The 71,909-nt window shown below is 43.4% G+C and overlaps 2 protein-coding genes across 4 annotated transcripts; one reads left to right on the forward strand and one right to left on the reverse strand.

Moving 5' to 3' along the window:
* Nucleotides 1–8,434: 8,434 nt before the first annotated feature.
* Usp44 (ubiquitin specific peptidase 44) lies at nt 8,435–23,881 on the forward strand. 2 transcript variants are annotated; one of them, XM_036169480.1, is made up of 5 exons: nt 8,435–9,976; nt 13,388–13,583; nt 15,664–15,772; nt 21,167–21,372; nt 22,331–23,881. In XM_036169480.1, exons 1-5 carry the CDS (start codon nt 8,477–8,479, stop codon nt 22,528–22,530), a joined length of 2,211 nt encoding a protein of 736 aa, XP_036025373.1. In that variant the 5' UTR covers nt 8,435–8,476; the 3' UTR covers nt 22,531–23,881. The 2 variants fall into 2 exon arrangements, with proteins under 2 accessions (XP_036025373.1, XP_036025374.1); XM_036169481.1 differs by lacking the exon at nt 21,167–21,372 and having other exon boundaries at nt 22,331–22,404.
* Nucleotides 23,882–26,266: 2,385 nt separating this feature from the next.
* Metap2 (methionyl aminopeptidase 2) lies at nt 26,267–52,349 on the reverse strand. 2 transcript variants are annotated; one of them, XM_036169921.1, is made up of 11 exons: nt 52,064–52,349; nt 49,978–50,082; nt 45,077–45,142; nt 44,475–44,577; nt 36,574–36,735; nt 35,760–35,941; nt 34,508–34,602; nt 31,472–31,568; nt 27,788–27,891; nt 27,295–27,410; nt 26,267–26,578 (listed from the first exon to the last, which is right to left on the reverse strand). In XM_036169921.1, exons 1-11 carry the CDS (start codon nt 52,218–52,220, stop codon nt 26,326–26,328), a joined length of 1,440 nt encoding a protein of 479 aa, XP_036025814.1. In that variant the 5' UTR covers nt 52,221–52,349; the 3' UTR covers nt 26,267–26,325. The 2 variants fall into 2 exon arrangements, with proteins under 2 accessions (XP_036025814.1, XP_036025813.1); XM_036169920.1 differs by having other exon boundaries at nt 49,978–50,085.
* Nucleotides 52,350–71,909: the final 19,560 nt, after the last annotated feature.

The raw sequence follows: 71,909 nt of genomic DNA on the forward strand, positions 1-71,909 counted from the left end.
GTTTGGTTTGGTTTGGTCTTTGGTTTTATTGATACAGGGTTTCTCTGTGTAGCCCTGGCTATCCTGAAACTCGCTCTATAGACCAGGCTAGCCTTGAACTCAGAGATCCATCTGCTTCCGCCTCTTGAATGTTGGGATTAAAGGAGTGTGCCACTACTGCCTGGGGGAATATTAGGTTTTTTAAAAATTATTTTAATTATTTTTAATTGTGTGTGTGTGTGTGTGTGTGTGTGTGTGTGCGCGCGCGCGCGCGCGCGTGCACAAATGCTCTTGAAAGCCAGAGCATTGGATTCTCAGGAGGTGGCATTTCAGACATTCTGTGATGTAGGTGTTGGGAACTAAAACCCAGGTCCTCTGGAAATAGCAGCAAGTGCCCTTATAACTGCTGAGCCATCTGCCCAGCCCCTTGAAACACTAATTTTTGAAGAAAATGTAGCTACTCTAATGGTTAAGCTTCACTGTCTGTTTGATTGGACTTGGGGCCACCTGGGGGGGGGACACCCATGTACCCTCTTTGTGTCTTTGAGGGAATTTCCAGCGATGTTTCCCCGAGAGGTAAAACCCTCTCCCTGCCCCCAGCGTGCTTCCTGCTCCTGGAGCTGTGAGTCAGGGTGGAGAGCTGCTCCTGCTGCTGTGCCTTCCAACTGGGAGCCAGAAACAAAGGGAAAACCCTTCCTTCCCGAAGCTACGTGTGTCAGGCATTTTGTCCCAGTGACGGTATAGAAACACGGTACCGAGAGGTGGGGCGGTAGCTGCGACTCCCTGGCCAAGCGCTTTGTCCTCCTTTGGAAGTGGTTTGCAAGAGTTCGACCCTTTGGGCTAGATAAGCCCTAAGTGCTGTAATTCAGAGTTTAGTAAGCTCTTCTGGTGCAAGTGTGGAAGACTGGAATCCCGCGGAAGTTCTGTTGTTAGCTTATTGAGAAACTGAACGCTGATTTTCCTAATGCAGCAGTGATTATGTGGTCCACTTGCCTGCAACCTCCGCTGTTTGGTGGTGTCTTTTTTCTTTTCTTTCCTTTCCTTTCTTTTTTCCATTCTTACTTTCTTTTTCTTTTTCTTGCCAGGTGGTGGTGGTGCACACCTTTAATCCCAGCACTCTGGAGGCAGAGGCAGGTTGATCCCTGTGAGTTCGAGGCCAGCCTGGTCTACAGAGTGAGAGCCAGGACAGGCACCAAAACTACACAGAGAAATCCTGTCTCTTTCCTTTTTCTTTAGACTGGCACTCACTATTGTAGAATAGGCTGTCCTCATAGAGATCCGACTGCCTCTGCCTCTTGAGTGCTGGGACTAAAGCCATGCTCTCCATTTTATTTCTTTTGAGAATTCTCTTCATCCCTCACCCTATATATTTTTAATTGAGTTGCTTGTTTTCTTGTTTAGATTTTAGATCTTTGTATGTTCTAGATATAAATCCTCTGAGACCCATAGCTCAGAGGTGAAGATTTCTCCTGTCTTTTGGCTGCCTCTTAACATAGTCAACAGTTCCCTTTACTGTACAAATGCATTTTAATTTTGTGAGTCCCGTTTGTACATAATTGGCCTTATTTCCTAAGTGGCCAGAGTCCTGTTCGGAAAGGTGTTATCTGCACCTGAATCCTGAAGTGTTTCCCCTGCTTTTTCTTCCAGCATTTTCAAAGTTCAGGTCTTTTGGTTTGTTGTTGTTTGTTGTTGTTTTCTAGTTTTTTTGTAGAAGCTGAGACAAAAGGGATCTAGCTTCATTCTTGTATGGATGGCTGTCCAGGTCTCCCAGCACACTTGTTAAAGGGCTGTCTTGGGTTTTAATTTTACTTATTATTGTGTGTGCGTGCATGTTCTTGCAGGCATGTGCAAAGGTCAAAGGACGCCTTTCTGAAGTTGGTTTTCTTCTTCTATTGTGAGTTTCAGAAACGGAACTCAGGTCATCTTGCTAGAACTTGAACCGCTGAGCCGCCTCAGCAGACATGTTCGAGAATGTTCGAGATATAGCCCTGATGATAAAGAGCCCAGCCAATGGGTGGCAGAGTAAGAGTGTGTGTGCAGGTAAACACAGAGATTCACACTGACGCCTGGCCCCACAAAGTCCCATAGGAAGTTAGAGGGAAATGACCATTCTTGACTGGCAATCTTTGTGGAAAGGTGATGAATCCCGGAAGTGAGCTGGAAAAGGCTCTTCTGACTGGCACACTTGACAGACAGAACTGTATCAAACCAAAGAGGGTGGGCAGGATTCCAAAGACTTCTGAATACGAGACTGACAAATATGTATTACCTTGGCTGCATTCATGAAACTGCTTAATGAAAATAGTCACAACTAGCTTTTTTTTTAATTATATTTTTTTATGTGTATGAATGTTTTGCCTGAATGTAATTATATGGGCTGTAGCATGCCTGGTGTCCTCAGAGGCCAGAAGAGGGCGTCAGATCCCCTGGAACTGGGGTTACAGGCTGTGAACTGTCATATGGATGCTGGGAACTGAACCCCGGGCCCTCTGGAGCCATCTCGCCTACCTCAGGACTAGCACTTATAAAGAAATGATCTTACATAGACATTTTCAGGCTACATTATTCTTACAAGACATTTTCTGAAATTTAGTTCTCAAAGTATATTTTTTAGCTGTGAACCCAGTTCGTTGAGTTAATGCAAGTTCATGCAGTGAGCAAATTAAAAATTCGTTGTCTTTAAACACTGGAAAATAACCCAAAGCGTCTATAACATTTCTAAATACATCTGTCTTTAAAGATGCATATGTGGTTTTAAAGACATTTTAATGGCCACTCGTGTCCTGTGCGGTGTATTTAAAATGTGTAGGATGAGAGTGTGGATCATTTAAATCCCCACAAGCGTATTTCACTGAGAGCATCCTAAGTATGTAATGCTATTATAGACACACAAGGGGTAGTTCATCAGAATCTGGGAGGGACGCCAGTTTTCTGATTCTGTCATAGGTCTTTCAAGTGAAATGCCCAAACCATATATTTGATGCTCTGGGGAATAAGCAGAATCAATGCCTCCTCTCAGAACGTTGGTTCTCAAGTGAAGACAAGGGCTTTGAACCCTGGAGAGGGAAATAAGAAGTGTGGAGAAAATGCTCCCATCCTCCCCTCTCTTCACGATTTCAGACCTTTGGGGCCTTGGGGACTCTTGACCTAACTGTCTGTCCCAGGCAGGCAGGCGAGCAGGTTGGATTCTCTTCGGCCTGCCTTCCTCCCTGCTCTTGCCTTGGCTGTCCACCACCCACTGTTTCCTTCAGTAGTTGGCAGGGTAAGTAGGTCCCCTATGCTACAATGTTCAAGCGCTGTGATTCCATCTTCTTATTCACTCATCTTTAGAGTTCAAAAAGATCTGATCCCTTTTCAGATGCAAACACCCATGGGACAGGGTAGACCTTACAGTTTGGCTTCTTTGTTTGTGTGGAGACAAGCTCTCCACATGTAGTGCCGGCTGGCCTGGAACTCACTGTGTAGACCAGACTCTTTGAATTCAGAGACCTGCCTGTCTCTGCTAGGGTTAAAGGCAGGTGCCACTGTACCCGGCTTCATCATGGCATCTTAACATCCAGTAAAGCTTGGTATGGCTAAGAAGGAACTTCTGAAAAAAGCGGTCAACTTGAAGGGAGCTACAATTTATAGCATTTTATTATTAATACTTTTTGTTTGAATCCAGAGCTTTGAATCTCCTAGGCAAGCACACTGCTACTGAGCTATAATCCCAGCCATTTTTTTCTTCTGATTCTTATTTTAAATTACTATTAGCAGTTAAGAGGTACTGAGAGCTGTGTTATTAATGGCCAGGAAATGTTCTATGTTTTACAGATGTAAGTATGTCTGTGACATCATTGATGTCCCTACCAGAATTAGTTGACCGAAAGACAACTCAGGTGTGTGGATTTGTCAGGCAGTGAGTGGTGTGCACCCCAGGGAAGAGTGCGGGGGAGGAAAGCAGGGGCCAGAGTCGTAGCTGCCCCAGAGAGTCAATCTGCTCTCCTGCCTGGAGCCACAGCTGAGAGAGAGCAGGTCTAGAGCCCTGAATGATTTGTCTGGCCACATTGTAAGTTTGGACTCCAAAGAATGCTTTTAAAAACCATCTTCCTGTGACACCTCTCTCCCATACTTTAATATGTCAGAGAAATAACATTTACCCGAGGTATCATTGACCAGCATCTAAACTTGATGCCTTCTAAGTTTTAAAAGGAACAGCTGCATTGAAATAGGCAAATCTGCTAGTAGCCACGGGAGTCTACTCCAGAATAGCAAACATGGGGATAGAGAAGTCTGGAGTAGAACTGGAAACACTGTGTAGACCAGGATGGCCTTAAGCTGCAGAAATCCCCCTGCCTCCTGCTGGGATTAAAGGTGTGTGTCACCACTTCTGGCCTAGAACCCTAGAACCCTGTCTTCCTGTATATAACATGCTCCCTCTGAGCTGTGTTCACCTAAAATGTCTACAGCTACTGTGCTTGTTTTCAGGAATTTGAGAATGTGAACTGATAAAAAGGAACAATGATCTATAGTGCTATTATCTAGCCATAACCCAGGGATAAATACATTGCGGGCTTTTTTCCTATTGAGTCTTACTGAGCATTGTAAAGGACATTAACTTATCCTATAGGCCTAGGGATGTAGTCCCGCTGTTAGCATGCTTGCCTATTCACACAGAGCCCTGAGTTCCTCCCCATTACATTATAACCCTGGTGTGGTTGTGCATTCCTGTAAAGAATCACAGCATTCAGGAGGCGGAGGCAGAACGAACAGAAATTTCAGATCATTCTCAGATAGATAGCAAAGCTGAGCTCAGCCCGGGCTACATGAAGCGCTGCCTCAAAACCAACTTGGTTGTTGTTTTGCCTGTAATGAGCTAGTTGTCATGGCACACACTTGTAATCCCAGTACTTAGAAGGCTGCTGAGTCCAAAGAATTGAGAGTTCAAGGCCAACCTGAGCTTAATAGTGAGTGTCCTGTCTCAAAACACCAAAAGAAAAGAAAATTCTAAAACTGAAATAATTTTTTTTCTGAGTATAAATAGAACTTTTGGTTCTTCAGTGCTTTAAATTAATATTGTCTGATTTGTTTTTGTTTTTGTTTTTGTTTTTTGAGATAGTTTCTCTGTCTAGCCCTGGCTGTCCTGGGACTTGGACTGTCCAGTATTGCCTCGAACTCACAGAGATCCGCCTGCCTTTGCCTCCCCAGTACTGAGATTAAAGGTGTGCACCACCACTGCTCAGCTTATTGTCTCATTTTTTTTTCCCCAGAGACCTAATTTGTAGCAGTTTTCTCTGCATTTTAAACTTACTTTTTTATTTTAATTATTTATTTTTATTTTATGTGCATTGGTATTTTTTCTACGTGTATGTCTGTGTGAGGGTGTCAGATCCCTTTGAACTGGGGTTATAGACAGTTGAGAGCTGCCATGTGGATGCTGGGAATTGAACCCGGGTCCTCTGGAAGAGCAGACAGTGCTCCTAACCTGAGCCATCTCTCCAGCCCCTATTTGTTTATCTTGTGTAGAGGCATATGTGCATGTTATGGTTCACATGTAGAGATCAGAGGCCAGTTTGTGGGAGTAGACTCTGCCCTCCTGTCATGTGGCTCCCTGAGATGTAACTCGGGCCCTCTTCAGACTTGGTGGCAAGCACCTCTACCCACTGAGCCATCTTGCCAGCCCTTCACTGTATTCAATTTAAAAAAACTCATTACTCATGTGTATGAGCATTTTGCCTGCATGTACCACATGCCTGCCTGGTACCCTTGGAGACCAGAAGAAGGTACTGGATTTCCTGAGATTAGAGACTACAAGTGACTGTGAGATACTGTGCAGGGACAGGGAATCGAACCGGAACCAGGAACAGCCGGTGCTCTTATATGCCTCTGTGAGGGGGTTGGCTCCCCTAGAACCGGGGTTACAGATAGTTTTAGGCTGCCATGTGGGTGCTGGGAATTGAACCTGGGTCCTTTGGAAGAACAACCAGTGCTCTCAACCACTGAGCATCTCTCCAGCCCTCCCTTCATTTTTTATAAGTGCGTTGTTTTGTTTGGGTTCGTACATGCTTCGGTGTACACATGGAGGTCAGAGGACAGCTCACAGGGACTGGCTAGCAGACCTTTCTCTACATCTTTTCAGTCAGTCCATTTTTGAAGAACGGTAGGTATGAGAGAACTTGAGATTCTTCTCTCAGCTTCTGAATGGGATCATGCACTGCTTAGTAAGCACTGATTATACTCTGTTTCCCTCTCCTGCGGCAGCCTGACCTCCCTTATAACCTTCAAACCTGTCTGCTGTCAGGGTACAGGCTGCTCTGTAACCTCCAGAAATGATCATGCCGTTCTCCTCCACAGAATTCTTGTCTGACTTTATGTTGTCCATAGACACTTTGGGGAATGATGCAGGCCAAGAATCCTTCAAGACCCAGGTGGTTGTAGAAGAGGTGTGTGTATGTCTGTTTGTCCATCCATCCCTTTGGCCCTGCTGACGCAGCATGAGAAGAGGATCTGAAGTGTGAGGGTTAGGCTCTGGTTATCTGGGTCTAGAGGCAAAATGCTGCCCTGTGAAGTAAATGTTTAATTCAAAATGTAATTTCATTTTATGTGTATGAGTGTTTTGCCTGTATGTCTGTGCACCACTTGTGTGCAGTGACCATGGAGACCAGAAGCGGATGTTGGATCCTCTGGAACTCGAGTTACAGGTTGTGAGTGATGGGGATCGAACCCAGGTCCTCCGGAAGAGCAGCCAGTACTCCTTAATAGCTCCCTTCAGACCCGGTGTGTAAAGTCAACTTTTGATTATGAGGAGTGCAGAAGTGGGGAACCATGTAAGAGCTTCACTGTAGTAATCTGGGTGAGATGTGATTGTGCATCGGATCAGGTTGGCAGCAGAAGCGGCAATAGGTGGTTGGATTCCAGAGATATTATGAGCTGAAGCCAAAGTTTCCCTTAAGCTATGTCTGGAGGGTGAATTCAGATTGCCCCAGTGGTTAAGAGCACTAGCTTGCAGAGGATCCAGGTTCAGTTTCTGGCATCTGCATGGGAGCTTATAACCCTAGTTCCAGGGAATCCAACACCCTCTTTTGACCTCTAAAGACACCAGGCATGTACATGGCATGCTTCCATATGTCTAGGCAAAGCACCCATACACATAGAATAAAAATAGCGATTTCAAGATTTTTCCATCAGTACATAGAAGTATATAGAATATTGATGTATATTAATTATTTATGTCTTATAAGCAATGATATATTTTGAATTCCATGTTTCCTATAGGTTTCATCATATTTTAGACTTGAGGATAATTTGAAGATAATTACATTTTATTTATTTATTTGCTTGTTGTTTGTTTTTTGAGACAGGGTTTCTCTGCACACCTTTGACTGTCCTGGAACTTGCTCTGTAGTTCCAGCTGGCCTCGAACTCACAGAGATCCACCTGCCTGGGTTTAAAGGTGTGCACCACCACTGCCTGGCTGAGAACAAAATTTAATACGAGCATTTGAGATGTGTGGGTTGGGACTAATGACAGATTCTCCACAAAGAGCGGTTGGGAGGCACCGGAAATCAAGTGTGCTTTTGCAGTTTTCCTAGGTCCCTGGAGGCGACCCCTGCAAGTCCCATTGTGATGCAGGGTCTTCTTGCCATGGATACTTAGTGCCATGGATACTTGTGTTCTGTAACCAGGGACTCCCTTCCATCTTGAACTGTGTGTTCAGCTTTGGTTAAGTCAATGAAAGAATGCGTTGTGGTCAATAGACTTTCCGTTGTGTTTTCTCTGTATGTTGTGTGGCGTTGGAGATCGAACCCAGGGGCTTCATGCTAGGGAAGCACCCTCTCCCAGAGCTGTGCCGGTAGCCCTGTGTGGTTACAAGCCTCTGAATCCTGCCGCTTGTTCTCAATCTTGTTTAAACCCTCGTACTGCTAGCCCTATATCCTTTCCTTCCTTCCTTCCTTCCTTCCTTCCTTCCTTCCTTCCTTCTTTCTTTCTTTCTTTCTTTCTTTCTTTCTTTCTTTCTTTCTTTCTTTCCTTCTTTCTTCCTTTTCTTTCTTTCCTTTCTCTCTTTTCTTTCTATCCATCATCTATCTTTCTATCTATCTATAAAGAACATAGTTTTGGAAACTGCTGTCATTGTGTTGGATAAAAATATTCTAATTGAGTGAAAAGTGGCCACTAATTTTTTACCACTAGATGGTGACAGAAAATTTTAAAAATTAAAAAAAAAAAAAAAAGAAAAAAGAAAGAAAGAAAATGAAAACGAAAGGTTTTCAAGTGGACCAGCGGAGAAAATAAAGTGAATTGTGTCTAAGTGAAGTGGGAAGCCACCGGCCGGCTGGGTGTCAGGAGAGGGAAGGGAGAGTCAGGAGTCCATCTGCAGGGTGGTTCTGGGGAGGTGGAGGAGAGGCCCCTTTCTTAGGTCCTGACCGGACTCTGCTCTAGTTTCCAGGCGCGCCGGGTGTTGTGAGGAGAGGCCTGTTTGGATGATGCTCTTCTCCGAGAGACTGAAGAAACACTAACAATGGATGAGTGCAAACACATCGAGCATTTGCAGCTGGCGGGCGATCACTCCCTCTTCAACCCTCAGCAATGGTACTGTAGGGACTGCAATACCACTGAGTCGATCTGGGCGTGCCTCAGCTGCTCCCACATCGCCTGCGGGAGGTACATCGCCGAGCACGCACTGAAGCACTTTGAAGAAAGCAGCCATCCCGTCGCGTTCGAGGTGAATGACATGTATGTTTTTTGTTACCTTTGCAATGATTATGTTCTAAATGACACTGCAGCTGGAGACCTGAAGTCACTACGAAGTAGATTAAGTGCAATCAAAAGCAAAAATTACTCCCGCGTGGCTCCGAGGAGCCGAGGGCTACAGCCTGCGGACACACGCGACGGCTCTTCCTCTTCCTCCTCTTCCTCCTCCTCCTCCTCCTCCTCCTCCTCCTCGCAGGCCGGTGCCCAGCCCCTGCCCCGAAAGGAGAGTCAGGCGCGCACGGCCCTCTGGCACAGGCGAAGGACGCTCCTGGGGAAAACCTTCCAGACCTGGTTTGCACGGTCCGCCGTTGGAAGAAAAAGGCCAGAACCCGTTCCGGAGAAGACGACGGCGGCGGCGGCGGCGGCGAAAAGAGACGCGAAGAAGAGACAGCAGCCGCCGCCGCCGCCGCAGCACGGGTGGGAGGCGCAGGCCAGGGCCGAGCTGGAGAGCACACCCCCTCGGAAGAGTTTGCGCTTACAGGGCCTCACCGAGGCCGCCACCATAGAAATGGTCCCCGTGCAGGCGCCGCCACCGCCGCCCCTGCAGGCCGCCCCGGCCAGGGGCAAAGCGCTGTCACCCATCTCGGAAGACCGGAGACACAAGAAAGCCAGTGACGCCTTGATCAAGCGGAGGCCAGCAGTGACCCCTGGCGTGACGGGACTGAGGAACCTCGGCAACACTTGCTACATGAACTCTGTTCTGCAAGTGTTGAGCCATTTACTTATTTTCCGACAATGCTTTTTAAAGCTTGACCTGAACCAGTGGCTGGCAGTGGCTGCCAGCGAGAAGTCCCGGTCCTGTAAGCACGCACCCGTCCCAGAGGCCGTAGCTCATCAGATGAAAGAAGGCCAAGAGAAAGAGAAAGCCTTCGTGTGCTCCAGACATCCGAGTTTATCCGCAGGCCTAAGCGGCGGGTCCTCAAAAAGTCGAAACATGGAGCTGATTCAGCCCAGGGAGCCGAGTTCCCCCTACAGCTCTCTTTGCCACGAATTACATACTTTGTTCCAAGTCATGTGGTCTGGAGAGTGGGCCTTGGTATCCCCATTCGCTATGCTTCACTCAGTGTGGAAACTGATCCCTGCCTTCCGGGGCTACGCCCAGCAGGATGCTCAGGAGTTTCTTTGTGAGCTTCTGGATAAAATACAGCGTGAACTGGAGACTACCGGAACCAGGTTCCCAACACTCATCCCCACTTCCCAGAGGAAACTGATTGAGCAAGTTCTGAATGTTGTAAACAACATTTTTCACGGACAACTTCTTAGTCAGGTATGGATTTCTTACTGTATTTTATCATCATAGGAAATCCTTTTAGGATGCAGCCTACAGTGGGTTTTTTCAGGTCAAAACCGATTGCATTTATGAATGTGTGAAGTCATCCATTCCCGCAGTTTTCTGCGAATCACTGGAAGTAGGTGTATTCGTGGAATTAAAAGCCTTTTGAGCCTGGTGCTGATGGTGCACACCTTTAATCCCAGCTCTTGGGAGGCAGAGGCAGGTGGGTCTCTGTGAGTTCAAGGCCAGCCTGGTCTGCAGAAGAAGAAAAGGCTTTTGAGGAGGAAGAGATGAAGTACACTTTCTAGGCTGTAGGGTAAGCAAGCATTCTTGGAGCGGTTAGGAAGGGTGTGTTAATCCTGGAGGACACAGTTGCTGTATTGAGAACGGATGTGGTACATGAGCAGTTAGTTCCATGGATCCCCAAGTAGAGAAGTAGGTGGCTCCAGCAACTCCTATGAGAAGCTTTAAGGGTAAAAATCTTAAACAGGTAGGGAAATTTTAAGGTAAACATGACTTTGTCTAGATTAATAATCCGAATTAATAATCCTTTCTGTCCATGACTCCTGTCAGATTTCCTTGTTGTGAAAAGATGAGCTGCAAAGCCAGATCCCATCTACTCAGTGCTTCTCTGACGAGGACTGGTAAACTGTCCCCAGACACAAGCCCGTCTTTCCCACAACACACAGCTTTCCTTTTCGTCTGTTCCGCTGAGGTAGCAGAAGCTAGAAAGATGGTTTTGGTTACTGATCTTGCAGAGGGCTGGAGTTTGGTTCCCAGCATCCACGGCAGGTGGCTCACAACCGCCTGTCACCCCTAGCCGCAGGGCCTCTGACACCTCCGGCTTCCACAGGCACATACACATACTCCACCTACACACACACACACACACACACACACACACACACACACATTCTTAAAATAAATCCTTTTTGTTTTCATTTTTAAAGATTTACTTATATGTTTTATGTATATGGGTGTTTTGTCTGCATGTATACACACCAGAAAAAGGAATCAGATCCCATGGGAGTATAGTTAGAGACAGCTGTGAGCCAATATGTGGGTGCTGGAAATTGAACTCAGGATCTCTAGAAGAGCAGCCAAATGCTCTTAACCACTAAGCCATCTCTCTTCAGCCCCTTAAAAAAATAAATCTTAAAAACACTTTTTATTTTGTTTTTTGTTTGTTTTTGTTTTTGGAGACAGGGTTTCTCTGTATAGCTTTGTCCTTTTCCTGGATTTCACTCAGTAGCCCAGGCGGGCCTCGAACTCACAGAGATCCGCCTGCCTCTGCCTCCCAAGTGCTGGAATTAAAGGCATGCACCACCACCACCACCCCCCTTCCCCCCCCCCCCGGCTTAAAAACATTTTTTGATTGTTCTTTTCAAAACATTTTTCTATCTGCTCACTTACGCCGTAACTTACTTAACTACCCCTCTGTTGCAGATTTGGGACTATTTCCAACTTTTCATTATATCATGCTAAATTAGTATTTTTCCTGTTTCCTATGTGACACAGTCCTAGAATTGTTTTATCAAAAGGGAGTAGCTTGGGGCTAGGCAGATGGCTCAGTGATTAAAGATATATACTAGTCTTGCAGAGGACCCAAATTTAGTTCCCAGCACCCAGGTCAGGCAGCTCACAACTGCCTGAAACTCCTGCCCCTGGAGGATCCAGTTAGTTCACACACCCACAACCCAAGTGCACGGGTTTTTAAAGAGAGGTAGTAGTTTAGGTAAATGCTGATACTTTAATTTTCAGTAAGTTATTTTCTTATTTTAGATTTCCATTATAGTGTAAGAATGGCTAAGTTCTTTTTTTTCTTTTAAAATAAGTGGGTCTTGAAATTAATAAAATTTGTTATATAAATATTTTGCTTCTCTTTTGGACCTTATGCCCTACCACTGAGCCACTATATCTCTTTCCTTTAAACATGTAATAGATTTCTAGGGAACTTCAAGAACTTCTCAAAACCTGACTTTCATGCAGAGACTTCCCTCTAGTGGGTTCTTTGGGTCTGTTTGTGATGCCTAAGTCTGTATGGGGTTGCCTTGTTTTGTTGTCTGTACACCCGCATACCAGAAGACGGCATTGGATCCCTTTATAGATGGTTGTGAGGTGCCATGTGGGTGCTGGGAATTGAACTCAGGACCTCTGGAAGAGCAGCCAGTGCTCTTAACCACAGAGCCATCTCTCCAGCCCCTTACTGTGTCGTCTGTGCTAGGAAAGGTAGTTTATAGGAGGAGTCGCTCTGCTGTCTCTCATGTGTCTTAACTGTTTCTGTGCTGGGTTGGTGGCATTAAGTATGCCCATCACTAACCGCCTCTCGTTGTCAGACTGCCATTTTTGCAGGCGTGTGCATTGGGGAGGGGGGAGTTCTGGGTATGGAACTCAGATCTTCATGAGATTGAAGTACTTTCCCAACTGCTGCTTGTTTTTTGTATTGATTGGGTTTTGTTTTCTCATGTGCTGAGGACCTAATCTAGGCCAGCCTAGGTTTCACAGAGAGCTCCAGGGTAGCCTGGGCCAGGGTAACCTGGGCTAGAGAGTGAGTCATTGTCCCTCTCAAACAAACGAATGAAAGACCGGGAAGGAGAAGGTGCTAAACCTCAAGTCCAATGACATAGCTACATCAAATGCATGTAACTATATTATATATGTACATATACATATATAATGCTTGTTAAATGGGTCTTTTATATTTTTCCCCTAAATTCTAGATCTGATTAATGTTGGAGATTTTTTTTGTTTTTGTTTTTCGAGACAGGGTTTCTCTGTGTAGCCCTGGCTGTTCTGGAACTTGTTCTGTAGCCCATGCTGGCTTCAAACTCAGATCTGCCTGCCTCTGCCTTCCGAGTGCTGGGATTAAAGGCATGAGACATCCCCCACCCCACAGGCTGTATGTTTTTTTGAGACAGGGTCTCGACATGTAGTATTAGCTGGCCTGGAATTCACTATACAGACCTGGGTGACCTCAAGCTTTAGAGAACCATTGTTGGGATTAAGGGTGTGCCGTGATCATTGATGGGCCAGTAATTGAAGCCCATCGTTTGTAATGAGTTTAAGGACAGTCTAAAATGACACACACACCCTCTCTCCCTGTGTGTGTGTGTGGGGGGGGGGTGTATTTGGACATCAGAGGATAACTTAGAACTATATTCTCTCCCTCTCCACCTTTTGGGTCCTGAGAATCACAACTCAGTTCATCAGGCTTGGCAGCAAGTGCCTCATTTCATCAGTGCTGATAATTACAACTTTTTTTTTTCTTCAAGAAGATAGTTAACTGTCCTGACAGATTATAAAACTTGCTATTCATCATTCTAATGGTTCACAGGCAGTGACCTCTAGTGAAAGCTAATGTTTTGGCAGAAAGATTGTAAATCAGAACAATATTTTTCTTTGCAGGTTACGTGTCTTGCATGCGACAACAAATCCAACACTGTAGAACCGTTCTGGGACTTGTCACTGGAGTTTCCAGAGAGATACCAATGTAATGGGAAAGATGCTGCCTCCCAGCCATGTCTAGTTACGGATATGTTGGGCAAATTTACAGAAACAGAAGTGTTAGAAGGGAAAATCTACATGTGTGAGCATTGTAACTGTGAGTATAGACAGTCTTTCTGTGCTCTTGAGGATTAGTAGTGAAGAAAGAGGGAGCTGGTAGTCCTTAAATGGGAGCTATGAGAACTAAATTTGTACTTCCACTGAAGAAGTCAGACATTTCCGCTTTACAGCGGCTGTTATTGATGGCATTAGAGTGCATCTTGCAGTGCTGGAGAGGTGGACTAATGGCTACTATCACTGGCATTCTTACAAAGGCCAGGGTTCGATTCCCGGCACCCACATGGCAGCTCAAACTTACCTGTAACTCCAGTCTCAAGGGATCTGATGCCCTCTTGCCTCCTCTGGCATGTAATGTGGTGTACAGGCATTTTTACCCTGTATGCCCTATACACATAGAATAACAATTATTTTATTTTTATTATTTATTTATTTTGTCGTTCTTGTTTTGTTTGTTTGTTTTTTTGTTTTTCAAGACAGGGTTTCTTTGTGTAGTTTTTGGAGCCTGTCCTGGATCTCACTTTGTAGACCAAGCTGGCTTCAAACTCAGAGATTCCCCTGCCTCTGCTAAAGGCGTGTGCCACCACTGCCCAGCAATTTTTTTTTTTTTTTTTTTTTTTTTTTGAGACAGGGTTTCTCTATAAAGCCTTGGCTGTCCTAAAACTCACTCTGTAGACCAGGCTGGCCTCAGACGCAGAGTTCTGCCTGCCCCTGCCTCCCGAGTACTGGGATTAAAGGTGTGTGCCATCGGCACCCGGCTCAGCAATAAATTTTTAAAAAATGATTTCCATGTGTCAAAAAATGATGCTAGAGCTTGAGATCCTTTTTTTTTTCTTCTTCTTTTTCTCAACAGTGCTGGGGATCTGAATACTAGGCGGGTGTCTTAACGCTGTAGCCATATTCCTAGGCTGATGTTAACTTTCTAGGAAAGAAATACTTTCCAGGGCCGAAGAGATGTCACATTGATGATTTTCTAGAACCATTTAAAGTCACAGGTTGTTCTGAGTGCTGCTGTACTGTGAACTCTCTTGTAACGTGGCCTAAGAGGAGCTGAGAGAGAAATGGGCCTTTGTAAGATTTGGTATGATGAATATAAAAGTAAAATGTCCCAAACATCCTCCTCACTGAATTTTGGGGATAGACAATATCATAAACGTAGACTTCAGTCTTTTACTAAATGGTGTATGTATTGAGGCTAACAGATGCAGGCCTGGGAGAGCTGCTTTAATACGTGAAGGTGAAAGTTTACAAGCCAAAGGCTGGCTACCCTGCAGCCATTCACATATAGTCCCAAAGTAGAGACAGGGCATTTAGCAGCAGCTGCGTACCTCGAGGAAAAGCTTCTAGTAGCCAGTGGAACCAGCCCAGAGTGGACATGAGGACACTGTTGTCCTTGGCAGGGTCTGAGCTGTCCTCCAAGCCCAGGGACAGCTGCTGATCAGCAAGCAAAGCTCTGGACAGGATGGCCTAGCTGAGTCCAGGACATAGTCCCTGTGTAGAGAGGCAGAAGGAATGGGATTCCTGAGCTGTACTTGTTAAAAGAACATGACATTGAGTTGGGAAGCCCTTGGCTACACCACCAGGACTAGGGTGAAGCGAAGACCATGAAGGGGTGCTCTGGGCAGTACCCATGTGCCTGGAGACTTGACTAGCTAAAGCTAAATGAACTGACATTTTTTTAAAGTTTGGAAAATATACATGAACGCATATGTAGGGGAACACTTTAACTTTCTCCTGTTAGTTGGCACAGTCAAATCTACTTTTAAATGTATAGCAGTGTACTGTTTTTATGTGCATGCGTGTTTTGCCTGTATGTATGTAGGTATACCATGTGCAGAAGAGGGTGTGGCGTCCCTGGAACCCAGTCTGGCGTCACTGTAAAGGAAGCTCTGCAGAGTCATCTCTCTAGCCCTACAGGGTTATCATCAAGTCCATGCTTACCTTCATGTCTAATGTGATGCTCATCAGTTTCTTGTTTTAAATCAAGCACCACTTGGGGTCACTGCCTATGCTCATCTCTAGCACCGTGCTATGGCTGTAACAGAGTGGGTGAGTTCTATGAGAGAGTTTACTCACGTTTTTCCTTGCATTTGTGAAACTGTTGTTTTTTTGTATTTTAGCAAAGCGTAGAAAGTTTTCGTCGAAACCAGTTGTACTCACAGAAGCCCAGAAACAGCTGATGATCTGCCACCTACCTCAGGTTCTCAGACTACACCTCAAACGGTTCAGGTCAGTGATGCCAGTTCCATGAGTCATCCCTTCTGTTTAGGATGCTTCAGAACTGAATGTGTACATATGATGTATTAAATGTAAACACTACATACTTGGCTAATGGATGACATCCTTCAACAAATGTAGTTACTGTCTTTAGCTTTGAACAGCAGACATCATCCATGTTCAGTAACTGAGTTGTTTTTGTTAGTTCTTTGTGTTTTTTTTAACCTTTCTAGAGCTTTATTGGGAGAGGGGGGGAGAGGAAGAGAGATAGAGAGAGACCTCTTTTTGGTTTTTTGAGACAGAGTTTCTCTGTGTAGCAGCCCTGGCTGTCCTGGAACTCTGTAGATCAGGCTGGCCTCTGCCAGAGATCCACCTGCCTCTGCTGCCCAAGTGCTGGGATTAAAGGACCATACCACTATCACCCAGCTTTATTACTGTTTTTCTGAGCCAGAGCTAGGGTAGTCTGGAACTTGCTCTGTAATGTACCCAAGGTTGGCCTCAAATTAAGTATCCTTCTCCTTAGTACCCAGCTTACAGGGTTTATCACATATCTCAGCAGTGACTTGCTCCATGTGAATTTAATATATTTATTGTTTAATATTCAGATATACTTTTTAAGAATATAATTTATAATGTGTGTATTTTACCCAGTTGCTTAGAATATATTGAAAAAGATAGCAGTTTGGGGGGCTACTGAGGAGGGTCAAAACACCTCCAGCACATTTGACCCAAGTTGAATCCACAGGACCCTGCCCAGGGTGGAGAGAACTGAGGCTCACAGGTTGTCCTCTGACCTTCACTCACACACTGTAACATCTCCCAAGATGAACACCCAAAATAAGATGTAGTTTAAAACCTTAAAAAAGCCAAGTGTAGTGGTACAACACCTTTGATCCCAGCACTTGGGAGACAGAGACAGTCAGATCTCTGTGAGTTCAAGGCCAGTCTAGTCTACAGAGTGAGTTCCAGGACAGCCAGGGCTACATAGTGAGATCCTGCCCCCAAACCTCCCTCCCCCCAAACAATAATTTCTTAAATTCAAGTACAGCATTATAGGAGTAAAAAGATCCACTGTTAACCTTGGCTGTTGACCTGTTCGTTGTAGCGGTTAAGACGCTGTAAGCAAATATATGAATGCTTTGAGAGAGATTGGGTTCCTTTCTCAAAATTGTAGGCATCCACACACAGGAAATTATTCCTGTCATTAGACGTAAAGAACTATACATTTGAGGAAGGGTTAACAAGTGTTTAACTCCCCAGAGCCTGTCTTAGGGCACTACAGACTCTGAGCCTTTCAAGTCTTAGATAATATGGCCATGCCTTCTTTAGGAGTCCCAACTAAAGCATAGACCCTAACAATCTAGCACAGAAACCACCCCACCCCCAACATGGTGAATCGCTGCCTAAAACGGAGCAGCCTGTTTTGAACAGAGGCTCAGTAATGACCACCGCCCGTCTTAAAAACCAGAGTGGACTGCTGGAGAGGACTCTTCCTCTTGCCGCCAATACCTTCCTCCAGAGGTGTCAGCCCACCATTATGGGACAGTGAAACTGACTCCGGGAAGCCGCCACCAAGTTGTGCTGCCATTGAGAATCTCGTGGTAGGGGGGTCTCCAGCGGTCCTCTTCAAGGTCCTCTGGATCCTTTAGACTGTGGCACTGGCCCTGCTGGCTTGGAGGGGTTCACTTCCATTGCTGCCCCCCCTTTCTGAGCCAGGCCCTGCTGGCTTGGAGGGGTTCACTTCCATGGCTGCCCCCCCTTTCTGAGCCAGGCCCTGCATTCTTCTGTGCTTCTCTCCAGGCAGAGGAATGTTGGCATGTGCACGTGACCGGACACCGGCTTCTTGGAGTGGTCCTCCTATCTGCCCCTCATCTATCAGGGTGCCCGCCATCTGCAGCTTGAGTGGCTCACCCCGTCCCCGCCCCCTACCCCTCCCACCCCATTCCACATCCTCTGGTACTTGAGTAACTTCATCTTCAGCCCCACCTGGGACAGCTGGGCTTTCCACCCAGAGCTGCTCCTGGCAGCTCAATCGTGTGCCCCTCCCCCTTTCTAAGCCCTTATCTCAAGGCCCAGAATGTGTTTCATACAGTGTGCCCTAAAGTATCAAGTACATAAGTGAAGGTATATTGGGGAGAATCACTTGAGCTAAAGAGGGCTATGGAGGAAGAGTCTTGGAGATGGTTCGGCGGTTCAGAGCATTGGTGGCTCTTCCAGAGAACACAGGTTCCATTCCCAGCACCTACATGGCAGCTCACAATGGTCTGTAACCCCAATTCCAGGGGATCTGACACCCTCACACAGGCATACATGCAAGCGAAACACCAATGCCCATGAAATAAAATAAATAGGAGAGCATACCCTCCTTTTTTTTAAAGGCAAGGTTTCTCTGTGTAGCCCTTGTTGGCCTGGCAGTTGCTGCATAGACCAGGCTAGCCTCAAACTTAGAGATTCCCCACGCCTCAGCTCCGCTACTAAATGCCACCATACCTGCTGTATTAGAAAACAGTGGGACCCAGGAAAATGTGTTAGTTGGTGAAGTCACACACTTTATAAAGATCCCGTAAAAATGCCAGTACCATACTTGTATTTAAAAGGCAATGAAAATAAGCCAAATTACAAGCTAAATTATGATTTTTGTCTTAAAATTTTTAAAACATTTTGTTTATTGGGGGGTGGGGTGGGTATATGTTGTAGTGTGCATGTGGAGGTCCACCGACAGCTTGTGTGAGACTGTTCTCTCTTATGTGGGGACTGAACTTAGCCGGCAGATTTGGCAGTAAGCATTCATACCTACACTGAGCCATCTTGTCAGCTCTTAAAGTCATTTTCTGGCCGGGCGGTGGTGGCACACGCCTGTAATCCCAGCACTCGGGAGGCAGAGGCAGGCGGATCTCTGTGAGTTCGAGGCCAGCCTTGTCTACAGAGTTAGTCCAGGACAGGCTCCAAAGCTACAGAGAGAAACCCTGTCTCAAAAAAAAAAAAAAAAAAAGAATCATTTTCTATACCAGCAGTGCAAATATAAAGGTTTTTTTTTTTTTTTTGCTTTTGTTTTTTTGTTTTTGGCTGGAGCTAAGGACCAAACCCCATGGCCTTGCTAGGCAAGCGCTCTACCACTGAGCTAAATCCCCAAACCCATAAAGTAATTATGATGCACTGGAATGAATTACCAAGTAGCCACATATAAAGAAAGACACCATTAACAGGAAAAAAAAAATCCAACAAAATACATCAGTAAAGAGGATTTAATTATCAGTTGGGGTCCCCATAAGCTCCAAGTAAGGAACCTAAGGTAAGGGTACTTTGCTAGTGGATCTTAGGCATACATTTGAGTTTATCCGTTACCACAGAGGGCATCTTTAGATATGGATGAGGATGGAAGAGGCATTTGTAAAGGGAAAGGTGAATCTGTATTGTCTTTGTTAGGGTTAATACTGCTATGATGAAATACCATGACCAAAGCAACATGGGGAGGAAATGGCTTACATTTTCACATCACTGTTCACGACTGAAGGAAAGCAGGACATGAACTAAACAGGGCAGGAGCCTGGAGGTAGTAGATGGCACAGAGGCCATGGAGGAGTGCTACTTACTGGCTTGCTCTTGTCTTGCTCAGCCTGCTTTCTTATACCCCCCAGGACCACCTGCCCTGGGATGGCCTTACCCACAATGGGCTGGGACCTCCCACACCAACCACTAATTAAGTAAGATGCCCCACAGGCTCGCCTGTGGCCTGATTTTATGGAGGCAATTTCTTAATTGAGGTCCCTACACTCAGATGACAATAGCTTGTCATTGAAATAAACTAGCCAGCACATAGACCTTTCCCAGACATCCCATTCCAGCAATGTTTATGACTTAAGCAATGTGGAAGCTCGCAAGCCCAGGCCTTTAGGGAATTTTGTAGCAGCTTCATTATATAGACATTATTTATAGTACTGATGGCCAGCAGTAGTCATCAGCAACTTTCAGCTGGCCTCCTTTTCCTCCACTGAAAGTCTCAACATCCTCTGCAGTCTCCATGGCTACCGAAGAGTATACCAAAGACTCCTCACCACTTCAGAGATCCCAAGGGAGCTCTAAGTATTCCAGAGCATCACACACAGTGGAATGACTTTCTGGTCCAGCAGACAGCAGAATTTGCATGGCTCCCCTTTACTTCTGCCCCACTTGACACCACACTCTACCTTTTCTTTCTAAAACCAGTCTACATTCCTCTTACCTTTCTGCCCAGTATTGTCTGAACTCTGTGTTTCAGTACTTTCAGTAATGCATTTTATCTCCACAGTACCCCAGACCCAGTTAGTTTCTCTCTTTCTCTAGGCAGGGTTTCTCTGTGTAGCCCCAGCTGTCCTGGAACTCAGAGCCCTGCCTGCCTCTGCTCCCAAGTGCCACCATTGCCTGACATCAGATTAGTTTTTGTTTAAGATATTTTTATTTATTATGTACACAGAAGAGGGCACCAGATCTCATGACAGATGGTTGTGAGCCACCATGTGGTTGCTGGGAATTGAACTCAGGACCTTTGGAAGAGCAGTCAGTGCTCTAAACCTCTGAGCCATCTCTCCAGCCCCAGATTAGTTTCTTGAAAGAACTAATTTTTATTGTGATTTTCCCTTTGGTAAAACCACTAGTACATCAGTGATAAAATGCTGCTTGCTGTGCTTAGATCCAGGAATGGGACACACTGAGAAAGTAACATGATGGAGTAATGTTGTCACTTGACATCCCCCAACTCAGAGTTCTTAGGACTTAAAATATACCCATGTTTTTCTTTCCTCATACCTACCCATCAGAGAAAGATTAGATTAACTATACCTCCCACTTGAGGTGTCCCTTTCATACCATAGACACAATTTAAAACTCATAGAGCTATAATTTTCTAAGTTTCATTTCTTTTTTTAAATTTTTTTAAAATTTATTTTTATTTATTATGTATACAGCATATATGACTGCACACCAGAAGAGGGGCACCAGATCTCATTACAGATGGTTGTGAGCCACCATGTGGTTGTTGGGAATTGAACTCAGGATGTCTGGAAGAGCAGTCGGTGCTCTTAACCTCTGAGCCATCTCTCCAGCCCTAAGTTTTATTTCTATATTAAAGACAATTATTTTAAGCCTATAATCTCACTTAGGACAGATGGAAAGGCTGAGAACACAGCAGTAGTCAGTGCTTGCCTAGCAAGTCCAAGGCCCCGGCGGGGATACCTAAACTACTGATGCACTCTTTACTGGACTTTTTTTTTTTTTTCTCAAAGTAAGCCTAAGTCCCTACACAGGCGACTCAGTATTGAAAGGGCATGTTCTATAGAATGCCCCCAGGGTCCACTGTTAATGCTGTCTAGACCTGATGCACGGCAAGAGCGTTCTCCTCCTGACTGTTTCACTTTGGTTTGTTCCCAGATGGTCAGGACGTAATAACCGAGAGAAGATTGGTGTTCATGTTGTCTTTGAGGAAACCTTAAACATGGAGCCCTTTTGCTGCAGGGAGACCCTGAAAGCGCTCAGACCAGAATGCTTTATCTATAATTTATCTGCTGTAGTAATCCACCATGGGAAAGGATTTGGCTCAGGACACTACACTGCCTACTGCTACAATTCTGAAGGAGGTATAGCCAAGAAAAACTATCTTGGGTTAGACTTAGAAGCTTGTGCTTAGGTTCTTAGCATTTTCCGAGTCTCCTGATGACTTGCCTTCTTTCCACAGTCAGTGCAGCTGGATTATTGGGGGCAGGGGCACAGAAAATATTCTACACATTTGGAGTACTTTGAGACAAACTCTTTGTAACTCTGGCTATTCTGGAACTTGCTATGAATGCCAAGCTGGCCTTGCACTCAAAAGATGTGCCTGCCCTCCTCCTGAGTGATGAGACATGCCACACACAAGGAATCTTTTTTTTTTTTTCCTCTGTAGACCTACCTATTCTGGTACTCAATCTGTAGAGCAGGCTGGCCTCAAACTCAGAGATAGCCCCGCCTCTACTTCCCAAGTGTTGGGATTAAAGGCCTTCGCCACCAGGCCCAGCACTGGCCGGTTTTTCTGAAAGTCATACTTCCATGTTCACGGGTTCACGCAGATATTCAACTTTAACATACTAAATCCCTCTCACTGTATTCTCTGTGTCCTTTCTGGAGTCGCTGAGTCCTACCAGAGGTGACTGGACCGACGCTTCACTTTTTACTTCTGGAAAATGAACATGTGTGCATGCACACACCCTAGGATGCAGACAGCTAAAAGCCTAGCTATTCTGCAGAGGCTCTGTTACACTACTAGTATACTGTACTTTGTAGTAAGTGCCTGAAGCATGAACCACCTAGTATTTGCACCAGGAATGGAAGATGTCAAATACACACTCATCAGATTCTCTAACTCCCAACTAATAAAACAGGTTATTCCATAAAAAGAGATCTAAAAGAATTTTAGAGTAATACTTTCTCATTGCAAAGGAAATGAACCAGCCATTACCAACTTTCCTTCAGGAAGCTCCATTTCCAGTTAAACAGGCTTATGTAGTAGAAACTTTTGAAATTCTTTTACAAACATCTGATTTCTTTGCTTCACTCTAGGGTTCTGGGTACACTGCAATGATTCCAAGCTAAGCATGTGCACTATGGATGAAGTACGAAAGGCCCAAGCTTATATCTTATTTTATACTCAGCGAGTTATTGAGAATGGACACTCTAAACTCCTGCCTCCAGAGCTCTTGTCCAATAGCCAACATCCCAGTGAAGAAACCGATGCCTCTTCTAATGAAGTCCTTAGCTGATCCACAGTGGGCTCTTGTTATTTGTGTATATATACTTTTTAAATGGGCTGACTTATGATGCAGAGCTTCATTGTTTTTATTTTTTAATTATGATCAGTGCATGCTACCTTTAGACATTTTGTATTTAGCTACAAAGGTTTTGTTTGGTTTTGGTTTTTTTTTTTACAAACTATATGTACATCAACTGTAGGCCAACTAAACATTTTACAATTATTTGAGTTTTATACTTTTAGTGTTTACCTCAGGCTATTATTACCTCTTACATTTTGATGTCTTAATTGCCTCAAATCATGAATTTGTGCAATCTACTAAAGAAATTCAGGTGGCATCGTTCTATATATATTGTTACTTATTTATCTTTTGTAGCTATTTTCAATACAGATTCTAAACACATGAGAAGGCTATATTCCTCAGAGACTTGCTAAAGTAAGAAAGCCATTTGTATACCAACTCCACTTCTGCCCCCTGGAAGTAAACAGATTGGAACTGAAATACCCAAGTATCACCTACTAGCTCACGGTTCCTCCTGAGGCTCCGTGCAGAAGCACAAGGCTCAGAATAGATTTAATGTGGTTATTGGTAGTTCGCTCACAATTTACTGCTTCCATAACTGTTCTTTATTGAGCATGAACGCTTAATGAAAATGGCAGATTTACAAATGGTATACTTAAATGAACTTTGGAACTATGGCCAATGGGAAAAAAAAACAGTTCTAATAAAGCAGCCATAAAAAATTTGAATTTAGCAAACCAACATATTATGATGGAGAAATGTAGTTTATCTTGAGAATGAGTTGATATTATGTTAAATTACATTAGATCTCTTAAATGCTTGAGATTTTTAGTTCAAAGTAATAAAAAGTCTTAAAGAGGGGAATAAATGCACAGGGCAGAAGAGAACTGTTCAAGATCAGCAACTGGGTTGTTATACCCAGGACTCAGGACCTCACTTACTCCCTAAGTAACCTAAGCCTGAATCTTTTATTCTTGCTAGGATTATATGACTCCTGGGAACCCCTTAGGGCCAGGGTTACTTCTTTAAAAACACGGTCTAAATTTGAATTTATTGAAAGCAAGAGATTTCTTTTGCTGTGTTATAAAGAAAGCCCTGGTGCTGCTAGTTCCACTTATTCAGAAAGGGGTGCTCCACCAACCTTCAGACAGTATGAGCTCTCAAGCTCCCTGTTAGCCACTGGGAGAAGAGCCCTTGCAGACAAATCTTTTGTTCCAAAAATACAACTGGAGCATTAAATGGCTAGGCCTGGAAATGTTCATTTACCAATACCTATGCAAACTGTTGCCTAAACAGTTAAATATACCTCATTAAAGATTCATGTGGTAAAGGTACCGAGTCTAGCCTTTAATTTTGAGATTTTTTTTTTTGGAGATAGGGTTTCTCTGTGTAGCCTGGCTGTCTTGGAACTAGCTCTGTAGACCAGGTTGGCCTTGAATTTACAGAGCTCCACCTGCCTCTGCCTGAGTGCTGGGATTAAAGGAGGATTGTTCAACACACTACAGTCCCTAATTTTCAGGGGTACAAAAGTGAAGCTATACTGTTTGTGAATGTCACCTACAGAGTAAAAATATTGGAACAAAGGTGACCTAAGCTTTAGCACGTGTTGGGGATGGCACATGGGGGAGCTGTAGTACTTTCCCACTAGATTTTGTCCTGAATCTAAAATTAATCTTCAGGGGGGAAAGAAAAAAGGAAAAGGAAAAAGGTCTTAAAAAAAAAAAAAAAACCCAAACGATGAACAGAAACTTAAGATTTCTTATTAAATAAAACTTCGGATCTCAACATGAACACCTACATTCTAAGTTCCAACAAAAAACCAATAGTTTAGGTTGTAAATAGTTTACTAAAGGCACTACTGATAGCAGCAAACTAGGACTTGTTGCCAACAAGAGATCCATCACTGACAGCTAGTAAGCAAACAATGTGTCTTTCTGTGTGTGCAGTTCTCAATCTGTGGGTCGTCTAGGACTACCTGAAAACATGTTATTTACATTAGGATTCATAACACTAGCAAAACGACAGTTATGAAGTAGCAACAGTAATTGCATGGTTGGGGTCAGCACGGCATGATAAGCCGTATTGAAGAGTCCCAGCATCAGGAAGACTGAGGAGCACTGTTCTCTAAGGTCATATTCCCCCCAGCCATGTTGGGGACAGACTGATGCTTCCAACAGCTTTCTGAGGGAAGTTTGGACCGTGCAAAGGAGACTGTGCTTGCTAAAAAAGATCTTAGAAGACCCTACAGCTCTTCCTTAGGGGTCAGTTTTGAAAATCCTGGGCTTAAGCTATGGCTCAAACTGCTCAGATGACGTGACCATGAACACAGAAGCACAGGAGGAGGCTGCTGGGCAGCATCCTTCACAGTATGCGTAGAAAACAGACATCATATTCAATAGTAGCAATGTGAACAACAGCACTGTCAACACGCAGCTCACACAGCTAGAATGTAGAAAGAGCAGCTGTTTAGGGCAGAATGCGATCCAGGTCCATTAAATCTAGTTTCTCTTCTTCAGAGACCATGTCAAGCAAAATCAAAATAGCATCCCAGAGGCAATACAGCATCATTGTACTAAGGCATATACAAATTAAGGCTTAATCTGGGCAAGTAACAATTTTGAAACTACAATGCAACATTTCCAGCAAACCACATATAAGAGTCTAAGCAGTTCATTAATTGGGCCCATGCCAAACAAGCTAAGTATTGTATTCTTACATTCAAAACAAAGAACCTCATGTCGGGAGAGGGGGGCTTGAGACAGGGTTTTTCTCTCTCTGTCTCTGGCTGTCCTGGAACTTGCTCTGTAGACCAGGCCTGTGCCTCCAAGTGCTGGGATTAAAGGTGTGTGCCAAGTAATTGTGCAGCTCAAGTAATTAGTGATGTTAAGATCCTTAACCTATTAAAGGCCATGACTGTTGACTATTTGGCTCATGAAATAAAAAGCCCAATTTCAAGTTAACTCTTCTTACTAGAATAAGATCCAAACTTCTTTTTGCTTGTGGCATGTTGTTTTGTTTTCTCATATGTGGACTACATATCCTATAAATATGACCATTGGGTTAAGGGACTTTTACATCAAGGTTTTTTAAGTTGGCACAATGTTTTCCCATGATGTTTAAATCTACATCTTCCTAAAGACAAGGAAAAAGACTAATGGTGAATATGCTTCTACAATAATTAAAGCAAACACTCCTTAAAAGGTGTACTCATTTCCACCCACTTCATACACACGAAGACCTTGGAGCCACCTCAGCTGAAGATCTGTAGCTGTGCACAGTCCAGATAGAAAACACTGTCTATACTTCAGCTACTTTCTGCTTAGAATTAGAACCATAGACATTAAAATGTAGCTCGCAGATCTGAAAATGTCTTTATTTTTTAGAAAATGGATTCCAGGAAGGTTAAAAAGCAATACCAGAGGGCACAGGTGCAGAACTGGATGTAAATGTAGTCATTCAAAGCATTCAAGTAAGAATATGGCAATATAAATATCCAAAAAGCATCTCTTAGGTCTTCAAAACAAAATGTGTGAGTAATTCCTAACTAGTGAGCAGTGCAGCATTTCCTAGATGGGAGAAACAGTTAACATTAAAGTCTTGAAAGCCTTTTCCTTGGTTAATTACATGGAGACAGTTTACCTTTCATCAAACTCCTTGAAACATGGATAAAGGTACTACACAGGTCCACTGTTTAAACAGACAACATGTTGCAAATGACTTGTGGCATAATGTGTTCCAACAAAGCTTAGAAAAGAAAGACGGTGAGTTGGCTTTGGACTAAGTTTAATAGTCATCTCCTCTGCTGACAACTTCTTTACAAGTTGGACGCAACAGTATGGTGTGTTCAAACTGTGCCGTGTATGATCCTTTAATGTCACATAATGGTGGGTATGGATCTACTATGCCCAAGTCACACAGATTCTTCAGAGCCATTAAGTATTTACTTTCTCCTAAGCGATCCAGCCATCGGCGGCAGAAGGCAAGGGTGCCAAAGTTTTCATTGATGACATTTAACAAATGTTTTGTTCTTGGAAGCCTAAGAGGAGAAAAGTAAAGATCAACAGCTGGCAAAAGGTAACTAACCAGTGTCCCCCACTAGAAAATCAATTCTTAGCTCTGTCTGCCCCTGGAATCTGAGTTCAAAAACACTATTTTTACTGATAATAACTGAAATATGTAATAGCCCAAAGACATAGCTGAGTATCAACCTGCTGGAGAACAAACACCTCAAGTGTGCTATATTCCTAGGTGAGTATTACAGAAGTTCCTTTTTATACAACAGACTCAGGCTGTCACCCACAAAAGCATGAATCCAACCTATAATTAATCTCTATAAAAAGTAAAAATCACTGGGTGGTGGTGGTCCACGCCTTTAATCCCAGCACTTGGGAGGCAGAGGCAGGTAGATCTCTGTGATTAAGGCTAGCCTGGTCTACAGAGTTCCAGGACAGCTAGGACTGTTACAGGGAGAAAACCTGTCTCGTAAATATAAATTGTCAACTGGGATAGGACATTTACCAATTGGAAAAACATTCCAATTATAAACTTAGGAATGCTAGGAAACAAATACTGCACTATCGGAAACTAGATTTGAATATCTGCCGTTCTCATTGTCACCCTAGTGGAAACCCAACTGGGTAATTTTTCTGTTGTATTAACAGACACCCAAAGAGCTCATTGATAAGACCACAAACCTTATGTTTGTCATATTGTTAACTTGGAAGAGATGCTCATTAGTTAACAGTCTCTCACCTTATTGGCACATGTCCCACATCAAAATTCTTCATGTAGTGTGAACATTCCATGTCATCATGAACAACACCCTTTCCGGTGCTACCAAAGGTTTCAATGGCATACACTTCTCCTTCCTTCAAAAACACATAAGGATCAAATCACCTTCCCACTTAATAAAGCAGTAACATGAAATATGCTTCTCAAATCTTACTCAGCCTGGCTGTCTCCTTGGCACCTTTGGTCATTGGCTATCCCTTATCAAAACTGACATGGGTGGAAACTTTGGTCACCGCTGTACCGAAGTGCTTCCTAAAGACAACAGCACTTAGGACAACCCGAGTAAGTAGTACAGCCCCAGCTTCATAAGCATGGCAGTTTCTCCCGGGGTCAGTTTGAAGAGTAAGCTTATTTCTGTTCAGTGTATATCGTGACAGGAATCTGAGTGCTGGGCTGGGGTGGGAGCGGGGGGGGGGGGGGGGGGGGCCGGGGGCGACGGGCGGGACACTCTCACCTCCATCCTTGTAGCCTCCCCTCCTTTCACAATGGGCACTGTCTTCCCAGCGTGTATTCTGTAAGGCCCAATGGAATGTCCATTTAGATTGCGGATGGGTTTCACTGTCAAACAAAGAAATGTTAGGACCACTCCATGATACAGATTCTTCATTTAAGCATTCACACCAAGAAGATACTGAGCCAGAGTGCTGGCACACACTTTTTAATCCCAGCACTTGGAAGGCAGAGGCAGATAGATCTCAGAGTTCAAAGCTAGCCTAGTCTACATCTAGTGAGTTCTACACCACCCAGGGCTACACAGTGAGTGGCTCTTCTAAATCAAACAAACAAACAAAAAACAAAACAAAAACAAAAAAACAAAACCCAAGGTTTTCACAGAGATAAAGTAAAAAGTAGTTTGTTTTATTAAGTATCAGAGAGGGCTGGAGAGGAGTCAGCTGTTAAGCGTGCACGCTGCTCATGAGGAGGACCAAAGTGAATTCCCAGCACCCGTGTCATGTGGCTCACTCATCTGCACAAATCCACAGTCACACATACAGATCATTGAAAAATTACCAAAGAGAATGTTAAGGGGAGAATCAAAGAAAAAAAAAGATAGAGAACCTTAAGGGAAAAAAATGAAAATGGTTATAGAATGTGAAGTTGAGGATACTGTCAAATGAATCTCATTTCAACAATCAGTTTCCTGCAACCACACGACACAATAAACTCACACCCTGGAACATTACTCCTCAACAATGAAAACAGAAAGCACGGAATAAGGTAACAACGAGTGGACTAAACTAATGACTGAGGACACTAGAGACATATACATATGTGTATATATACACATATATAAATATGTATATATATGTATGTGTGTGTGTGTATATATATATGTATATATGTATATATGTAATGTATACACATACTTCCACGTAAGTACAACTGCTACTTGGGAATGTGTGGAGGGCTGCTAGGTTTTGCATGTCCTCTCAAGTTCTTATTTGAAACTTAACTCCCAGTACAGTGGTGTTGGGAGGTGTAACATAGTGGCAATTATCTGGCAGATGCTAATATGGAGCATAAAAGCACATGACTCCTCAGCTCAAAAAAAAAAAAAAAAAAAAGCACATGACAAGAGCTTTGAGGCCTTCTGGAAAGCAAAGACTTGTTCTCTCAAGGGATGAGGTTACATTGTCTTCAACTGACAAGTTAATTTTTATGCTCTGTGCTTTGCAATGTTAAAAGAACAGAATTATGTATCTAGATTTTAACACCCCCCCCCCAAAAAAAAACCCCAATGAAATAATGACATTACAAGTTTAGTGGGGAGGTGAAATCTCAGTGTACACACTGTCATCACTGTCATTACTGTAAAAGAGGCAGAGGTAGAGAGAAGGTAAGTCAAGGCTGAAAAAAGATACTCCAGTGTGAAGGACCAGAAAAGAGAAACATGGCCCCTGCCCAGACTGTTGGAACAGCTGTCACCACTGAGAACTAGATGAGAAAGACACTGCCACTTCCAGCAACCCAAGCCTGTCTACCTCTCTGGAGTGGAGCCTTTGACTAGCTCTGCCCGCAACCTCGGAGGGGCCTTCAGGAAACTCACTGCCAAACCAGTGTTTGTTAGGAAGGCTCACAAGAAGTATGACACCCAGAGATCGCAGAAGAGGAGGAGATCCAGGTTGGAAAGGTGGTGCCAGAACCTCCTCAGCCATCGCCATCTCTACAGACATGGCTAACTGCAGACATTCAGAGACAGGCCTGGAAGGTAACGAGACCTAGGAAGAGACCAGCTGAGGCCTTGGAGGCAGACAGGCTTGCCAGGCAGGTAGAATATGGAGGAATGGAACACAGCTGAGTATTCTGAAGACGAAATGAAGAAACTGGAAAATACGAGTGTGGTGGATGATACAGGTTCTCCACGAAGGAACTCTGACTTGTCTTCTCCCATACCCACCCGAGACAGGGTTTCTCTATGTAGACCTGGCTGTCCTGTCCTGGCACTCACTCTATAGACCAGGCTGGCCTAGAACTCAACACTGTTGCCTCTGCCTCCCGAGTCCTGGGATTAACGGTGTGCAAGGTGTGAGCCAGCACAGCCTGGCATTACTTGTATGTCCTTAAATAACAACCCTAACCCTGATGATGTTATACCCAAATCACTCCTTTTAAAGCTCTTTGTGAAAGGCAACAATATGATAATATTTTAAATAATAGAGTTTTCAGTTGTGACAGAAATGTTCTGAAATAGATTTCATGTGAAAACACCCTTTAGGTCAGCTGTGATCCACAGCAGGACTCTGGGATAATAGATCCAACAACAACCCACAGAGCAAAGGAAATGCCTTATTTTATAGCATTTAGATGAGAAGGATCTCTGTACTGAGCATTAGTTTAGTGAAGCCTTCACTCAGGCTGGGCAGGCCTGGCCAGCTGGAAGCTAATGCCTCTGTCCTTTCCCTACCAGGGGACTACTTAAGACTGGAACTCTGGTTGCCTTAGCCCTGGAAAGAGAGAAGCTGCAGTTGGTATAGCTAATCCCCGCTGCAATACTATGTCTACGACCTAACAAGTAGATAGCTTTATAATATTATTAGGTTTAATGGGAGAAGAAAGGGGTTCTTTACTCAAAGCTGTTCAATTTCAAGTTACAGTTTTTAAAGATTTGGTGATTATTGGAGTTTCACTATGTTGGCCAGGTAGGCCTAAAAAGAAAAAAGGAAAACAAAACCCAAACCAAATAGGATAACAACAGAAAAATATCAATTAGATTTTTAAAAATCCACTTATAATCAGCTAAATTTATTTTAAAATTTAAACAGCATTATTCTAAGTCTTAGCAAACTCTCCCTAAAGCCAACACAAAAAGACAAGAAAACAATTTAAAAAACCACCGAGTCACCCTTGCCTTAACAGTTTCAAGACCAACACCAGATACATTGAGACCCTGCCTCTAAAACTAAAGTTTTTTGTTGTTTTTAAAAAGATTTATTTATTTATTATGTACACAGAAGAGGGCACCAGATCTCATTACAGATGGTTGTGAGCCACCATGTGGGTGCTGGGAACTGAACTCAGGACCTCATGAAGAATAGCTGCCTGTCCTCTTACCTCTGAGCCATCTCTCCAGCCCCTTAAGGTCTTTTTTAACTATTTTATTTACTTGGACTTCAGAAAAGTCAGTTAATTTCTCCATTTTATTAATTTTATTTAACTATAACATTTTTATTCTTAAGAATTTTAGAAATGCATAATGCTTTTTTCTCATTTACTCCCCAGTCTTAATTTCTGAGACCCTCTCCCACAGTCTCATGACTTTTAGAACAGCATTAGAGAGAAGATTGTGGGTAGGAGATGATCTGATGGACGACAGTGATGGATGCAGAGCACCAGAAAGCACAGGTGACTCAGACTACAATTCTAAAGCAGCAGCTGAAAGACACTAGAAGGAATTAACTAACTAGCCTCCAAATTCTGAATATGACTCAGAACAGGCAAGCAGGAGAATCACCAGTGAACAGACTCTGGTTTCTCTTAATGTTCCAAAAAGCCCAGATCAAATTTGAATGCCATAGAATAATTTCCCTGACACCTTCTTAGCTACTAATATTAGCTTACAGAGTTCCCAGAGAGCTCCCATAATACTGCTTCTGCACACTCAACAGCTGACCCAAAGACCTACTTTAAAGGACCATACCTTGGTAAGTCTTCCCATCTATTTCTACTTCATAGGACTCCATAACTTCTTGAATGGCTTCACCAACATCACAGAGACGAACATCAATCCCAGCACACTAAAAAATAATGGATATTTTATTTTTTAAGTGCAAACTTTTATAATGGTTTTATATTTTCCAATAAAGGACACTCAGAAAAACTAATTTGTATATTATAAATAATATGTAAGACTTTGTGAAGGATGTTAAAATAATAACACACAAGATTAGACCCAAATTTTCTTTGCCTGTAAGATTAGCTCTGTGGTTTCTTTGGAGAAATGTAATGAATATGAGTTACAATGGGGTACTGGCAGCTGGAAAGATGTTCAGTAGTTGTTCCTATTGCAGAGGAAACCTTGTTTGGTAACCAGAACCCACATAACTCAACTGTAACTCCCTCTTCTGGCCTCTGAGGGCACTGCACATTGATGCACTTAAATAAGGCAGGCACTGTATTATTATATTATAGATTTATGTATTTAAATAACATATATTTAAATAACTCATGCACATAAAAATATTTAAAATGTTCATACTCGGGAATCTACAAGGATTCCCTGCTTAGACAAAATCGCACTAGTGCAATCTGATCTAACAGTAGCAATCTTGGAGTCTGTCATCTTAAAACCTCCAGGGAACTCATCGGTGGTAACGCCAGCTCAATCACTCCTATCCTTTAGCACAGGGGCAGTGCTCCAACTATAAGCTGAACATGTGGTACTTTCCAGTGTTCCACATAACTCTTTCTTAAGAAAGCAAGCCTGAACCCAAGTTAGAGGCAGCCAAGGCAACAGTCACTATCTGTCTGTCTGTCTGTCTCTCTTTTTTTACACACACACACACACACACACACACACACACACACACACACACACACACGAGTGGAATTTACTCCTGGAATACAAGGGCAGTTCAACAATTCATCACTATAAACACACATTATGAGGGAAAGGCACACATCATTTCAATTGGATTTACATTTAACATATATTTTTCAATACAGAGACTCAACAACAAAGAATAGCAAAACACCCCTCAAAACAACAAAAGCTTCTGGAGAAAACTACAGAAAACATGGCTGCTGAAAGCCTTTCCTCTAAGGTCAGAAACAAGGTAAAAGATGACTGTCCTTTGCTGATTTTGCTTAACATATCACTGAATGTTCTGCCCACGTCCCAATTGAAAAGGAAGAAAAGAAAACTCAAGATTACACAAGGGACTGGAGAAGCCCAGCAAGCAGTTCAGAGTCTTCCACAGAACTCAAGGTGTGGCTCCCAACACCCACATGGTGGCTTACAACCATCTGTTACTCCAGCTCCAGGAGGTCCAGCTCCTTCTGGCCTGAGGGCACTGCATGCACATGACACATAGACATACATGCAGGCAAAATACCCACACATCCACTCCTCAAAAAACCCCAATACCTGATGTGAGACCCATAATTGTAAAACTCTCACAGCAAACAGTCAAAAGTTTCATGCTCCTGGAACTGACAGTGATTATATATCAAAGGCAACAACAACCTATTCTTCATGTAACAAGAACATTCTGTGTAGCAAACATACAGTATCTACAATAAAAAGGCAACTTTAGATAGAAAATAACTGGCTAAGCATAATGCTGGATACAGGACTACGATCCATAATATACAGAGAACTTCTGAAACTCAGTAATAAAACAAAGGACTTGATGTATACATGTAAACAAGTGTGCATGCTTAACATATAGAATATGTGCTATAGAATATGTAACATAGAAGTATGACATATAGAAGAACAAAAACTCTAAGTCCTAGAGGATAAGAAAGGACTGAAACAATACAAATAAGGACACAAAGGCAATTGTTTTTCTAGTTCTAACCAGATTTTTCATTTTTGGTGGTGCAAAGTGAACAAAAATATATTCAAGAGCTGAAGTATAAACTCCAATGTGAAGTCCCATAGCATCCTTCCTGAATGGTCACTCTATAGAACTTTATTGAGTTGCATAATCTTTGGGTATGATTTAGTGTGATGACTTTTTTTTTTTTATTTGCAACTTTAAATTATAAAGAGACACTATCTCACCCCATTAGGATGGCTATTTAACAGAAACACACACATCAGAAATCGAGTGATACTGATACAGAGCACTTGTTGGAACCTATCCTTGTGCAGCTGGTGGAAATGAAAAGCAGTAGTCACTGTGAAAAACCATGCCAGCATGCTATGGGTACACTTAATGGAATTCAAGGTGGTATAACTTTTACGTAGTATGTACCTTAAGACACAAACATGTGCTGCTGTGGTAGTGGCACACACCTTTAATCCCAGCACTTGGGAAGCAGAGGCAGGTGGATCTCTGTGAGTTCGAGGCCAGCCTGGCCTACAGAGCGAGTTCCAGGACACCTAGGGCTACACAGAGAAACCCTATCTCAAAAAACCAAAAAGAAAAAAGGAGAGACAGACAGACAGAGAGGCATTGTGGGGGAAGCCGAGTGCTTTAGAGCCTACCCCAGAGGGAAAGACAGCAGAAGCTTTGGAGGACACTGAAATCACGGACACGGCACGGCACTGGCAGACACTGCCATTCTGTATTTGTCAAACCCACAGAAAGTCACAACTAAGAGTGACCCTAATGCAGCAAACTGTGAACCTTAGAGGATTACCAAGTGTCAGTGCTGATGAAATGACTTAATGGATGCACTCTGTTGGAGACACTGATGGTGGGAAGTAACGTGTGCCGACAGGGTTATATGGGAATTTCTCTATCTTCTGCTCAATTTGGCTGTGAAAATAAAGCTGTTCTAAAAGTAAAACATTAACAACAAAAAAGGAACAATAAAAAAATAAACAGCCAATTTTAAAGGCAAAAATCGATCCAAAGTGATTAGAAACCGTTAACTATTTCAGAGTTCCTAGTACAGGAGCTAAGGCCGTGAGTTCCATAAATCACCTAAACTACCACACAGACCTGGAAACAATCTAGGAGAGCACTCAAAAGTATGTTGTCAAGTAGTGCGGTTGTCCACGTACCTTTATTCCAGTATTAGTAGCATCTTTGACAGCTTTTAATAATATATCATATTTGGGATTAAAAGTAACAGTGAAAGCACAATCAATTATTCTACCTGAAAGAGAAAGAGTACCATCGTTAGTTGACTTGGCTGTTTACATGTTTACTGCTTCATAGCACTCACTCTCCTAACCCGGTGGTTCAAAGGAAGATGGCATTTCAAGTCCCCAGAGATTCAGAATCAAAACGGCGAAAAATAGCAACTACTCAATGACTTCAGAATAAAAATTGTAATTGAGTTATTATACAGCGCTCACGTCAGTGCTCTTCCAGACAAAACGATCAGAAATAAATAAAAACACTTTGGATATACGAACAGCAGTATGGACAGAGAAAAATCTATAGTCATAAAGCCCTAAACACATGTCACTTATCCTTAGCAAAACCCTACAATCTGAAGTAACAGTGATCTAAACTCACTTGACTGTTAATATACAAAAGGCACATTAGGTATTATGCGTTCATTAGAGAAATTTAGAAAAGCACACATACACACTGACCAAACAAAGCTCCACAAATACTATTTTGTGTCCTTTGAAATGAGGCCCCATGTACTCTATCCTGGCCTCAACTCACTTTATAGCCTAGGATGTCCCCAAACTTCTGATCGACTTCCTAAGTGCTGGGAACCATAGAGCCCATTTTTCAAAAAAGACAACATTTCACTGTGTAGCTCTGGCTGTCCTGGAACTTGCTAGATCAGACAGGTCTTGACCTCACAGGGGTCTACCTGCCTCACCCTGAGATTATAGGTGTGCACCATCAAACATGGTTTGTTTTGTTTTGTTTTTTAAATGGAGACAGAGTCTCAGTATGTGGCCCTGGCTATCTTAGAACTCTATGTAGATCAGAAAGGCTTTGAGCTCACAGATATCCAGCCTCTGCCTCCTAAATGCTGGGATTAAAGGCACTGTGCCACCATGCCTGGCTTTCAGCCTTTTTTTCTCTCACTAAATGTGATATTGGGAACTGACTGTCAGACTACTGAGCTATATACCCAGCCCTAGCAAAATATCCAAACAGTTTTCAATTTAAGAAGGATGCTTTTAACCTAAAGCAAACATAAAACTCTGCCTCAATCTAGCTTTACAGAAAGGGAGAGAGGAAGAAAATGCAGAGGGTTAGTACCAACAGCTCCATCTAACAAGTACAAAGGAATCCGCCAGCCTGGGAGGCACGGCTGAGTGGAGACTGGATTCTCCACAGACTCACCACTTATGTGTGTCCCAAAGTCTATCTTACAGATGTCATCGTACTGTAAGACTGTAGTGTCACCGGCATTGGGAGTGTAATGTGCAGCACAGTTGTTGAGGGAACACCCAGTGGGAAATGCCAGGCCTGCATTTAACCCATTCTCTTTTATCAGCTTGCGAGAACAGTCTTCCAACTTCTCACTAAAGGAAAAGGGATTTGTTTTCATAGCCTATCAACCCAAAAGTTTACTAAGACCCTGGTTATTTTCTGAATATATACAACAGCTCTCCAATGAGGTATACAAGCCCACCGTGAAGGACAAAAAAAAAAAAAAAAAAAAAAAAAAAAAAAAAAAAAAAAAAAAAAAAAAAATTCAACACCATCACAAGCTTAAGAGGACAGTCTACTCCAAACTTAAGTTACCAGGAATTAAGGTCCCACCTACACCACAGTTAAGGGCTGCATACCACACAGTTTTAACTTTTAAGTATATGAGTGTTGTGCCTGCATGCATGCAAGCACACCCAAATGTATATAAAAGAATATGCCTAATGTGCAAATGTGTGCATGCTTTATAGCAATATAAGAACTCAGGAGACATTCATAGAATCTCTACCTGAGATAAAAACTTAGTAGCAAAGGACTAACAACAGCCAAACATTGTTAACTAGAGAGCTAGTTAGTACTAAAATGAACGCCCTCCCCCATGCCCTTAAAAACACAGGGTCTCACTAAACAGCCCTGGTTGGCTTGGAATTCACCTGCAGACCAGACTAGCCTCAAACTCTGAGATCTACCTGCCTCTGCCTCCCACCATGCCCAGTCTGCTTACCAGATCTCTATCATTGTCATCCCAGGCTTGATCCAGCTCATAACGTATTTCCTAACTTGCCGATGTGCTTCGGCAGCTTCTCGGAAGTCGTTCCAAATCTCCTCACTAGCCTGGTCTAAGGCTTTTTTTTCTTCACTTGTAGTTCTCCAGGCAGCTGTTCGCCTTTGGAATAGGGAGCATGGCATGAGTCATTAAAAAATACTTCCCAAGAATACTAAAAGCTGAGGGAGATTAAAAATACACCAAGCAATATAAGCGCTATCAGTTTCTATATATTTAACAAAACTTTTGAAATATTAAAAACCACATGCTAGCAATTAATCCAATTTACATGAAAGCCCTCTAGAAGATTCTGAGAGAAACAAAAAAACCCTCAAGTTGAGATTTCATTCATAGTCAGAGGGATTAATTCCCTAATTACAAAAAATGGCAGAAAACCAGACCTGAGGATCCTAGAAATCAAGCAGGTGTGTGTTGGTGGGTCATCCTTGCACTTAAGAACAGACGGACAGATGAACAAACATACATACATACATACGCCTTCAAAGGAGTATGACAACTAACATTAAGCAGGATTCTCCTCATCAATATCTGGGGAACTGGTTCCAGAAGTCTAACTCCTACCATCCTGTGGACAGCAAGACTGCTCAATTCCCTGGTATCAAATGATATTGTACTCATGTATAACGCCTGTTATACATGTAAATCACCTCCTAGCTCGGAGTAATGCTGTCTCAGAAGTTGTATTGCTTTAAGGTCTAACAGTCACAACAAAACGTCTGCACAAGCGAGACGTGTGGGGCTGACACATCTGTAGGCTGAGGCAGGTGGATTACCACGAATGTGAGACCAGCCAGAGCTACATGATGAATTCCAGGCTAGCCTAAGGCACACAGTACACCCATGTCAGAAAAACTAAACATACAACACCCCCCACACCACCCCCGTCTGAATCTACTAAGAGGCATCTCTGGGGGAGGGGTGCTCTGGAAACCCTCCAATCAATGGCTCTCCCCCATTCTGAGGCCCCGTGATCCCCTGACAACCTGTATCTCTCTCATGTTGCATACATACCACCTGGATTCTCCAGGCCCTCCCACAACACCCATGCTCTATGGTTTGTAGGCATGCCCTGTACTTGGCAGAGCACTGGACATACGGACACAAGACAGCCAGCTTGACAGATCTTACATCTAGTACCTAATAACTGTTGTTGGTTTTTGAGAAACATTCTCAGGTTGGGGATTTAGCTCAGTGGTAGAGTGCTTGCCTAGCAAGCACAAGGCCCTAGGTTCGATTCTCACTTAAAAAAAACCCAAAAAACAAAAAACTGTTCTCATGTAGCCCAGGGAGGCTTCAAACTCCTGACCTTATGCTCCACCTTCCAGTATGCAGCATGTTTTCAAGAGCATTAACTATTTTAGAATTAACTTTAGAAACTTGTTTCACACTCTTTTTGGTTGTTGAGACAGGGTCTCAAAACTATGTAGCTCCTGCTTCTCTGAAATCGCTATGTAGGCCAGCCTGGTCTACAGAGTGAGTCCCAAGACAGCCAGGGGTACAAAAAGAAACTGTGCCTCAAAAAACCAAAATAAACCAATAAATAAATATTTAATTGCAAGTATGTTTCTGAACCTCCTGTGTGCCTGGTGCCCAGAAACCAAAAGAGGGCATCAGACCCTCTGAAACAGGAGTTACAGAGTCATAAGCTGCCGTGTGGGTGCTGTGACTTAACCTGGATCCCATGGAAGAGCAGCCAGGGAGAGCTCTTAACCACCGAGCCATCGTTCCTTCTAGTTTTACAGTTCTGACTGAACTCCAACTGTCTCTAATCCTGTGGTTCAGCAGACTATAGTCTGCAGATAAATCCACCTGGTGCCTGTTTTGTAAATAAAACTGCACTGCAGCACAGCTACATATGCTTATATACAATCTACAGTTTCATCTGTGTGTTGAGTGTGTGCATGTGTGAAGCTGGAGGTCAACATGAGGCATCTTCCTCTATGGCTTTCTATGTTGGTTTCTGAGACATATCCTTCTGAGGTCTTTCATGTAGTTGAAGACTAGATAGTTATAATTTTCCTTAGTTATGATAAAAAATAGTTAGATATAAAATCTTAGACTCACAAATATAGGATAGATAGGATATCTTCTTTAATTTTGCCAAATACAAACAGACTAGTTATTATAAATAGACTATATATTGTAACTGTAATTCTTGCTTGATAACTGTTTTGTTATCTGTAATTTTACTATATAAAGTTAAAACCTTCCTTTTTTAAAAAAAGAAAAGGGGAAGTGCTGTGGGACGTTTTGTATGTTAAATGTGTTGCTCTGATTGGTTAATAAATAAAACAGTTTGGCCAGTAGCCAGGCAGGAAGTATAGGCAGGACAAGGAGAGAGGAGAACTCTGGGAAGTGGAAGGCTGAGGCAGAGACGCTGCCAGCCATTGCCATGACAAGCGAGATATAAGGTATAAACTAATAGAAATGGGTTATTTTAAGATAAAAAAACAGATAACAAGAAGACTGCCACGGCCATACAGTTTGTAAGCAATGTAAGTCTCTGTGTGTTTACTTGGTTGGGTCTGAGCAGCTGCAGGACTGGTGGGTGAGATTTGTGGATCTGACTCCAGGCCTTGCATCTACTAGGAAAGAGCTCTTACTGAGCAGCAAGCCAATCCCTCCTAGTACAACAGTAACACTCAAGGCCTAATGCAGGAGGACCCTTTGCATCACACACGTCCTAAACTACAGGCTTCTAAGTCGATCCCCCAATGCTTTGACTCTAACAGTGCCAAGTTCATCACTTCCTACTGCTGCTGTTACTGCTGCAAACCAACATCGAGTACCCCAAGTTTTCTACAGAGGCCCAAAAGAAACGGCCTACTTGACAGAAGAATATTTCACACTTGAGCACAACAGAAACTTCTTAGGTTTATTTTTCTGTTTGGAAATGTATGTTACCTATCCACTAGGATGACCAAATAAACAAAATAGTACATTAAGTAGGGTTTTGAGCAGGGCAGAAGTACTTTAAAAACCTTACAGGAAATGACTATAGAGCATATAACTTCACCTTTGATAATCCCTCAAATTCCAATACTCTTGTCTCTACCTCCCCAAAACAGGTGTGTCCCACCGTGCCCAGCTTTATCCACTCCAGGGATCAAACCCAGGGACTTAAGAATTCGAGGCAGGCACTCTTCCACCTGAGCCACAACCACTCAACCCCATTTTATCACTGGATAAGTCAAGATCGAAACACCAAAGGTGGAAAACGAAAAGCAAGCCAGGAGTAGTGCCTTTAATCCCAGCACCTAGAAGGCAGAGGCAGGAGGATCTCTGAGTTTGAGACCAGGTTGGTATAAACAGTGAGTTCCAGGACAGCCAGATCTATAGAGTAAGACCCCATGCCTCGAATAAATAAATACCAAATAAAAGACCAAATGTGTCTAAATACTAATTTAAAGCAATCAGTGTTTTATTGTTATTGTTGTTTGAAACAGGGTCTCACTATGTACCTCTGGCCATCCTGTAACTCGTGTGGAGACCAGGCTGGCCTCAACTTACATCTCTCTGCCGCCCTAGTGGTGGGATTAAAGATGTGTGCATGACCTCTGGCATTATTTGAGTCCAGTACAAGGAAACTTAAAAGCTAATTTCATTTGCATTTTAAAGCACTGTACCATATATACATGTCTATGTATGTTTCTTTAAGCTCAAAGTAATTAAAATATAAAGGCAAATAAAAAATCCCATTCTCTGAAAATTGGTCAAGAATATTTTAAATCTTCAACTAGGAATAAACCATAACTTATTCCTACTTGGTAAAAGAATACTCATCTTCTGAAAATATATAATAAATGTAGAAGTTACAATTTTGTAGTTTCCAATGAACTATCTAATAGAATAAAATCACTAGATATTAAAACAGTTAAGTGAAAAGTGGTCAAGGTAAAAGGATATGCCAATAGTTCCAAAAGGATCACAGATCACCTGTGAACTACAACAAAAGGTGTTTTTAAAAAAGAAAACTCCGCCTGGCATTATGGTGCACATTTAATCATAGCACTGGGCAGATAGATTCTCAGTGAGTCAAGGTCAGTCAGAGCTATACAGGCAACCCTGTCTCAACAACAAACAAAACCTGGGAAGGAGGGAGGGGCTGAGGCTGAAGAGATGGAAGCATCAGGCCCTGAGTTCGGATCCCCAGCACTCACATTGAAGCCAGGTGTGGGGGTATGCACCTGTTCCCTCAAGTGGGGTGGGGTAGAGTAATGAAAACAGGTAAGTCCAAGGGGCCAGCTGGCAAGTTCCAGTCAGTGAGAAAGAGACCACCATAAGGCAGAGAGCCAGAAGGGAAGGCAGCAGGTGGTCTCCACTCCTGCACAACTGCTTACATTTGCACATGCACACACGGACAACATAATCAACGTTTTGGGTAAATAGGTAGACTATCTTACGTGTGGATCTCTTATTATTATGAAATAATTATTCTGAAGTGGGGGGAGATGTTGTGTGTCATCACACTAAGTGCTCAAATCAGCAGACTAACAGGTCAGCCTGACAGTACTTCTACTGTAATAGAGTGTGATGTGGTCTAAAAGATTACGAGCCGGGTGGTGGTGGTGCACGCCTTTAACCCCAGCACATGGGAGGTAGAGGCAGGTGGATCTCTGTGAGTTCGAGGCCAGCCTGGGCTACAGAGTGAGATCCAGGAAAGGCTGCAAAACTACACAGAGAAACCTTGTCTTGAAAAAACAAAAGTTTACTACCACAAGGAAAACAGGGAGATTTCAGAATCTGAGACTTTCCTACGAGTGTCTGACTTGTTAAAGGAGTAAAATGGAGAAAAACAAAAAGGGTTAGGGTTCTAAATATACAGTGTGCATTTGTGTAAAGTGGGGAGTCACTGACAGTCTCCGCGAGTGGGCGCGCACATTCCTATTAAGAGGCTTTTGAAGAAGCAGCACTGAATGCCTGGAGAGGCTTTTACTTGTTGGCAGAATCAAGAACATTATTTTCTTCATTTTATCAATATTTCCTAAGCAATATAAACTGCCTGTAAAAATAACAGCTGTCCCTCAAAATTGCTTGTGAAATTTAGAAAGAGGAATTTAACAAACTTCAGAAGTCAGAATCATAGAAAATCGTATGTAAGTTTTACCCCCAGTTCCATGCTGGCAAAATGCTCATACATGTAAAAAAATAAAAATGAATAAATCTTTTAAAAAATTAATTTAATTAAAAAAAAAAAAAAAAAAAAGGACCTGTACATGGGTCAGTGGTAGATGTATGAAGTTAGTCTGAACACTGCCAGGCAGGACAGGAGTCCAGGCCTCTAATCCAAGCATTCAGGATGCAGGGGCAGGAGAGGCAGGAGTCACAAGTTACTGTCTTACAAGTAGGTCCGGCAAGATGCCTCAGTGGGTAAAGATGCTTGCCACCACACCCCATGACCCAAGTTCAATCACCAGAACCTACACAGTGCAAGGAGAGAACCAATTCCCAGAAATATTCTCTGACCCCCATACCCAAGCCCTGGTACACGCCTTTAATCCCAGCACTCAGGAGGCAGAGACAAGTGGATCTCTCTGAGTTCAAGGCCAGCCTCGTCTACAGAGTGAGATCCAGGACAGACAGGCACCAAACCTACATGGAGAAATCGTCTCGAAAAACCAAAAAATGAAAAAGCCAACTAGAAGATATTCAAAATCACTAGCAACATAAATGTTATAAACTAAAATATTAATTCTAGAATTGCACTCTTGGAAAATTATTTCCTCATAATAAAATATCCACACATAAGATACTCGACCTATTACCCAAAACATTTATTATAAGAGATAATAGTGGCAAAAAAACATAGGAGACAAAGTAAAAATGCTTATCAATTAGAAAAAAAAGAAAAGATACATTTACACCACAGAATACCAAAGCCATTCAAAAGAATAACAGAGTTATTCTTCTAACTTGGAGGGCCTTCCAAGAGGTAGAACTGAACGAGCAGAGGTGAAAAAGAATACTTCTGATTGCCACCTTTATAACGGGACAAAACCTCCCCTCCTACACACACACAAAAGCACACACATAGAAAAATATGGAAGGCTACCTGCTAGGTGCTTACATTGGGTCTGGAAAGAAGTGGGACAAGCAAAACAAAAAAACAATTAAAAGATTATATTTGAAAATAAATGTGACCACATCATACATACTATGAGTTCATGTGATTGAAGTAAATTCCATCTATTTATGACATTTTAAGGTAGGGATGGTAACAGGTGAATTCAAAGAGAAGGTATCTATGTGGTTCCCTAATACTGTTCCTGTCTGGGAAGGAGGGAGGGAGGGAGGTGTTAGTGTCTCTTTACGGCTCTTCTTCAGGACAGAGGACTCCCTACCAGTGCTGCTCCTCAGGCACTTGCGCCATCACGTCATCATGTCATCATGCCCATCAGAGCAGGCCTAGGCAGGGCCAAGTCACCTGCCTGGGTCACAAGGCCACCAAGCGTCACAGTGAGACTCAAATGCCACAGCGTGGTCTGTTTCCACCATGAGCTTCTGCGGACCACATGTACACCCTTACAGGACACTTCCACATCTCAACTGAGCTTGCTCCCAAGCCTGCTGACTCACCTGTGTTATTGGAGTCACATAACTTACTATGTCCCATACAATGAACTGTTTCTATCAACGTCTCTGAAAAGTTTCAATTAAAGACAAGTCATTCAAAAAAGTTTCTGGCTGGGGCTGCAGAGATGGTTCAGCAGGTAAGAGCACTTGCTGCTGTTTGCAGAGGACTTAGGTCTAGCACCCACACGGAGGCCCACATCCATTTCTAATTCTAGTTTCAGGGGACCTGACTCCCCAGGCACCACCATGTATGTGGTACATATATATACAAGCAAGCAAAACACTCATACACATAAAATAAACACATCTTTGAAAAAGTTTTCTTTTTTGTTAAATTAAGTACAGATAACTGTTGGGAACAAAGCAGGATGGCAAAGCAGGTAAAGAACTCACCATGGGGGCCTAACGAAGTCCTATCTCCGGAACCACACATATATGACCAGGAGACAGCCGTATACAGGTATGTGTACACACACACACACACACACACACACACACACACACACACACACACACAGGAGACAGCTGTACACGTACACATATACACATACAGACAGACCTTGGGTTGTTTTGTTTGGTTTTTAATTTAAAAAGGAAGAAGCGTGGGAGCTAGGAAGATAGTTCAGTGGGTAAAATGCTAAGTCAAGTTTGAGGACCTGATCAGATCCCCAACACCCAAGGGAAAAAAAGCCCTGTGCAATGGTATGTGCCTCAAACCCCAGCACTGCAGGCAGCAAACAGGCAACCCTAGAGGATCACTGGTCACTCACAATAGCCAAAACAGCAAGTTCGAGGTTCAGTGAGACACAGACACATACCCTCCACCCACCCTGATAAGAACTGTAAATGTTTTCAGGGAAAATGTTGCACACAGCACACATCAACTCTTAGGTCACCTCATTTTGCTCATCTTCCCAGAAATCCAGAATGAATTAATAGGTAAAGCATTATGAACAGCTTATGGAGGAAAAAACTGCAATCTAATACAAATCCATGCTGAAAGATAAAGAGGGGAAAAACAAGCCACTTACCCTTATCTGTAAAGACTTCAGTTTTTTAACACCTACCCTAACATGCTTTTTTGATTAACCAACCTGCTACTGGTCCTAATTATTTTGGATAAGAAGGCTTCTACTGTATTTTCTTTGCAATAAGTCACAAACTTTTCATGAAATTGTGAAGTAAATTTCTGAGCAAAGCTAAATTGGCTTTACTGCCGTGCCACAGGAGTCAGAGGCAAATGGGAAGCTAGTTAGGATTCTTACCCATCTTGGGTGGGTGGGTATTCACACTCTTGTCCTTTGGGAAATACACCATTAGGATACAGGTCACATATTGGAACTGAGGGAGGGTCTGTCTGAACTTTTGCTGTGAAATACAAATATTCAGTTATACTATCTATAAAAACAGTGTAGCAGAACCATATTTGAAACAGTACAATATGCAAGTTATTAATAAAACCTTACCATATTCATACTTTAAATTCCAGAACTTCTCATTAACGATTTACCCGAAATCTAGTCATTTCAAAGCTAGTAGACAGTCAAAAACTATGTTCTTCCTGCTGCTCTATGGTGGCATTGCTTCTACCATTCTTTGCAGAATTTCTTAATTTTACAAAGTTCGTACATTTAAAATTATATAAATTTTAACAACTCATCATTAAAGGCAAATGTCATACTAACATTCCTGAGGATAACAGCTAAAAAATGTCAATAAGACTGTTAAATCAAAATGATTAGTTTCACTAATTCAAATGTGTCTATTTCACTGACATGAACCATATTCTGGCAGGTTCTAGCTCGGCCCCCGCCCCAACCCGCTGACTAACAGTCATTGCACATCCAACAAGACTCTAGACACTAACGTCCTCTCTTCTTCTTCTTCTTTTTCTTCTTCTTCCCGGTGGCACCATCTCCATCTCCATCTCCATCTGAGAGAGAAATTCAAACATTATTTAAACTGCAGAGAAAGGAAGCGGGCATAAGAGCCAGTGTGTGGGTATACAATGCCTCTTAACAACAATCTTACAAGTTTGTTTCCATGTTTCTAGAAGCATCAAATGTGACATTAAGCACTAGCACCTCTTACTTTGAATTACTCTAACTGTTGAATAAAATACATATGTTTTAAATTAAATATATGTATGTATGCCACATCCATGCTCAGTACTCATGGAGGTCAGACTCCCTGGCTCTGGAGATATATAATCAGTTATGAGCAACCCAACATGGATCCTAGGAAACAAATCCTGATGCTCTGCAAAAGCCACCTCTCCAGCCAGAATGAAAATATTTTAAGAATACTGTATCAACTTAAGACAAGTCTTTAATCCCAGCACTCAGGAGGTAGGTGTATCAGGAGGTAGGCAGGCCAGTCAGAGCTCTATTGAACGTAAGTGTGTGAACAGTCCTGAATGGTTAATGATATAAGCAAACCAGAATAAATGTAAGCTGATTCTTACCTAGTGAGGCCTGTTTTTGAATAGTTATTGGAGAAAGAGTTCTGGGTCAAACTGTATGCAAAAGTCAATATGCATATATACATCCTGTAGGTTCACAGGTTTCAGAGTTTCAAAGGCTAGATACGTTCATGCCACTAGTGTCAGCATTTGGAAGGCTGAGGTGAGTTTATGGCCAACTGAGTTATAATATCAAAAACAAAAACAAAAAAATCCCAACAACACTCAAAAATGAGACTTAATAACTAAGTTACCAGGCTGGAGAGATGGCTCAGTGGTTAAGAGCACTGGCTGCTCTTCCAGAGACCTGGCTTCAATTCCCAGCACCCATGTGGCAGCTCACACATGTAACTCCAGTTCCAGGGCTTCTGACACCCTCACACAGACATACATGCAGACAAAACACCAGTGAACATAAAAATTTTAAAAAAAATTCCTTTTTAAATTAAATGACCAGTTTTCTTTTTAAGGCATGTTCCTTTAAATCCTGGATTTTAACAGAATCCTTAAAAATTTTTTATTTTCATTCTACAATCTTCTAGTTAATCATACACATACAAAAATCATAATCAATGGCTTATGATGATTCCGTATCTGTGAGCTTTGTAAGAGATCGATTAGAGATGCGTTGTTAGACTAGTACAGTGACAAGAATGTGGTCATTACAGCCTACTAAAAATGCTTCCAGTGTATCTAAAGCAGCAGCTGGAAAGGGAGGTTTATAACTTATGTTCAATTACATGGCATTAGAAGGCCCAGTACACAGAGTATGGTAAACACACCAATGTTGTTGAAATACCCAATATGAAAATATTTCAGAATACACAACTTTTGATGTCCTTCAATGCATCACATGTAACATCCATCATTCCATCAACAGTGTGCTTGTTAGGTGCATATTCAAGCAATATGCGCAGAAGTAAGCAAGATAGTTTTTGTTTTTATACACACTGGTGTTTTCACCTTCCTGTATGTGTGTGAGGGTGTGGGAATCCCTGGAACTGGAGTCACAGATGGTTGTGAGCTGCCACATGGGTACTGGGAACTGAACCTGAGTCCTCGGAAGAGCAGCCAGTGCTCTTAAGCACTGAGCATCTCTCCCGTCTTGCAAGATACTCTCACGCCTTGCAAGATAGTTTTGCTCTGGGAAAACATCCCGTGTCTAGTATCCGAATGAGGCAGAGAGAGAGAGGGGGGGGGGGGGGGGGAGAGGGATAGAGGGAGAGGGAGAGGGAGAGGGAGGGAGAGAGAAAGAGAAAGGTTCCCCCTACTGTCCTCTGGCTCCCCACCCACATCCATAACACACACACACACACACACACACACACACACACACACACACACATCCATACCCCACACACATCCACCCCACACACATCCACACCACACACACACACACACACACACACACACATCCATACCACACACACACACACCAGACACACACACATACCACACACATCCACACCACACACATCCATATCACTCACACACACACCACACACACACACACACCACACATCCATACCACACACACATCCATACCACACACACATCCATACCACACACATTCATACCATACACACACACACCCCCATACCACACACACACATCCATACCACACACACACACACATCCATACCACACACACACATGCATACCACACACATCCATACGCACAACAGTAAACGATGTGAGGCGACAACAAAAAGTGAGTATGAATAATTGCATTCACGATATTCCAGGAAAGATAACACTGTGTGGGGAAACAGATGAGATGCCTGCTCCTCAGCTGGAAGTCTCTATTACTGCTCCATTTAACTCATCCTTCCATCCCTACTACAAACAGCCAGTTCAAATATTCATCACCACACACACAGCCAATTGCTAAGTGGCCTCAAAAATGACCTCACCTTTGCTGTGTTTTTCCCCAGGCTCTCTCAAGGAATCTTCTCATTTGCACTGTTCACCGTGCTTCAAAACACTCTCAAAGTAGTCCCTACTCAAACAAATGGTCTTTTCCATTTGGGCTGGTCAGTTGGTTGTTCTTTCCTTTTCTTGAGACACAGCCTTACTATGTAGCTCTGGGCCAGAACTTGCTATGGTAGGCCAGGCTGACCTCAAGAGATCTGCCTGGCTCTGCCTTTCAAGAGCTACCAACACCAAGTTCAATTTGGATTTAATCAAGTCCCAAATGCATCCGTCAAGAGTTTCTCCATTCAGCTACTCTAAAATTCCACCTCCATATTCCAAACGTAATTTGCACTGAACTGTAACATGCACATCAGAGTGCTTTTCACCTCTGTTTTGTTTCTCAGCCACAGCAACCAGTTTTTCTTTAAAAGAGTATTTCTGAAATACCTGTTTTTTCCATCCCCTCCAAAGCTTATTCTTAACAACAGAGACCAGCCGTGGTGTCTGTACCTATATTACCAACTCTGGGGAAGCAGAGGCAGGTGGAAAGGAGTCTGCCTCATTCTTAGTGGGCAAAGGCACTGTCTGTCAAGCCTCATGACCTGAGCTAGAAACGAAGGACTCCCATGGTAGAAAGGAGAAACAGGCTGTACTAGAATCTTGATACATGCATTATAGTTATGCATGCATGCACAAAATAGTTAAAGGTAATTAAAAAAACACAAGTAATGTTGATTCGGGTAGCCAATTAGAAACAAAATTAACTCAAATTGGGAGATTACCATAACATACAAAAGTCTCCTTTCAATGTCAACGAGATTCAGGCAACTTTATAGGTGAAATGAAACAAGGCACACTTTAAGAATGCACTGTGAGGTTCCACACAGCAGTCCATTGTATTACCTACAATCTGCAAATCCTTTTCTTATTCAAAGCTCAAAATACATCTGTAATTTGAAGCAAGATAGAACAGAGGTACACTTAAGGAAGAGGAAAAGCTAATGGCTTCTTGAAGACAGTGAACCACCAGGTGGCGGCGGCGGAACTGTAATCCCAGCACTTGGGAGGCAGAGCCAGACGGATCTCTGTGAGTTCGAGGCCAGCCTGGAAAGACAGAGTGAGTCCCAGGAAAGACGCAAAGTTATACAGAGAAACCCTGTCTTGAAAAACCAAAAGAAAAAAAAAGAGAGACAGACAGACAGACAGTGAGGCTATCTTTCTAAAGTAAAAACAACTATTCAAACTACCTTACCCAGCTAGAAGTTGAAGCATCACTGACAGTCCTTAGGTAGAGAGCAGTTGATGCTGGCAGTAGACAACCAAAAATCAGAATGGGAAAGCCCCATTCTCTCCTCTGCCAAAACAGGATGGAAAACAGTGATGGTTTTCCCAATCTCCTCTCCTCCACTGTTTTACTGACAGCCTCAATACTAGAATTCTAGCAATTTCTGTCTTAAAAGAAACCTTATTGTAGCCAAATACACTTGAGTTTAGAAATCCTCCAGTATGCACATCTGAGAATGATGAAAGCCAATTTTGGGATGGAAAAGAGAAGGGACAGACTTTGGACAAGATGCTGGATTTCAGATTTTGGTACTATTTTATATATATTAGCCACGCCATATAACCAACACATACACACACACACACACACACACACACACACACACACACACACACCATCTACCCCAGCTGGTTTTGTGAGATTAAAAAGAGAAGGCATATGAAAGCATCCTAGATAGATAGCATGTAGTAGCAGCTCAGTATATTAAAACAGCCAGCTTCTAATTTTATCATACTCACCCAGCACTTGGCCTTCTGCCAAGTACACATCTAAAAGTCAAAATCCTGCTATTGAGCAGGTACTCAACACAGCCAAGGGGTTGCTAATAAATACCCTTTCCTTTTTTTTTTTTTTGTTTTTGTTTTTGAGACAAGGTTTCTCTGTGTAGCTTTGTGCCTTTCCTGAATCTCGCTCTGTAGCCCAGGCTGGCCTCAAACTCAAAGATCTGTCTGCCTCTGCCTCCCAAGTGCTGGGATTAAAGGTGTGCACCACCACCGCCCAGCCTACCCTTTCCTTTTTATCTGTGACATTAATTAAATGTTAACAAGTCAAATAAGCAAATGTTCCTGATGAATGTCTGTTTTCAGTGCTGGAGAGAGCACTTGCTCTTACAGAGGACCCAGGTTTGGTTTCTTAGCACACACACCAGGCAGCTCAGAACTGCCTCTAACTCCAGTTCCAGGTATCCAACACACTATGCTAGCCTCGTAAGGTACTAGCACAAATGTGGTGCACTTACATGCAGGTACTCAACAGACACATAAAAAATCTTCGGAAAATGAATGTTGCACTTTCTCTTTGCTAACCAAAGACCAAATGAACCGTTTACCTTCATCATCATCATCCCGCTCTTTCTCGTCCAAGGCTTGTCTTTCCAGCTGTCCTGCTACCTCATCTACGGAGGCTCCTGATTCTTTCTCAGGTTCTTGTTGCACTGCTGGTCAGACAAAACAGGGCAAATGTAATGAAGGACTTTACCACACCTGAACATATTCTAATGATCCTGCACAGTTCATAAATCCTTTCACAATAAGCAGCACAAGGAAACAAACTGAAACACTATTAATACAGACTGTTAAACACGGCCTTCTATACCTAAGTAGTGCTGCCCCGCAATTCATTCTAGAAAAATCTCCATTCACATGATAGCACCTACAGGATGCATGGAAATGTAAGTTGGTCCCTATTCTTATGCAGTTTAACCTTAAAGGTTGTTTAAGAATTAGATGGCAATAAATATTTTAATTACTAAATAGATATTTAAAATAGGCAATACATGCTGAAGGCCTCAGGAAGAGGATTTATTACACATCAGCCGGGCAAAAATCAAAATAAATAGGAAGACAACCCATTAATAAAATACAAGTTTTTAGAAACATTTAAGCACGCCTGAGTAATTACAATCCGGCTGCAGTAGCAATATGTCTACATAAACACATTCTAGCACATTCTGGTTACTGAAGGAAGATTCCCATTGAGAGAGACAACTATTAAAAAATATTAGGAAGCCGGGCAGTGGGTGGTGGCACACGCCTTTGATCCCAGAACTCTGGCGGCAGAGCCAGGAGAATATCTGTGAGTTCGAGGCCAACCTGGTCTACAGAGTGAGATCCAGGAAAGGCGCCAAAGCTACAAAGAAACCCTGTCTCGAAAAAACAAAACAAACCAAATATTAGGAACAGGCAGGGGGATCTCTGTGAATTGGGGGCCAGCCCTGTCCACTGGTGGAGGGGTAGAGTTCCAGAAGAGCCAGTACTACATAATGAAACCCTCTCAAAAACCTAAAAAAACAAAAAACAAAAAAAAAACCTAAAAAAACGACCGGGCAGTGGTGGCCCACGCCTTTAATCCCAGCACTGCAGAGGCAGGCTGATGGTTGTGAGTTCGAGGCCAGCCTGGTCTACAGCGCGAGTTCCACAACAGCCAAGGCTACACACAGAGAAACCCTGTCTCCAAAAACAAACAAACCCCCAAAACCAAGGGTACAACTCTTACGCTATCACCAAATTTCTATCCACCATCTATCTACCAAATTTCTGAAAGGTGGCTAAGTCCTCTGCAACTTTTCTTAATTCAAACCCCATTTTTTCTCTCTCATTCCTTATCTGGGGAATCTTAAGTACGAACAGGTGAAAACAACTTTGTACTGAAACGAAGGCTGCTTGTGCAACAAAACCTTCTCAAAATCAAACACGTTCCTGGTTAACATGGTCCGGCTGTAAACGTGCCGCTGTCTTCCTTCGCCTTGCCGGGGTTTTCGGAATCACCGGTTAAGGAAACCCATTCATACCACAGAATACTCTGTCTACACGGCATGCAAGTTGCATCAAAACGCCTACAAACCCGAACGCTCGACTACGCTGTGAGATAAAAGCACGTGAAAATTCGCACCGCCGCCAACTGTCAGTGACACGAGTCTGCCCGGAAAGACACAACACACACTCACAGACGCACACCCCAAATCTGCAGTCCCCGGCTAAAAGCCCCGGCGTAAATGCGGATGATGTGTGCGGAGGACGCCCAGTCCGGGCAAGATGCTCGACCACCCCGCCCCCACGCTCGACGAGACGAGGTGTGGGTCCAGCCAAGCAGGCCGCGACCAGGGTCAAGAAGGGCTTCTTTTGGAGGCGGCGGCCAAACCGCGTGGAAGATGGTGGAGCCGAACCCCGTGCGCGTCTCGGGTCCGTGACACGGACTGCGTGGGAGCCGAGTTCGCGCTCCGTGACCCTAATAAGTACTCTCATCCTCCACCTCCACCACCCCCATCCCTGGGCGGCCGCGGCACCGGAGGAAGCCGGCCACGCCACTCCGCCAAGGCCCGGGGATTAACCAGGGCCCCGGTCACCCGGGCCCGGGCCCGAGCCAAGTCGTTTCGGCCATTCCTGGCAGGGACGGCGAAAACATGACTGCTTTACCTGACACAGCCCCTTTGCCCTTCTTCTTCTTCCGTCTTTTCTTCTTGGCGGCTTCCTCGGCCGTGCTGGAGGTTCCCTCTTCCCGGTCGTCCGGGTCGACGTCGCCGTTCAGGTGGCTCCCGAAGGACGCTGCCTCCTCCTCCTCCACGCCCGCCATGTTGCCCGACAGAGAGAGAGAGCGAGCGAGCGAGCGAGGGAACGAGAGCGAGAAGGCGAGGACCCGCTCCTTCTTCACCCACCTCCACCAGCGACGCCGGAAGTCGCTCTCGATGGTCCGGGGCGCAGGGGATGCTGGGACGGCGGAGGACTCGGCCCGCACGCGGCCGGAGCCCCGCCCCCTCGTCCGGCTTAGCTCAGCCCGCCTCCGACCTGACACCTAGGGCGTCCCCCGTGCGCATCTTCCGGGCGTGGCCGAGGACTTCCGAGCACGAGAAATTTAATGTTCCCGGTTTTTAAAAATCCTACAGGAAGCGAATAGAGGGGGGTAAAAAAAATTTATATATATACACATATGAGTTTATTATACACATTCCTGATGACTCAAAGACTGTGTTAAATTCGCTGTCACAGTTTATGAAGACGCTTGGGATAGGATTCTTTCTCTGGTTAAGAACTAGCGTTATTAGCCGGGTGGTGGTGGCGCACGCCTTTAATCCCAGCACTCGGAAGGCAGAGGCAGGCGGATCTCTGTGAGTTCAAGGCCAGCCTGGGCTACAGAGTGAGTCCCAGGAAAGGCGCAAAGCTATGCAGAGAAACCTTGTCTCATTAAAAAAAAAAAAAAAAAAAAAAAAGAAAGAAAGAAAAGAGAAAAAGAAAAGAAATCTATACATGTAAGCCAGGCGGTGGTGGCGAAGGCACACACCTTTAATCCCAGCACTCAGGAGGCGGAGGCCAGCCTGGTCTACAGAGTGAGATCCAGGACAGGCTCCAAAACTGCACGGAGAAACCCTGTCTCGAAGAAACAACAAAACAAAACAAAAATCTACACGTGCACATTAATGCTTAAAAGATAAGCAGGCAAAGTCAGCAATGAGTAAGGAGAGCTTCACTGTACATCATGGGAAAGAGAAAACACTAATTCTAGTTTAGAACATTCAATTAGCAACAGCTAAGTGTCTCTGAAAACTCACGTCCTTTGAACCACAGTTTCTTACTATAAAATAAGAGGGACCTGGACATGGTGGTACACACAATCCTGGCACTTGGGTGGTGGAGACGAGGGGATCTTGAATTCAAAACCAGCCTGGAATGCCAGGCAAGACTGTCTCAGTAACTGAAAATGAAAAAGAGGGCTGTGAGGGTGGATTAAATGAAATGACCTTGATGATCTGGATCTCTGTCAATACTGTGCCCTCCACTTCCATCCCAACATGTGATAACTTAGGGCATTTCCAGAGTGAATTAGCTAACTCAGGCTGCTCGAACAAATACTAGGTAGTTGGGGATCGAAGCCTATTTTCTTTGGTGGCCCCAAAAGAAAAAGCCCGCTACAATCATGGTTAGATGCTGTGTCCCTCTTCTGGCTGGCGCTCTTCATCCTAATAGATCCTGACTTTTACTCTGAAAGTGTGGTAGTTTCTAATTTTTGAAGTTAAAGCGTCTTTGTGTATCATTACGAAGTGACAGGGAGGAGATGGGGTTTTGCACCTTGATACTAATTTTCAAAGGCAACACAACATCAACTCTTAAAACCTTAACCGGCGCCGGGCGGTGGTGGCGCACACCTTTAATCGCACACCTTTAATCCCAGCACTCGGGAGGCAGAGCCAGGCGGATCTCTCTGAGTTCAAGGCCAGCCTGGGCTACAGAGTGAGTTCCAGGAACGGTGAAAAGCTACACAGAGAAACCCTGTCTTGGGGGGGGGGGGATTTAACCGGCAATAAGATCTTTAGGTCTGATGGTCTCTGTTCTAAAGAAAACAGAGGTGGTAGAGGCTCGATGACAGAAATATTTCTGAAGTATAGTTAAGAGAACGTAATAGTCCTTGACCTTGGAATGGGGAGAAGCAGGACATCCAGGTTTCTGGCCAGGGTTCCTGGGTGGAGAGTAGCAGCTCTCATCGAGATAAGGAACGAAGGAGGCCGAGAAGACTTTGGACAAGGCAGAGTGAAAGATAAGCTGCCTACATCCTAAGTCGGGGATGCCTCCTGGGGAAGCAGACAGATACCCAGCAGTCAGTAAGAAAGGTGGAGCTAGAGATAGGGATACTAGCGACATTGGGTAAATGTGGCGAAGACTTGAGAGCTCAGTGCCCAAGATGCAAAGAAAAACCAGGAGGACGCTGGTGTTTTCAAGTTTTGTGTGTGTGGATGGGGGTGGGGGATTCTGTCAAGGAGAACTCAAAGGAATGTTCAGACCAGAAGAAGCTGTAGAAAATGATGAATGCAAGTAAAGAGCTACATGTTTCATGAAATAAAAGTTGGGTCAGGCATATCAACCGCTACAGAAGAGTAAATGGCACAGTCTCAAAAGATAGGGAGCCCCTGACACTTCCACAGAACAGTTTTTGTTAGGCGATACGAACAAAGGCCATTAAGGAGAAATTGGGTTTCCCTGTCCTGCTTGAGGATCAAGGATTTCAAACCCATTTCACTAGTGACTTGTAATTCTCTCCTTAATGTTCTGGAGCAGACTTTTCTTGAAATTAAACATGTCTCCCGTGCACTCTATAACAGAGCTGGGTTGAGAATGGTGTACAAGGCGTGAGGAGACAGGAACTAGAGGCTTTTCAGGCTAGGAGTCCCTAGGTGGCTTGTTCCTTTGTCTCTCTGATCTTTCAGCATTTACCCCAATACCTGGCTCCAGGTTTTTTATTAGAAGGGCGATTTAAGATTCGAGCAACAATTTTCCCTATCTTGAAAGCATTGGATGGCATCTTAAATTACCTGTACCTTGCTATGGATCATTAGCTTCTTTTTGCAATTGCAAGATAATTAGATACTTAGCAGTAAAATTCTCCACCTTCCCCCATAATCTCTGTGTAGATAACCTCTGTGCTACTAACTTGACACAAGCCAGAGACATCCAGGAAGAGGAAACTTCAGCTGAGAAAATGCATCCATCAAATTTGCCTGTAGGCAAATCTATAGGGACATTTTCTTGATTGAATAAATGATTGATGTGAAAGGGCTCAGGTGACTGTAGGCAATGACACCCTTAACCAGGTGGTCTTGGGTGGTATAAGAAAGCAAGCTGAGAGCTGGGTGGTGGTGGCACATGCCTTTAATCCCAGCACTTGGGAGGCAGAGCCTGGAGGATCTTTGTGAGTTCAAGGCCAGCCTGGTTTACAGAGCAAGGTCCAGGGAAGGCACAAAGCTACACAGAGAAATCCTGTTTGGAAAAAAACAAAAAACAACAAAAGAAAAAAAGAAAAGAAAGCAAGCTGAGCCGGGCAGTGGTGGCGCATGCCTTTGATCCCAGCACTCAGGAGGCAGAGCCAGGTGGATCTTTGTGAGTTCGAGGCCAGCCTGGTCTACAGAGGGAGTTCCAGAACAGCCAGGGCTACACAGTAAAACTCTGTCTTGAAACCCTCTCCCCTTGGGTTGGGGATTTAGCTCAGTGGTAGAGCGCTTGCCTAGCAAGCACAAGGCCCTGGGTTCGATCCTCAGCTCAAAACAAACAAACAAACAAACAAAAACCAACCAAGTAAACAAACCCTCTCCCTGCCTGCCCCAACAAACAAAAGAATGGAAGCTGTGTAAGGCATGAATAACAAACCTATAAGCAGTGAGTGTTCTTTGGTGGCTTGTGCTTCAGTTCCAGCGTCTGGGTTCCCGCCTTTGACTCTGATCTGGATGCGTAAGTCAAATAAACCCTTTCCTTCCCAAACTACTTTTGGACATGCTGTTTTAATCACAGCAGCAAAAAGCAGATTACCCTCCGTGTATTGAAACTGGATGGAGAAAACATTCGTAATTCCGAGCAATACGGCTAAGATGGCAGGAACATCATCACTCTGACAGGAGCTGAAGGGACTGTTTAAGGGTCCCTGGAAGAAAAACAGGGTAAAATACTGTGCCGAATGCATTCTAGCCGGTTTCCCTCTCTCTGACATCTGCTGTGTGTCAGTGAGACCACCTGGCCCGACCTGGCCCCTCAGTGGAAAAGCCAGGGTGAGCAAGCATCTTATTTCCTTCTTCCTTTCTTTTCTGTTGAGAGCCATAATGGTGTTTCCTCTGGGCCAATGTGAACTAGTCATTTTCCTTCTCTTGCCCAGTTAGTGGCTGTGTAGGAGGTTTGTTCACAATCAGTTTCTACATCATGGTAGAGAGCTAAAGTCCTGAGGGAGATCTTTCAGTCCCATGTTGCAGGCTTTATTATTATTATTATTATTATTATTATTATTATTATTATTTTAAATGTAACATGTATCCGTTTGTTTTTTGCCAGCAGGAACGTATGTGCACTCTATGGGTGCTATTACCCTCAGAGCCCAGAGAGGACCCAGACAGACCTCTTGCCTGTGGTTTATTTTAGGCAACAGCATGTGTGGCCAATTTTATTCAATGAAAACTGTTGGAACCTTCTGGAAAGTTTTCCTAAACCTTAAAAAAATAAGCCAAAGTCTAGTCTCTTTACACACACACACACACACACACACACCACACAACAGAGTCTTTTTCATTTGTTCTGAAACAGGATCTCTCTTTGTAGACCAGGCCTCCATGTTGAGTCCCAGGATTTACAGGCAAGTACTATCAGACTCGGCTCTTCTGATAGTCTGGGATAAAATGTGCAGAACACAGAACGGAAAGATGCAATGATGCTGAAGCCCCACGGTGACTGACGGTATCAGCCACCAACTTGAGGAATCCTGGAGTCTATCTCCAAACATGTAACATAGTGCATCTGCATTGTTAGATTCGGAGGTAATGTCTCAATTGTTACACACTCTAGCATAGCAGTTTGTAACCTGTTAGGTCACCTAAGACCATTGGAAAACACATATATTTACATTACGATTCATAGCAGTAGCAAAATTATAGTTATGGAGTAGCAACAAAACTAATGTAATGGTTGCGGGGTGGCGGGGGAGGCCACCACAATATAAGGGACTGTATTAAAGGGTCATCACCTCAAGAAGGTTGAGGCCACTGCTCTGGCAGGACTCAGTGCTCATGTGCTAACTTTCTTTTGTTGGTGGTGGGATTTGTTTTTTTTTTTGGTGTTGTTGTTGTTTGTTTTGTTTTGTTTTTTTTTTGAGACAGGGTTTCTCTATGTAGTCTTGGTGCCTGTTCTGGATCTCTCTCTGTAGCCCAGGCTGGCCTCAAACTCACAGAGATCCACCTGGCTCTGCCTCCTGAGTGCTGGGATTAAAGGCATGCGCCACCACTGCCCGGCAACTTTCTCTATCTTTACTAAAGCTTCCAGATCAACTGATGAACTTCTCTAAAGAAGAATCTTTTACTCTTTGAGAAACCTCGGTTTTTTGCTTGCCTTTCCCCACGGCAGATGATGAAACCCCTAGACCAGACATCTTATTAGGTTCTTCATCTAGACTTTCAGTTAATCCTTCCCTTTTAGACCCCCGCATACCCCTACTGTCAGGCAGATTCAGTGTCTGAAGGTCCTATGTTTCCTTGGTAGCCTTACAGGGCGATCAGATCCCTCTTCACCAGTGAAATTATTCTACCCAGTGCTGGACTATGCCTCATCCATTCTATGTCATGATGCCACACACATACCCCAACACACACACAAGCACCTACTTCATGTTTTTCTGACTTTCAGATAGAAAAGCCTTACAGCTCACATCCTCTGAAGCCTTGCTCCAATTCTGTGTGTTGTAGACTGCCGTTTTTCAGTTTTTCACTGCCATTACGTTAACAAGGTTCTAGGAGCTTGCTAGGGGTCCTCCATCCTTATATCTGAGTGACTAAGGAGGGACCAAGATAAAGGTCATGGGTGGAATCAACTGGGCCGAGAGTTCTAAATGGAACCCTGGTACACAGCTGTTCCATGTCAGAACCAATAGATCTCTCAAAACTTGAAGTGGATGAGGCAGAAGGTAGGTTATTCTCTTTCTCTCTCTCTCTCCTCTCTCTCCTCTCTCTCTCTCATGTGTTTGTGTGTGATGTTACAAAATTGAACTCAGGCCTTCCCTTGTGAGTGCCAAACAAGTACTCTATCACTGAGCCACATTCCTAGTACACATAGGAACTTTCTTTTAGAAAGGCAAATTTCTAATTAAGTATATATAGCCTGTGTGTGTGTGTGGGGGGGGGGGTGTTGTGCACTTGTGTGCAGACCTTCAGACACCAGAAGAGGAACCAGACTGCCTGGACTGGAGTTACAGGGACAGTTATGAGCCTCATGATATGGGTGCTTGGAAGCAGTCCCTCTGAAGAGCAGTATACACTCTTAACTGTGGAGCTCTCTCTAGCTCCACATAGGTACTTTTTAAGGTGCACAGATATTGTTGAAGACTTCATCTCTAGCTCTTGATATCTCTAGGCTGGCTCAGATGGAAGATGGACTGGCTACAGTTCCTTTAAAAATATAATTCACGCAGGCAGTGGTGGCACACATCTTTAATCCCAGCACTCAGGAGGCAGAGGCAGGCAGATCTCTGTGAGTTCAAGGCCAGCCTGGTCTACAGAGCGAGGACAGGCTCCAAGCTCCACAGAGAACCCCTGTCTTGAAAACACACACACATAATATATATATATGGATATAATAATCCTTATACCTTTTATTAAAACGTTTTTAATTACATATATTTAGTGGTGTGTGTGGTGCGTACCACAGCACATGTGGAACTCAGAGGACACCTTCAGGAGTCAGTTCTCCCTTTCTACTGTGTGGGGCCCAGGGCTGGAACTCTGGTTATCAGGCCTGATGACAAGCAGGGGAGTCACATGGCTGCCTTTCATTCAGTGTCTCAACATCAGAAAAGTCTGTGTGTCTACTCTGACTTTCCTTTGTTTTTTCTCTTTCAGTTTGTTCGTTCATCCAGCATTGTTGGTTTTTTGAGACAGGGTCCGGAGCTATCTCTCTGGTGACATAATGCTTCCTATGCCCGGCTGCCTTTGAACTCACAACGGCCCTCTTGAGAGCTAGGATTACTGACAGGACAATCAAATCGCTTTCTGGTGCCTTTGAAAAACTGTCCCTTGTTAGCAGCCTCGGGCCTGGCATAGCTAAGTTCCTCCTGATGCACCAACTAACATTTGCCTATGTTTATGTTCTGGCTACAAGCGAGCACAGATTTTTTTTTTCTTTTCTTTTCCTCGTCTCTGTCACTCTCTTTTTGAGACGGGTCTCACTGTATCCCTGGCTGGCCTGGAACTCAATATATAGATCAAGGTGGCCTCAAACTCACAGAGATCCACCTGCCTCTGCTTCTTGAGGGCAGGGATTAAATCATGGGCCATCACACCCTGCCTAAAATTTTCTCTTTAAAACAGGGCTCATCTTTTAAAAATTTTTATGTATATGAATGTTTGCATGCATGCATGTATATGTACCACATGCATGCTGGTGCTCTCGGAGGCCAGAAGAGAGCAACAAATCCCCTGGAACTAAGGTTACAGATGGTTGTGAGCTACTATGTGAGCCCGGTCTTTTGCAAGAGCAACAAGTGCTCTTAACCACTGAACCATTTTCCCAGCCCAGAGGCTGGTCTTTAGTGAAGTTGGAAACTCTCTTAATTTTGTTTGTTTTTTTTTGTTTTTTCAAGAGTTTCTCTGTCCTGGAATCGCTCTGTAAGCCACGGAGATCTGCTTGCCTCTGAACATCCTATAGTGTATAAGACAGCTTAGTACAAAAGATTACTTGGTCCAAAGTGTCAGCAATGTGTTTCGTCAGGGACCCACCGTGAAAATGATAGAAAGAACAATGGTGTCCATCCCAAGCTGTGTATACCTCACTGAAATAAACATATAAACTTTAAAACCATTAGGCGTTTTGAATTCTCACCTACGGCCGTGGTAATTCCTTTTCAGATTTCCTGTTTCCCCTTCCTAGGTCTCATGGCAGAATGGAGGGTTCCTTGGCACCACGCCTTTTTACTCTGGCCTATATATTTCTTTGATCAGGTAATCTGTTGCCCATTTCACCAAGTATCTTTGTAAAAGAATTATTCATTGTTTACCTTATGTGCATTGATGTTTTGCCTAGGTGTGTGTTTGCATGAGGATGTTGGATCCCCTGGAACTGGAGTCACAGACAGTTGTGCACCCATAACTGCTGAGCTCTCTCTCCAGCAAATGTTGTACATGTGCTGCTCTGAATGTACATGTGTGCACATGTGCGTGGTGGCCAGAAATGCCAGTCCTCAAACACTGTCCACGTTTAAAAAATTATTCACTTTAATGTAAGGGTGTTTTGCCTACGTGTGTCTGTGTACCACATGTGTGCCTGATACCACAAAAGCTAGAGTTATAGGTGGTTGTGAGCCACCATGCAGGTGGTAGGAACTAAACCCAGGTCCTTTAGCCAGTGCTCTTAATCACTGAGCCATCTCTCTAGCCCATCTTGGTTTTCGAGACAGAGTCTCTCCTGGCCTGAGCTCATCAAATAGGCAGGCTGGCTATAATCTGAGCCCTATGGTTCCTCCTGCTTCAACTTCTCAGCACTGGGCTTACAGGAGCATGCCCCTGTACACACACACACACACACAACACACACACATACATGTGTGCATGCACACACACACACATATGTACATACACATACACACATACACACACACATACACACACATACACACACATACACACACACATATAACATACATACATATAACACGCATGTGCACGCACACACGCACACACATGTACACACCATACACACATACACAGCACACACATACACATATACACACATATACACACATACACACATACACACATACACACACATACACGCGTGCATGCACACACATGTACACACACACACACACACACACACACACACTCGGGTTCGGGGCTTGAGCTCAGCTCTGTACTACATGGCAAGCATTTTACCAATTCGGTGATGCCCCCAGCCCTTACAGCTTGCTTTTTGAAAAACACATTCCCCTTTAATCAGCATTTTGCCTCTACCTTGTAACACACACTTTTGTTTTTGCTTTAGTTCAAACCGAAACTAAGAAAGTGGAAAAAGGAAACACAGGAAGACCAATTCTTGTTCCAAAGGAGAAGGATGAGTAAAAGCATTTGGAGTTCCTCTTTAACTTCTATTCTTGACGTTTGCAAAGGCTTGTCATGCAAGGCTGACCACCTGGGTTCCCACTTCCTCACTTCCCCAAGGAGTCACCACTACAGACCCGCCACGGCTGTACTCAAGGGTTGACTCAAGCATATTCATCCACATTATATGTGATGAAACGCATCACTGATTTCTTCATGATTTTGCAGCAACCAACCCTATCCCTGCCTTGGGAGTCTGCTCTAGATGTCACCTCTGCTTTCTGCATGGCTTACTGCCCTGCCTCCTTAAATACCATCTTTGTGATGAAGACTCATTTGGATTTAGACTGCTCTTCTCTTCCTACCTTAGCACTCTGTGTCTCACTTCCTACCTTAATTTCTCTGCCGTGTTCTGGTATTGTAAAGGACATTTGTAGACCAGGCTGGCCTCAAGCCCACCTGTCTGCCTGCCTCTCCCCACCCCCCAGTTCTGGGATTAGAGACGAGTACCACCACACCCATCACTGGTTCTCCTCCCTTCTTTCAAGAGAGTACTTCTGTCTTTAGGTCTTTTTGTAGGTGTGATTGCTTCTCTATCCCCAGTCACTCAAGTTGCACTTGGAGTAAAGAGTGTGCTTAATAAAGAGTCGTGGTGATCGACAGTCATGGAGTGTGTCAAGCTCAAGAAAGATGAATGAAATAATGGAACTAGGCATTTCACCTTTTAACTCTCTAGACACTATATTTTCTTTATTTATAAAGCAGAAATAAAATCACTCCTTACCTGTATTTTTCCAGTGTTGAAGATCTGGTCCAGAACCTTGAACATCTCAGGTGAGTGTTTATCCTAAAAGCTACATCTAAACCCTTCCAATTTGTCTTGAATTAATCAGTCCAGAATCACTAACTATATAAAGAAAAGGTGTATTTATGAATTATTATTATTGTTGTTGTTATTGTTTTGAGACAGGGTTCTCTGTGTAGCTCCGGCTGTCCTGGACCGCTCTCTGTAGCCCAGGCTGGCTTCGGAACTCACAAAGATCTGCCTGCCTCTGCCTCCCAAGTGATGGGATCAAAAGCATGCGCCACCACTGCCCGGCTGAAAGAGTGTTATGCTGCCCACACTTTCGGAGCTTCAAGGGCATGGTTCTGGCATCGGCTCAGTTCTCTGCTGTGTCACAGTCTGGTTCAGAGCAATAAGTGACATCTCAGACTAGGAGCAGAGAGAAGCAGCGGGACATAGCCTGGCTCACTTTCACAGCAGCCCTCTCAGGAGAATGCAAGGGATTTCATGAATAGTCCTAAGAAATCCATAAAATTATCTCATGCACACAATGACCATCAGGCTCAGCAAGAATTTTTAAAAATTTTACTTTTACAAACATTCTTACAAAAATGTTATAAAAATAATTTATATATTCAAAGAAAAGTGAAAACTATAATCATATTAAAGGTTGTAAAATAAAAAGGCCCACTTCTTATTTTCTTAATTAATTAAATTTTGTCATTCATTTTACATACCAAACCTCAGTTTCCCCTTCCTCCTTTCCTCCTGTTCCCAATCCAACATCCTCCCTCTCCCTGCCTCCCACCTACCACCCTCTCCCTACACTCCTCCTCAGTCTCTGTGGTGATATATTGTACCTAGTAACATTTGCCTGAAGAACAGAACAAGCCATTAGACTAAACATAGACCAGGCAGTGGCGGCACACGCCTTTAACCCCAGCACTCGGAGGCAGAGAACTTTCTTTATAAAGTGCAAAGCCACCCCGGAGTGAGATTGACTCAGTCTAGGTGAGAAACAGCCAGAGAGTGGTGGTACACACCTCTAATCCCATACTTGGGAGTCACAGGCCTCTACTCCAGCACTAAGGAGGAAGCGATGGCTGGGCAGAGAAAGTGTACGAAGCATGAGGAGGCAGGACCTTTCCGGCTGAGGAAGCCCTTTCAGCTGGACTCTATTTCAGGCTGAAGAGTCCTAGAGGTAAGGCATGGCAGTGGCTCTTTCTCTGTGTATCTCTGACCTCTCAGCATTTACCCCCAATATCTGGTTCCAGGTTTTATTATAAGACCTTTTACAGTCTGAGCAACAAGTCTCTGTTCAAAAAGGGGCAAGCCTCCCATGAGAGTCAACAAAGCATGGTACATCAAGCGGAGGCCAAGCTTCCTCCCCCGCTCCATCAAGGCTGGGCAAGAATAGGGGGAATAGCTTCCCAAAAGCCAGCTCATGCACCAACGACAGGTCCTGATCTCACTGCTAGAGCCTTACACAATCTGTCACACACATGCAGAGGGCCTAGGTTGGTCCCATGCAGGCTCCCTGACTGGTTGGTCCAGAGCTGTGGCTCCTATGAGCCCAGGTCAATTTTTTCCCCTTCTTTTTAATGTGCATTGGTGTTTTGGCCATGGTGTCAGGTCTCCAGGAACTGGAGTTACAGACACTTGTGAGCAGCCATGTAGGTGCAGAGAATTGAACCTGGGTCCTCTGGAAGAGCAGTCAGTGCTCTAACTGCTGAGCCATCTCTCCAGCCCCCACTCAGCAAGATTTTATCATTTAAAAACTAATATACAGGGGCTGCAGAGGTGGCTCAGTGGTTAAGGGAGCTTGCTGCTCTTGTATAAGACCAGAGCTTGGGGGTTGGGGATTTAGCTCAGTGGTAGAGCACTTACCCAGCAAGCCTAAGGCCCTGGGTTCAGTCCTCAGCTCTGGGGGGAAAAAAAAAGACCAGAGCTTGGTTCCCAGAACCCATGTTAGGTGGCTCATAAACACCTGTTTCTCCAGGGTCTCCAACACCCTCTTGGGGCCTCTGTAGGTACCTGCACGTGTGTGTGCAATCATACACATAGACACACACATAAATAATAATAAAATAACCACCCCCAAAGAAACCCAATATGTAACATTATACATAAGCATATAAGCAGAATGTGGTGATGGGTGCCTGTAATCCCATCACTAGGGAGGCTTGAAGCAGGTTTGCTTCAAATTTGAGCCAGCTTGGGCTTTAGTGTGAGTCTCTGTCTCCACCTATAAAACCCAGCAAAAGTTATAAAAAGTATTTATGTTATAATATAGACTAAATGTATACTAACATATATGTAACGTATACCAAATATCTATAATATAGGCTATGTGTTATCTAAGATACACAAACCAAAGGCTTGTGGGATATCTGCAATAAGAGAGTTTATTGAGCCATGACAGACATTACTAGCTGGGGGAGGGGAGAAGGCAAGGTCGCACCAGACATTTCTGCAGTCCATATGGAGCCCGGCTATGCAGTGGTTGAAAAGTGTCCACTAGACCCAGAACTAGGAATGCTTTTCCAGTGTATATTGGGGGAGACAATGAGATCCTAACTGTTTTGCATGGTTTTTGGTTTTTTGTTTTTCAAGACAGGGTTTCTCTGTGTAATAGCCCTGCCTGTCCTGGAACTCGCTTTGTAGCCCAGGCTGAACCTGGAACTCACAGAGATCCGCCTGGCTCTGCCTCCCGAGTGCTGGGATTAAAGTGTTTTTTGTTAAGAGGCCCCACCAAACAAATGAAGTCTGTAAGCTGGAGAGAAAAAAGAAAAGTAGCTGAAGAGACCCGTAAGCTGTGGATATAGAGCACACCCTGGGGCCAGTGAGTGGGGCAAGACCACAGGCACTGGGGCAGGAGGACACCCAAAGGAGAAGAAACAGCTGGCCGTCCAGAAAGTGCAGATGTAATGGACGCAGTGGCTCTGTGGTCAGCTGTGATGGGACGCAAATCTGGTTACTTCTGTTGGTTCAATCTACAGCCCTGCCCTTAACTGGTTAATTTTCCATTGTCTATCCTCTGGCCTTTGTGATTCAGTTGAGTATATTCTCATAGGTTTTCTTTTATTGTATACTTTCACATCTGTGTGGATGTTTGTAGGGATATGTGTGTATATCCAAACTTATGGACTGAGTCAAGTAAGGCAGGAATTTTAACTCACTAAACAGATCTTCCTCCATTTAATCCTGGGTGCATTTTTTTTTCAGAGCGGAGGACCGTGTGGTGCATTTTTACATTAACTAAATTTGGTGGCAGCCACAGATATCTTATAATCTCATTTCCGGCCAGTTTTGCTTTCCTGCTTTTCATTAGGGAAACTGTCTTCTAACATTCTCCCATCTAACTGATTTTCTCTTTGCGGATATGGCATAGCTGTCAAAGCCATATCCATAAAGTTACTGATTTTAGATGTTACTGATTAGTTATTATTGTTTTTCAACCTCATGGTTTCTGTTTGGTTCCTTTTCATTTAAGGATCCACATCTCCCTGGACTTTATTTTTTAGTTACTGTTCTGAAATTAGTTTTCACTGAGATTTAAACCTGGTTCTGCCTGTTGCTGCTTCCTTGAGAAAAACACCTTGCATCTACCTTCATTCAGCCTCAGAAACGGAGACCACCAGGATCTGTATTTGAAAATTCTGCTCTAGGTTTATTAGGCAATTTTCCTTCCTTCGTTCCTTCGTTCCTTCGTTCGTTCGTTCCTTCCTTCCTTCCTTCCTTCCTTCCTTCCTTCCTTCCTTCCTTTTCACTCTGTAGACCAGGCTGGCCTCGAACTCACAGAGATCTGCCTGCCTCTGCCTTCTGAGTCCTGGGACTAAATTTGTGTGCCGTGAAGTCCATTGTAATTCTTATTCTTAAGGTACAGCATTTTGAGTCCCAACAAGTTACTTTCCCAAGGATTCTGGGTACTAAATTTTGAGTCATTGCCCCCCACAACACTATCGGGAAGATCCGATCACTCTCTAAGCGTCTCTAGAATTGGTGAATTATTTTGCATCCCACCCTTCATCTGCAGAAGTGTGAGGTGGATTTCAGCATTTATTTATTTATTTGTTTGTTTATTTATTTATTATTTATTTATTCATTCATTCATTCATTCATTCATTCATTTATTTGGATTGCCATCTTCTCTCAGACACTGGATAGCACTTCATATTCTTGTTAGGGTCCCTATAGCTTTTTAAAAATGTCTAAAATTTATTTTCTTTTTTTATTTCCTTTTTTTTTTCAGAGCTGAACATCGAATCCAGGGCCTTGTGCTTGCTACACAAGCGCTCTACCACTGAGCTAAGGTCCCCAACCCTAAAATTTATTTTCTTAAAGATTTATTTGTGGGGTTGGGGAGTTAGCTCAGTGGTTAGAGCGCTTGCCTAGCAAGCATAAGCCCTGGGTTCGATCCTCAGCTCTGAAAAAAAAAAAGATGTATTTGTTTTTTACTTATGACTATGAGTGTTTACATGCTTGTATTTATTGTACTCCATGAGTATCCAGTACCCATAGGGGCCAGAAGAGGGCAGCAAATACATTGGAACTGGAGTTACAGCTGGTTGTTAGCTGTCATTGTGGGTGCTCAGAATAGAACCTGGGGTCCTACTTAACCATTGAGCTGTATCTCTAGTCCCCAGGGACCCATGGTCTGGCAGCTCACAACACAACTGCAGGTCTAGGGAGGTCTGATGCCTCTGGCCTCTGGGGGCTACACACACACACACACACACACACACACACACACACACACACCTTACACACTTTAAAAATAATAAAACTGCCGGGCACTTGGGGAGGCAGAGCCAGGCGGATCTTCTGTGAGTTCGAGGCCAGCCTGGTCGTACAGAGTGAGATCCAGGGACAGGCTCCAAAACTACATAGAGAAACCATGTCTGTGAAAAAACAAGCAAACAATAATAATAATAATAGTAATAACAACAACCTTCTAAAAATAGTGAATGAAATTGTTCTCAGCCATAGTTGTCCTACTATGCTGTAGGACATTAGAAGTTGTTCCCTCCAGCCAACCACACTGCACACCTGTTTCCCTCCAATCACCCTCTTCCCATCCCTTCCTTCCGCCATCCTCATGCACTTTCTGGGATTTTTAATGTTTCCAATACAAAGAAATGATAAACATCTGAGGATAAATATATCAGTCACCCCATCTAATAATTACATATTATATGAAGTAACATTGTGTGAATGTTAGAATGGGTACATTAATGTTCACAACTTCTACACGTCGACTAAAGAATTCTAAAACTATGGTTTGTTCGGTTCCTCCAGTTATCCTCTATGGAAACATTTCTTTGAAGTACCTATGTGCTCTAGCCAAGAGGGGAAGACCAACTGGGCATGGCAGTGGCTGCCTGTAAACCTAACCCGAAAAGATAGGACTGGAGACATGGCTCAGTGGTTAGAGCATTGGCTGCTCTTCCAGAAGACCTGGGTTCAATTCCCAGCACCTACATGGTAGCTCACATCTATCTATAACTTCAATCTCAGGGGATCCAGCACTCTTGTCTGGCCTCGGTGGGCAACAGGCATGCATGTGATACACAGATATACATGCAGGCAAAACACCCATATGCATAAAGTAAATAATTAAAAGAGAAAGAAAAAATAAGAATAATAAAAACTAAAAAGAAAGACCATTTCACTTAAAGCATAGTGTATGTTGGCTCTGCTTATGGCCTGTGTCTATTGCATAGTTTACTAGTTTAATATAATATCCTAACATATGACTGAAAGTGTGTAGGACAGACTGAGGAAAAACAGAACCTATCTGAAATCTAGTAAGAAATTCAGGGTTGGGGATTTAGCTCAGTGGTAGAGTGCTTGCCTAGCAAGCACAAGGCCCTAGGTTCGGTCCTCAGCTCAAAAAAAAAAAAATTCAGGAGCTGGAGGTGTGCTTCAGATATGGTATTTACCCAGTATACTTGAGGTCCTGGTTTGAATACCCCAAGCCCCCATACAAAAAAAATCCAGGGAACGCTTTTGGGAGAAAAATCTCTGTTGTGTCTTATAATTAAACAAATGAATAAACAAAACTCTGTGCTTAGTCATGTGTGTATTAATATGATAGATGTTTTATGTAAAAGGTTTGAGAAGTATAAAAGAAGAGACTTTTATATTGTTATTGTTATTATTATTTTATTATTTTGAGACACTGTCTCTAATTAAGGTGTGTGCCATCACACCTGGTTTAAAGAAGGGACAATTGAATTACTCCATAATTCCCCAGTCCACTTTTTGGTAGACACTTGCTTAGTCTTTTTTAAAATTAGTTAATTTTTCTGTTATTAGATTGATACAGTATAAATTCTTATCCTTATAGTGAAATGTTTCATTGAGGCTTGCCTAGTAATTGAGTAAAACCAAAACTTATTATAAGCCACAGTCATCCTAGGGCCCCCCTGCTATGTAGCCTCCCTGGTTCTGTGGGTTGCAGTCTGATTGTTCTTTGCTTTATATCTAGATTCCACTTATGAGTGAGTACATACCACGTTTGTACTTCTGGTTTGGGTTACCTCACTCAGGATGATATTTTCTAGTTCCATCCATTTGCCTGCAATTTTCATGCTGTCATTGTTTTTCTCTGCTGAGTAGTACTCCATTGTGTATATCTCCCACATTTTCTTAATCCATTCTTCAGTTGATGGGCTTCTAGGTTGTTTCCAGGTTCTGGCTATTACAAGTAGTGCTGCTATGAACATAGTTGAGCATGTATGTTTGTGGTAAGATTGAGCATTCCTTGGGTATATGCCCAAGAGTAGTATGGCTGGGTCTTGAGGTAGATTGATTCCCAATTTTCTGAGAAACTGCCATACTGATTTCCATAGTGGTTTCACAAGTTTGCATAAAATACCTTGGGATAACACTAACTAAACAAGTGAAGGACCTGTTTGATAAGAACTTTAAATCTCTAAAGAAAGAAATTGAAGAAGATATCAGAAAATGGAAGGATATCCCATGCTCATGGATAGGTAAGACTAACATAGTAAAAATGGCAATCTTACCAAAAGCAATCTACAGATTCAGTGCAATCCCCATCAAAATCCCAACACAATTTTTCACAGATCTGGAAAGAAAAATACTCAACTTCATATGGAAAAACAAAAGACCCAGGATATCTAAAAGAATCCTGTATAATAAAGCAACCTCTGAAGGCATCACCATCCCTGACCTCAAGCTCTACTATAGAGCTATAGTAATAAAAACAGCTTGGTACTGGCATAAAAGCCAACATACAGACCAATGGAATCTAATTGCTTAGTCTTTTTATTATCAAATATGCTGTATACTTACATATACCCATACAGTCATATCCTATATTTGAAGTCATTTTATGCGTACTATCATGCATATTTGTAATATAGTGTTATGACAGGCTTCTTCTGACTAGCTCACTGTGTGACTATAGCACTTCTCACTAAATTTCCTTCCCTCCTCTCTTAGTTAGGGTTTCTATTGCTGTGAAGAGACACCATGGCCACAGCAACTCTTATAAAGAAAACATTTAATTGGGGCTGGCTTACGGTTTCAGAAGTTTAGTCCGTTATCTTCATGGCAGCATGCAGGTAGACATGGTGCTGGAGAAGGAGCTGAGAGTTCTACATCTTGATCCACAGGCAGCAAAAGGAGATTGTGTGCACAATGGGTGCAGGTTGAGCATAAGCCTCTTTCCCTGCCAGTGACACACTTCCTCCAACACCACTACACCTACTCCGAAAAAGCCACACCTCCTAAGAGCGCCACTCCCTGTGGTCCTATGGGGACCTTTTACTTTCAAAGCACCACACCTATGAAGCATTCTTCTACAACTTTTTTTTTCCCCTGATAATAGCAAAGTTTCAGCAAGCCACTTTATAAAAGGTGTTATACATTCAAAGATCTATTTATGTATGCACTGTTCAGTCTGCATGTATTTCTGCATGTCATAAGAGGGCACCAGATCTCATTACAGATGGTTGTGAGCCACCATGTGGTTGCTGGGAATTGAACTCAGGACCTCTGGAAGCACAGCCAGTGCTCTTAACCTCTGAGCCATCTCTCCAGCCCCAGGTGTTGCATTATAAGATGGATGTCTAGACTTCAAATTAACAGGTTAAAGCCTGCGAGATCTTTTTAATACTTGTATACATTCTTTTACAGTCACCAAATCGAAGAATCGACAGAGCCAATGAAAGCCCCAGAGAACACAGCAGCTTTACCTGAGGAAGAAGACAAGTCCCACACGCTCATCATCTCAGAACCTCCAAGTATTCCCAAGTTTCCTTTGAATTCTAAATTCTCCAAAACTTACTTGCATAAGACCCTCTTTGAAGAGTACAAACTCGTCGCCTCTGAAATACTCTATGAACTTGAAAAGACATTGAAGAGGTACGCACAGAACGGCACAGCTTTTCCTGGGGGACTCATCAATCTCATGACCTACAGCTGGCTAGATCTGATTGAGGATTGCCATGAGAACGAATCCCCAAAGAAAATGTTGGAACAAGACAGGGACTTGGGAGGGGATCCCAGCTCCATGTCCATCATCAGCTTCAAGGAATGCAAAGTCCACCCAGATGCCAAGGAGCACCCTCAAGAGGAACATCAGCTGGTTAAAGCGAAAAAAATTTCTCAGGGGCCACACAACAAACTCTCAGAAAAACCTTGTAAGTTGTAGCTACTGGCTGAGTTTATGAGTATTCCATGATAAGTGAACAAAACCGTATGTAGGTGAGATCATGGTAAAGCATTGTCTTAGCGTTGTCTACCTTGTAACAATCATTTCCAGTGGCTAATGATTGCCAGGAGAAAGAAACAAGAAACAGTGTGTGAAAGCACATGGTAGTCTTCTCCCTTGGGATTCTCTGACAGCAATCAACACAGTTTTGAATTAAGAATCAGGCATTGATTTATGAGATAAAATTTAGGGATAATATATGTTCCCATCAAAGTTACAGAGGAGCCAGGTGGGGTGTGCACCTATGATCCCCGCACTCCCAAGGCTGAGGCAGGATGACTGTTGTGAGTTCAAGGCCAACCTGAGATACAAAGTAAGATCCTGTCTCAAAAAAAAATTTTTTTTTCTTTTAAATTTGCAAGGAATCCCATTCTCTCACTCGGAACTTCTAGGACCACCCTGTTCAGCACAGGAAATATTAGCCATGTGTGGTTATCTAAATTTGAACTCATAAAAAAATCAGTTAAAATTGAAGTTTCAGTTTTTCAGACTCAGGAATGACGTCATGCTGGCCAGTGGCTGTTTTTCAGACAGTGAATGTTTAAAACATTTTCATGGACACAGAACATTCTATACAGTGGTGTTCTCTGGAGGCAATCAGTGTGTGTGTGTGTGTGTGTGTGTGTGTGTGTCTGTGTTTAACACATTTGTAAAACAGTGGAGTCTACCACTAAATAACTAGGAACTAGAAGAATTATGCTTAAAAATTGTGTCACACATGCTTTGGCTTTAATAAAAAAGACAGACAGTTGAAAATGCTGGGGAAATATTGGAAGGTGGCCATGATGACTCACACTTGCAGTCCCAGGCTGTAAACTTTTGATCCTCCTGCCTCTACCTCCTGAGTGCTGGAATTACAGGTGTGTGCCACCAGCTCAGTGGACCTGGCTTCTGGAACCTGCTGTGTGACAAAACTCTTCCTAGGGAGTCACAACACACTGCTCATCCGAGATGGTTTCTGCTTCTTCCAGACAACTGGTCTGGCGTTAGAGTCCTATTGGCAGCTCTGTTTCCCTGAGAGGGAGTCTCAGCATTGTGTTTTCTTTTAATTTTAATTTTTTTTAATTCATTTTACATACCAACCACAGATCCCTCTCTCATCCCTCCTCCCGCTCTCCCCCAGCCTCCTACCCTCCACCCCCAAGTCTCAGCTTTTATTGCTGACTCTGGCCAGAACTGGGCTAGAGA

Source organism: Onychomys torridus, chromosome 20, assembly GCF_903995425.1.
Source record: "Onychomys torridus chromosome 20, mOncTor1.1, whole genome shotgun sequence".
Lineage (NCBI taxonomy): Eukaryota > Metazoa > Chordata > Mammalia > Rodentia > Cricetidae > Onychomys > Onychomys torridus.

Coding starts and splice junctions, on each gene's coding strand:
- Usp44 (XM_036169480.1), top strand. CDS start 8,477: ATGGATGAGTGCAAACACATCGAGCATTTGCAGCTGGCGGGCGATCAC. Junction 13,584..15,663: donor CATGTGTGAGCATTGTAACT/GTGAGTATAGAC, acceptor TTTGTATTTTAG/CAAAGCGTAGAAAGTTTTCG. Junction 21,373..22,330: donor CTGCTACAATTCTGAAGGAG/GTATAGCCAAGA, acceptor GCTTCACTCTAG/GGTTCTGGGTACACTGCAAT.
- Metap2 (XM_036169920.1), bottom strand. CDS start 52,220: ATGGCGGGCGTGGAGGAGGAGGAGGCAGCGTCCTTCGGGAGCCACCTG. Junction 44,578..45,076: donor GAAGAAGAAGAAGAGAGGAC/GTTAGTGTCTAG, acceptor TGTATTTCACAG/CAAAAGTTCAGACAGACCCT. Junction 27,411..27,787: donor GGGAGGCTACAAGGATGGAG/GTGAGAGTGTCC, acceptor GTGTTTTTGAAG/GAAGGAGAAGTGTATGCCAT.